Here is a 71,410-nt window from a genome sequence, read left to right as displayed (position 1 = left end):
TAGATGCTGTTCTTCTGAACTTTCTATTCATCAAATAATCTGGAAATCACAGTTTCCACAAATATTAAAGGGATAGGCCTAGTTCTCCAAAAAAGGAAAATTCTGTCATCACGTTCTCACACTTATGTTACAAACCTGTATGAGTTTCTTTCTTCTGCTGAACACAAAAGAAGATATTTGAGGGAATGTTGGTAATTAAACAGTTGACGGCTAAAAAAAATTCTGTGGAAGTCAGTGGCTACCGTCAGCTGTCTAACAATCTTTAAAATATCTTCTTTTCGTGTTCATCAGAACAAAGAAACTTAGACAGGTTTGGAACACCATAAGGGTTTTTCCCTTCAATCAACATTCAGCTTCGCATTACAGGAAAGAAATTCATTAAAAAATAAATTAAAATAGAAAACAACTATTTTATATTAAATAATATACTAATTAAGCTGTATTTTTGTGCTAATATTCTTGATGAGCATAAGGGACTTCTTTCAAAAACATAATCTTACTGGCCCCAAACTTTTGAATGGTAGTGTATGACTTTTCTTTTTTACTTCCTTAATGTAACATTATGGTCATTTTAGATGGGAAATAAGCCCATGCAGATTCTAACAAAAAATGTTTATGAAGTGTATGAATGAACTCCCTGTGCAACCCCTTATAGAGCTGGTAAGTCCCGCCCATCCGTAAAACCCCAAGTGGACCTCTAGGTTGAAAAATCGTCAATGCAAGTGAATGGGAGAAAATAATTATTTTCTGGTCCCGTTTGAATTGTGCCATGAATGTGAACATATGTTGTCTGTGAATTTTTTATATAACTTTTCATGTTACGAGTTTGACAGTATATGGTATGATTCTTCGGATAGCAGTTGTGGAAAAGACATAACGAGAAAGACTACATGTCGCCTATGTGACGTCACCCCATAAAGTTGACTTACCCGTGGTTTTCGCCAACCTCAACGATTTTGTCCTCTCCCTGAAAGAAGGCGGTGAAGTGCACCAAAGACACAGCCATGTTTAGCGGGATCCGTGAGCTAGAGCCGTGTGCGAGTGGTGTTGACGTTTCAAACGCGTCGAAAGCAGCGATGAGTTGTAGTCCACAAAGTGCTCTCACACAAAGTCTAACCGTATCAAACTTCTACCTGCTAAATTGTAGCATTCTTTAAACGAAAAGTTATATAAAAAATTCACAGACAACATATGTTCACATTCATGGCACAATTCAAACGGGACCAGAAAATAATTATTTTCTCCCATTCACTTGCATTGACGATTTTTCAACCTAGAGGTCCAGGGGGATTAGCGGAAGGGGCGGGACTTACCAGCTCTATAAGCAGTCAGACCTCTGCACTCTGTCCCAACCTACTAAACTACGCTGTCAGTTTTTAATTAATTGTTAAATGTATTTCTAGGTAATTTGTAGGGCTGTCAAAATTTATGTTTTATTTATTTGTATTTTTTTTTTTCAGTTTAATGCGTTAAAATTATTTAATGCAATTAATGCAGAATCCACTTTTGTTATTTCCCTGCGCTACAGTATATGATCATGCTATCATTCATTCAAGTGCTATTAAACCAGTCAAGTACAATAAGACGCCCCCAATAAAACTCATCTGTATTAGTGCGCTGTCTGCGTTAGCAGCTCTCTGTAACCAAACACCCGAAACAGACCCACAGAATGCCACTTCAGACAGTGCACCAGTGCCACGTTGAGCTGTCTTTCGTGCTTGAACAGACAACACACAAAACTGTAAAAATTCTCATTTTGTTGAGTATCCTCATAAGCAATAAGTCTTAAAATTGTTAAAGTATTAAATGAGCGTAAAGAGTAAGTCTTAAACTGCGAACTAAAGACAAAGAGAAAATCACTTACTGCTCTTTACTGAATGACTTTTGTAGCTTTAATAAGGATTCATCTATTTTAAATTGATAATTTATGCTGTGAAGACTGTGAGTGATTGATTCCGTTTCTGTATATTTCTTTACCCATTAGACCTACAGTACCTGAAAACCTTAACGCACTGTTTACAAGATTGCATGGGTGAAAAACAATAGGCTAACTTTTTTTTGTGCATTTTAGCAGGGCAGTTAAAAATCTGAACCTGAAAAAAAAAAAACTGCGTTGAACCCTGATATATTAATGGCACAGCTAAATGTGACATTTATTACAATGTGTTTATGTAAAGATTGTTTTAAGTTCACTGAAATTAAAAGTTATGTTTGTAAAGCTTATTAAATGTTCAAATTGATATCTCAATTATACTGCAATGTTGAATGGCTATAATGGCTAAAATTGAGAGAGAAAAATCCATCAAATAGAGACATCAGTGTCAGTGCTGGTATCGGTGATACTGGCCTTTATTTAGAGTGCTTACTAGTAAAACGATGCTATTAAGCTTTTTTTTATATATAAGTAAAGTATTAAGTATTACATTATAAAAAAGTGTATTAAAAACTTTAATGTTAGGTGGGATTTAATAAGAAGTTTTTCTTTTTAGTTTTTCCCCCTCTCGGTTGACAGCACTAGTAATTTGTGTTTCAGATCATCTCACTAATCCTAATTCCTTATCCTCTGCCTGAAGTGGTATGTGCCCTTGCACGTGAGTCGGATTCATGCCAGGAGTTTTATCCTCATGCTGGAGTTCAGTGTGCGGTCCACCCCTCCTCTGGGGAAACGCTCCCACGCTTAGCTGGCCTTGTCCTACAGGCCACAGAGTGCACCACATTTTTGGAATAGCCAAAGAGGAGGAGAGAGAAAGTAGGTTTGGCATAGGGTGGGGTGCAAAGCATAGTCCCCCTTCCTTTAAGCCGCATCAGTCGGCACTGAATTGGCTTTATACCGGCCTTTACCCTGTTAAGGCGTTGTGCTAAAGACCTCGAATTGTGTTACTTGAAGTTTTAACCCTAGCTTAGGGTGAATGGCTGTCCCTGCTGGGCTTGACAAAGGCAAACTCACAGCTAAATGTTTCTCATTCCAGAAATGGCAGCTGACCACACCAAATGTAGGTCAACCAAGAAATGCCATTTGAATTGTGTGCATTGTTTTAACTGTAGTCAGACACACAGCAGTTCTATCTATTTGCTGGACTGGGTTTGAGGCAAGTACTTTGCAGTTTCATTGTAGATGATATTATTAGTGCTGCACCATCTACTTTGACTGCGAATGAGGCTTTTGCCGCAGCAGTATTTCCTCCTCTGTGAAACCATAATTCAAGACAGAACTTAAATTTAAAAATTAAAGAGGTGTTGAACATGCATAAAGCAGTTAGGGGATGCTGGTGTCTTATAAGAAAGGTGAATAAAATCTGGTTGTTGTCTACCTTTGTTTATTTAAATTAAATAATAAAGAAATGGTCAAACTTTTCTTATCAACTGCTTTGAGTTTAGAGGTTTAATATATTAAATATTTTTAATAAAATGTGATGCACATAAATTATATTATAATGAAAATAATTTTTTTTAGTATTCTCCTAGTGTCAAATATAATTTTTTATAGAAGTATTTTTTCTGCCATTAATGTTGATAAGTTTTCCCTTCTGGCTAGTGGAACATTTTTTTTTAATTTAAGACGGGTGACCAATCCTGTTCCTGGATATCTACTTTCCTGCGAAGTTCAGCTCCAACCCTAGTCAAACACAACTGAACCAGCTAATAATGGTCTTCAGGAGCACTTGATAATTACAGTCAGGTGTTTTGGATCAGGGTTGGATCTGATCTCTACAGGTAGGTAGATCTCCAGTGACACGATTGATGATTAAAGATGTGGTCAAATTGAATGTTTCTGGGCAAAATCTCATGAGCAAATTCCAGTCATTTGAAAATGAATCTGTGCAGCACGTAAAAGCGAAATATTTCCCTACGTAGATTTCAGTGAAATTTTGCTCAAATATCGCTTTGTCACCATCTGCTGACGAAGTTAATGTTGTAAAATATGACAATCTTTTTCAGGATCGCAAGTTATCCAAGACAGAGCGGCAGCGTTTTAAAGAGGAAGCCGGAATGCTGAAGGGTCTTCAGCATCCCAACATAGTACGCTTCTACGACTCCTGGGAGTCATCTTTGAAAGGGAGGAAGTGTATTGTCCTGGTGACTGAACTCATGACATCTGGGACTCTCAAGACGTAAGTGCTCTAATTTGTTCCTGTCATATTCTTTTCTTTTCTTTTTCTTTTTTTACCATGTTTGTCTCAGAGCCCACTTGCTATGATTGACTTGTTTTCGGTGCCCTTCTAGGTATCTAAAACGGTTTAAGGAGATGAAGATCAAAGTCCTGCGCAGCTGGTGCCGGCAGATTCTGAAGGGGCTGCACTTCCTTCATACCAGGTCGCCTCCCATCATCCACCGGGACCTCAAGTGTGACAACATTTTCATCACTGGACCTACTGGATCAGTCAAGATTGGAGACTTGGGCTTGGCTACCCTCAAGAGATCCTCCTTTGCCAAGAGCGTCATAGGTACGGCTAAGTATTTGCAACTGTGTTACCGCCTCCAAATCCATTTGAATTGGCCGACTCAGATTTGTGGTTGGGGGAAAAGCAAATCCTTCATTCCGTGTTTCTTTTCTTCCTCTGCTTCTTTTCAAAGCGCGTTTTAATAACAGTGGTGAGAAAGCAGACCACAGCGTTTCCCTGACCGATCGAACCGCAGCAAACCAGGGCTCCCGCTTTATGGAAGTTGTCTCTTGACACCCTCCTTTAGTTTAAATGTAGTTTTTCTCTGGTCTTCTGTCTTCATTGTCACAATTTCAGGTACCCTCAGACAGTGTAAGTAGTTGTGGAGCGGTTGTAGGTATTTTGTGACTCGTCTGCAGGGAAACCTGATCTGATCATGGAATAACACTAGAGCTAGAGCTGAGCCCTGGGCTGGCAGGTACCGTGAGTGATCTTTGCTCTGGTTTGGAAATTTGTGGTCTGTTTCTTCAGTCAACCATGATTTAATGATGATGATGCTAATGAATCTGTTCATTTTTTCCCCCCACAAGGAAATGCTTGTTTTCTTTCAGTGTGTCAGTGTCTGGAGCTCAAAGCCTTATACTCTCTGCTCATCTCCCTCATACTTTTAGCTTTGAGATCTGTGTGTTTTTGTTTTGTTTTGGAAGCCTTAGGCTCTAACTTCAGGTCTCCCCTTATTCTACTTTAAGGATTATTTAATGTACTGCAGTACAGACAGTAAGTGCGCAGAAATGAGCCTGGTAAGTCCACCAGTATTATGTGACACATCAGTCTGAATCCATTATAAATATGGGAAGTTTGTCCGTGTGAGACCTTTGTCAATGGGTAACTTGGTTACTAGTTTACCTGGTGCACAGAACTTCACTTTTCAGTAAGCTATGGAGTGTGTAACATTTGAAATGCTCAACCTTTTCTCTTCACAGGGTAACCCAAAGGTAGGACGTTTTTGAAAGGTTTATGTTTTCCATAGCTAGTGCTTCGGTTTGGTCTTGTGATTAAAAGCATAAGGCCCTCTGACCATGGACTCGTTTTAACATCCTGTTTGGGCTAACATCTACAAATACATTGATTGTTTGAATTCAGGCTACCTTGTTTAGAGTCATGTAGTCAGTCCAGGCCTTCGAGTGAGTCCTGTGCACCAGTTTGGTTTTTCTCTAACTCATTCCTGCCCTTGAAGGTCTTACATGGGGAAACTTGGGCTTCTTATCACTGCGGTCTAACTGAGGACAGTTTCCCCCTTTTCTTTTTTTTTTTTTTTTACTTTCTATCCCCTTTTTGCTCTCCTTCCCTCTACCTCTCTCTTTTCTCGCAGGTTGTGCCTGAGCGGTCTTCATCGACAGCATCATCTTCCTCTCACCTCTTCACTGAGAGGGTGTAATAGGGTACTGAGAGAGTTCTGAACCATTCTTTTAATTTAAGGTACCCCTGAGTTCATGGCGCCTGAGATGTATGAGGAGAAGTATGACGAGTCGGTGGATGTGTATGCCTTTGGGATGTGTATGCTGGAGATGGCTACTTCTGAGTACCCGTACTCCGAGTGTCAGAATGCAGCTCAGATCTATCGCAGAGTCACCAGCGTAAGTCCACACTTCACTGGCGGAGGAGAGAGCCCCCGCACACTCATCCTCCCCCTTGTTTGCTGCACTATTTTAGTCTTTTTATCCCCTTTTTGCCCTCTGTGGGGGTGTTTCCTTTCTGCTTTTTTCTCACACAGTGGTAAGTTGGTTTTTTACCTCTACCAGTAAATGCTGAAGTCATGACCTCTCACAAAACTAATATTATATGAAACAAAATGGTAAATGGTACCAGACAAAAATACATGCCTTGAGAAAATCCAGCCTCAAGTTAAAGGGTCATGTATAAATATTTAAATAGTAATATTTATTATTATTATTATTATTATTAGTTCACTGAGGTCCACTTATAATATTATCAAGATTTTTACAACAAAAAACATCCTAATTTAGAAGTGATAAGCTATTTTCTATCCTGTTTTTGACCCTCTTTTTAAAACACTCAGTTTTAACAGGCGTGCCGCATTCAAGAGTTGGAAGTAAATGCCCACTGCTATGATGGGTAACAGTTTTGCATATTAATATAATTTTCAATGTCCTCGCTATTACATGGGTGGAAATGTTTTGAAAACTTCCGATGTTGAAAAATATCTTGTTACATAGTTGAAGTATTTGCCAACAATTTGGAACATTTATGCGTATTACATATGCTTTATAAGTCTTGGTTGTTGCGAATAAAGTTTTAAGTTTTTACCACAGTTATAATGATAACTTACGGTGTTTGTTGTAAACAGAATTATGAATGAATGTACCATTGTTTGTCACACTGTCGTTCTTATAGGCTATCCATAGTTCATCCTTTGCGATAAAGTGGAAAACAAATGCATTGTCGGTTGCAGTTTTAAATAAAATGAAACGTGTTGTAATATCTTACTGATGACAAACAGAAGGTCTCGCTCTCTAAAGCTTTTATTTAGGATTACAGTGATTGGCTTTGATCAAAACAATAACAAAAGCAGCTTTCTTTACATGCTTTCTTCCGTATTCTATAATAATCCAACGCATCAACCCCATAAATGCTTAAGCAAAGGAAAAAACAGCAAATCACTTCACTTGTGTGTCAGATTCATTATAGTTGTATATACATCATACATCTTGTATTTTCATCTCTCTGAATAGTCTGCGTCGAACTGTGTCTTGTTTAAATACGAATACACAGTCAAATGAAGCGAACAAATGAACAGTGTCTAGCTGACGCGATATGACTGGAACTTGGTTAAAAAGTTCATCCACACTTTCTTATATTAGGATCACAAGGAAGGCAATGCAAAGACTTTTTCCCACAACTTGAAACAACGTCTTGCAATCCTCAGAGGCACCTCGTATTGTTTTGTTGCTGGAGAAATCCTGTGTTTTGCGTCTCTCATATTAACTACTAAATTATGTGTGAATCGGTGGGTGGGGCTAAAGAGGCGATCATAGAAGTAGGCGTTGATCTTCTGCAGAAGTCATTTTCTGATCTTTCAATTAAAGCTGTTTTTGGACTAACAAGGAAGTTTTGAGTTCTTAAACTTAAAGGATATTTTTATAGTACAATGACCTCTTATGTCAAAAGATCAAATAATATACGACTTCTCAATTCATGACCCCTTTAAAGCCATCTTTCTACATACGTGTAATTTGATTGTTTCCTGTGCCATGTTTACAGGGGGTGAAGCCTGGCAGTTTCGACAAAGTGGCTATTCCTGAAGTGAAGGAGATCATTGAGGGTTGCATACGTCAGAATAAAGATGAGAGGTGGGCTGACATTCACAGAACATGAGAGTGCAGTTGTCACAATGTCTTAAAGCAGGGCCTAAAATTAGCACTCGCCTGTTCCAATTGCTAGTTGGCTGGTAACATTTGTAATGTAATGTAATATACACATGTATGTATTGAATGAAACACATGTATGTATTTAATTAAACTTGAGTTTTTTTTTTAAACTTGCTTTTTAATGTGTGCTCCCTACCTGTTTAATTAGGCAATAGAATCTAAGATACATGATTTGTTTTGAGATTGCATAGGTTAGTTCTGTCTAGACATGCGTTATTAATGTTATTTGTGCATGTCCTAAGTTTTAAATTAGATTTTGTGTTTTTAATAGATTCATCTCCATTTTCTTTTTTTAGGTATTGCATCAAGGACCTCCTAAGTCATGCCTTTTTCCAGGAGGAGACTGGGGTTCGTGTAGAACTGGCTGAGGAGGATGATGGAATGCTGGTGGCCATAAAGTTGTTGCTGCGCATTGAGGATGTAAAGAAACTTAAAGGAAAATACAAAGAGAATGAAGCCATTGAGTTCTCCTTTGACTTAAGTAAAGACGTCCCAGATGATGTTGCCCAAGAAATGGTAAAAATACTTGGATTTCTGTTCTGTTACCTAACTCAAGATTCAAACGGTTAATTTGTGGACTTCCATGCAATTATCAATATTTATAGTAATTCCACAGACTTTCAGTACATAAAATCCCCCCTGGTCGTCTATAATAATGAGTAATCGTTGTCCTTGAAGTTGAATTATGTATTTTTTCCTCCAGGTCGACTCAGGCTATGTTTGCGAGGGAGACCACAAGACCATCGCAAAGGCCATTAAGGACAGAGTGTCCCTGATCTCCCGTAAGAGAGAGCAGAGAAAACTTGTAAGAGAGGAACAAGAAAAAAGGAAAAAAGAGCAGGAGAATGAGAATGATCCCTCACAGCCTGGACCAGATACTAACCCCACAGCTAAGCCCCCTGGTCCTGCTCTGGCCTCAGTCATCATGGAGTCTGAGGAACCAGAAGCAGACCAGCACCAGCAACTGCAGCAGTCTAGCACTTCTGCTTCAAGTTAGTGTTGCAAAACTCTCATTTGCTCTAATTTCAATTTAAAGTACTTTGACATAATTGCGTTTACATAAAACATTGCCAAAGCATTTTACACAATATGTAAAGACAAGAAAAGAAAAAAAATACAATATAACAAACAGCACTTAAAATAAATGTATTGGACATTCATCTGACATTTATGATGAAAAAATAATGTAATGTACGTATGTTTCGCAGTTATAGGTTTTGTGGACCCTCAAAGTTCAGTGACTGTCCCTGAGACTCACCCTGCCCAGCCAGGCACATCTTTCAGCACCGTACAGACTGATCCGCAGCCACAGCACACCATGACCCATCCACAAAGCATGGTGAGACATTTCCTATCTATGTTGTTAAAGTCCCCCTGTAGTCAATAATTTGATCCCTTAAAATACATCTTTGGTCACCAAAATATAAACTTCCTCATGCCTTAAAATAGCTTAAATGTATCTCTACACTTGCTTCATGTAGTATTATGCAGAACCATGAATATGCAAATTAGCCCCGACTCCACTCACTCACACCAGCTCAGAGATCCACTCAGTCAACTTTACTGCCGTAAACGCTGCACAATTTCAAGTGGAAATACTGGTTTAATTCAGCCATATATGTTTGAACCAGAAACTGATTCTGAAGAAGGGGAATAGTGAATTTTTCAGGCTCTTCTAGAAGTCGATGTATTAGAATGGTAATGCGTTTTATGTATCGCTCTCTACAACGTCGGACACATTAATATTATTCATTAATTAATATGATTAGCCTTTTCCTTGACTATGTTATCAAACAGCTAAAAATGTGTTGCTAATGTTACACAAACCATATTCCTGTTTGCCATCTCAGAGTTAGACAGCTGCCTTCTAAAAATGAGTATCCTTAGAACAGAATCACTTAGAACGTCAGTGCAGAAAGGCATATAGTTCATCATAACATCGTAATATACATCATATACATAATTCACCTGCTATATTGCTAAATGTACCCAACTTTTCTTATCAACAGAAACATTTTCCTGGATAACTTGGTTTCTCTTAGACTCCCCTCTTTCGCAGCAGTTAATGATATGCTAAAGGCCGCCATGCATGTTGACTGAATTGGTTACAACATATTTGTGACACGGAGAACAAGGGCGATTTAAAACCGTGTTTTTGAGACTTTGGTTCACTGCAGATTTAAGGAGAATATAGTAATAGTGTTGACTTATGAATTTGCTCATGGATTGCACATTTTAAAAAACCCACATAGACATATAAACAACATTAAAAACTTGATTTTCACCACAGGGGGTCTTTAACCCTTTTACACGTACGATCACACCAGTGTGATGAGTCTAGGCTGGTCACTGGAGCGTACAATCACACCTGTTTGATTAGAACGGTCAGTGCATCACGTGATCAACTGCTAAATTCAAATGTGCTTTGCGCGTTGACTGACGCTGAGCCAGAGACGGACGCGCTCAGCGCTTGTCATATATCACAACTAATCAGTGTTTTCAACCACATAATGTTTATTTTAGGTTTCAGACATTTAAATTCATATAAGTATTTTTAAAAAACAATACATTTAGAGGATGTAAAATACACACTGATGTCTATGGAAGCAGCAATAATTATAATTTCCATTATAATTAGACGATATGTTTTATTCATATCAGATACACATTGTGTAAGTAACTTTAAAGTTTACTTTATTCTTCTCCCAGTTCACCGACCACTTACTTTCATGTATTTCGGGAGAAGTGGATGAATTCACGTGTTGTAAATCCAACAGATCCGATTCTCTGAACTGCGTCTGCGGCACAAACTAACATGGTGGCGCCATCGCGCATATAGCTCAACTAACGATAACGTTATAAAGGTGTTTAAACAACAAAACACATCCACTTGCACATATTTGACAATCGGAATATCAGATATTTCATGCTATAGCTAACAAATTTGTGAATATTTTGAATAAAAAATGCAAAATTAAATAAAAGCCGATCATCAGTCATTCAGCGCTATTGTGTCTGTGGTGACAAACAATGGCACATCACCATGGAAACAATAGTGATACTTTCTAAATAATGGTCGCCTTGAAAAACTCAAGCTTGGGGGTCAGCCGATTTTAAACTTACGTGTGAAAAGGTTAAATGTTTTGGTTTTCTAACAAAGCTAGTTGTGTTCATCTGAAAACAAAACACTGTATTCTTTGATTTTTTATGTCTTAATTGCTCAATTTCTTCTCCACATCAGTCACAGCAGGTGAGCAGTACTTTGTCCCCAGCCCCCCTCCCCCAGACTGGAACTACGGCCACACCCCAGGTACACTTCACGTGATAACATAACATAATGACAAACATCTTGCTCTATGGATCTGTTGTTTGTTAAACATATACCAGAGTTATAAAAGCCCTTTTAATGTATACATGAACTCCTCTCTCAGATGATGGGACAGGCAGCCTCTCTGCCCCCTGCTGTTCAGCCTACCGTCCCCCTGCAGTACCATCAGCCACCTCAGGATGGCAACGCTCCCCCTCAGTCACTGCAGGGCCCTCAAGTCTTACAGGTACAGCATGAATAGTGCCCTCTGGTGGCTGATATTACATCTTCCATTGGCCTGCATGTTGCTTGATGAATGTTCTGTGCTTTATGCACAACATCCAGCTTATTGGCAGTTCATGCATTAATACTACTGTTCTTTACTTCTCCATCTCTTTCTTGCATGCTGGCTGCTCTTACATGTTTGTCAGATACGGGCATGTCAACTCAGTCCTCCTGTTTTCTCACCACCTCCAAATGCTGAACAACTCTATTTTCTTTATCAGGCTTGTCAGGTACTAGCTGTGCCTAACACTGGTGTGTGAATTAGCAGTTTGCCGATGTGGGTTTTTAGTTCTGATAACTATATCTACAATGCTGAGGGGCTGAAATAATGCTTGTGTATATAAAAAATGTAATGTGTATTAAAAAAATGTTTTTAATGGTACTCAAAATAGCTAAATATTATATTTACACTTTTGCACAATATTTTCACAAATTATTTCAAATGCTAAAAAAAAAACGTTTTATTTTTATTCAAGTATGTTGTGAAAAGAAAAGAAAATGTTCTTTTAATGTCAGTAATTTAGTGTACTCGACCATTAAAAAATTTGGGGTTGGTAATTTCTTTTAAACATTTTTGAAAGTCTCTTATGCTCACCAAGACTGTATTTATTTGATTAAAAATACATTAAAAACCATGTCATATGATCCTTCGGAAATCATTCTAATATGATGATTTAGTGCTCAAGAAATATTTCTTATTATTAATGTAGGAAACTACTCCCCCAAAGGGACCTTTGCAAAAATAAAAATATACAAATTTTCACGTGCTCACATGAAAGTTTCTCGTGCGCATGTGAAAGTCTGTATATTTTTATTTTTGCAAAGGTCTCTTTCGTAGGGTGGTCCTTAACAAGTCCAATTTTTTTATTTTTTGCAAAATGTTAGTGTCTAAACCTCTTAAACTGTTCCTCTTAACTTCAAAATTAGAAATATGCAAAAATGTTGACAAAAAAAGGATATTTAGAGGTAGCTCAATCATGTGGAAGATTGCCTATGTTAAGCTGTGCGGCGTTATTGTGATATGCAAGTAATATTAAAAGATGCTGCAAATGAACTACATTTTATTGAAATCAGAGCAACACTGACATGACAACAATCTCAAAAAAAGCACAGTTTTCAACAGTCCCTCATTTCTGATGCTCAGCAGCCAGTGTTGACTTTGCAGTCTGGATAGATCCGTCGGTGATCTTCCACCACATGAAGGAGAAACTGCAATTGTTCTTCAGAGTGTGTGAGATAGCCATTGTATTCTTGAATCAGAGCCACTTCTCTCTCGGTGTGATCATTGACTACTTTCATTTCATGTATGGTTGCCTGTGCCTCCTGATAATCTGCCTTATTCGGCCAAAGTTCCGGGTCAATTTCAAACAATAACCAAGGTGATCATCAATAGAAATATGTATTGATTCCACCAGGAAAGGTAAATCTGCTAAACCGGGTCATGGATGGATTAATTTGGATTTAGTTTCTACAATAAGTAAACTGAGATATGTATCTAAAATACATATTTAGGAATATATTGTGCAATAGATGCTTTTATGGAGTTTTTTTGGAATTTTTCTAGCCAGGTACAATACCAATTCAAATGATCTTTTTTTATGAAAATCATCAAAATCTCAGAAAGCTTAAAGCTATTGAGCTACCAGTAATTATTATGTTACTGCCATAAAAATTGGCATGCTGTATTTTCTTATATAAAGGAACAATTTGAAGGGTTAAGAGCATGACAATTGGAGACTTTAAAAATAAGGACCACCCTACTCTTTAGGGGCTCCGTTGGAAACAGTTGAGCTGCTTAATATTTGTGGATATTTTTTTTCTTTCTTTTTTTTTCTCAGGATTCCTTGAGTAGAAAGTTTAAAAGAACATAATTTATTTGAAACACATCTTTTGTAGCATTATGCATGTCATTACTTCAATGTATCAATTTAATGCATTCTTGCTGAATAAAAGTATTCAAAAACTCTTACTGACCCCAAACTTTTGAAATGCCAGTGCATGTCCCATTTACTGACAATAAATTGTTGTATGTGTGTATGCAGACATTATAAAGGCCATTGGCCAACGTCCTCTCTAGATATTGGCACCAACCATTGAAAAACTCTGTGAACTGTATAGCTTCCTGTTATCTCACCCTCAACACCCTCTCCCCCTAAAGCCTTGTAGACTTGAGTCACCACAAACCAACAATTTACAACAAGCCTTTTTGTCTGGATGAAGTCCACCTTCTCCATGTGATTGTTTTTTATAGGTGATTATGATTAAGTCACTTGGATTCTAAAATTCTAATTTGATTCTCTATTACAGGTACCACTGAGTGTGTCCCAACCGCAGCCAGTAGAGCAGACACAACCTCAAACATCTCTGGTTCCAGCATCCACGGAAAGGTGAAACATCTTTTTAATAATTAATGTGTATTAATATTGGCCTTCCATTAGAGAGAAGTTGAACCAATGATGTTTTTGGTTCCCTCAGTGGCCATTCCGATCCTGCATCTGGTCTGAGCGATGGGAACGAGGGCAGGCACGAGGGTCGCTCTATGAAACGAGCCCAACGTCGCTCTGTACGCAGCCGCTCACGCCACGAAAAGATGGCTAAGGGCAAGCTCAATTTGCTGAATGTAAGTTATTTGTTTTTAATATTGGTATGTAACGTTGTGTGATTACGAGCACAACAATTTATAAGTTTATGAAATAATACAATTAATTTCATTAAAATATTGATCTCTTTGTTTTTGTAGATTTCTAATATTGGTGACAGAGTCGCTGAATGTCAGCTGGAAACCCACAACAGGAAGATGGTCACATTCAAGTTTGATTTGGATGGAGATAATCCTGTAGAAATTGCTGAAATTATGGTAAACTTTTCTCTCTATTACTCTCACCCTTTTTCAGTATAGTGGATTTGCATAGACCTCCATTCGAAATAATAATGATGTTTATTATGACATGTTATGTTTTGTGCCGTCTGTTTTCACTCTCTTGAGACAGAACTGAGGGTTTACATAAATTTTACATCATACAAGCATTCTGAAATTTTTTCACAAAGGCAAAAACCTTGTGCATGTATCTCAAGACACGTGTTTTAAAACTTATTTTAACATGACATGGCATCTTACAAATGTGTAATCATACGTGAGACACCAGGATGCGAACACAACGGTCAAAGATGTCCATCTATTGCATGTTCACTGTGGAAAACGAGCACAGTGAAACGAAAAATAAATAAAAAACTTTGTGTGAATTGCCTGTGGAAGGTGAAGTCTGTGAAATTTAAAAAGGGATTATTACTACTGATTAGAACACACCCCTGAGTTGGACATGCCTTCTGCTGCAGAAAGAATTTAAAAATTATTTTTTTTGTAAAATAATTTTTTCCACCCCTAATATAGTTCTTAAAATAGTTTTCCACCCCCAAGATAGTTTTCCTAAGTTGTATGTAACTTCTCTTCATTTTGTATCAGGTCAATAGTGATTTTATCTTGGAGAGCGAACGGGAGTCCTTCATAGAACAGGTTCGAGAGGTCATTCAGATGGCAGATCAGAAAGGAAAAGCTCTGAAAAACAGCCAAACTCAGGTATCTACTATGATTTTCAGACCATAAGAATACATTCGAGAAATAATTTGTGGACCACAAATGAAATTCTCCCCATAACACTTCAGGTGATCAATAATTCGGCCCAGCAAGTACCTGAAATCTCAACATCCAGTGTGCCTGGTAAGTGTGTTTTGTAGTGATGTTTTTACTTTTTATCTGCCATCATCTTGCATCCTGTATCAATTGTCATATTTCACATTTAACAGGTGTGCCACCTAGCGTAGCAGCACAGGTTGTGCATTCAGCAGGCCGGCGCTTCATAGTTAGTCCAGTGCCTGAAGCAAGACTTCGGGAACCTTTGTTTGGACCTCCTTCTGCAAACACATCATTTGAAGACTCCACACCAGGTCTGATTTACACATCTGCAGAAAAAGATTGCTTAAACATACTTCAAAACATTCAGACTGATTTTATCCATCCATTCTCATTTCCAGCATCTGATCCCACATCAGCCAGCAGTGTTCAGCAGGAACAAGCCAACTTTGCCCCTGGTTCAACCCAGATTTCTGTGGTACCTGCCACACCTGGAGGTCTTGCCCCAGAGAGCAGCATTCCTCCTACTTCTCAGTCATTATACCCGAGCCCTGTACCTACAGCCACTGCAAATCTGATAACAGTCACCACTCAAGAAATCACTCCTACACCATCTACCACCACTCAGCAAACCAGTACAGGGAGGACATCCCCTTCCCCTGCTCCAACTGAATCACTAGAACCACGTCGGCTGTCAAGTCCTACCCCTTTCCAGACTCCTCAAAACATTGTGGGTCAGCAGGCTGAGAGCAGTGGCTTGGATCAAACTCAAGCTACCATCCAGCAGGGGCAAGTCGGCCCCTCTTCTATCCCTGTGACGCAACCAACTGGGACAGATGGTGAGAGTGATGTACAGGGGAAGCCACCTGGAATTGAAGACATTCACGCTTTAGACAAGAAGCTGCGTTCCCTTTTCAAGGACTCCTCTCAGAGCTCCTCCACTCAACCTGATGGATCTGGAGAGCCATCTACATCCTCCCCACCCAACACTATCACTCCTAGCTTGGTCTCCAGTGTGACGCCTCCCAGTTTGTCTCTCAGTTCCAGTGGGAACTTTGCACCTGGTGCTTTTGCCTCCGTTGGGACACCTACAAGCCATGCCCAGACTTCATCTGCAGATCCGTCACCACAAAGGCCACAGGTGGGGGAAGTTGCTAATTCAGCGTCTATATTGGTATTTGGATGACATGATGCTTATATATTAAAAATTCAGTTCATGTTGTTATTTTTTACTAAAACTATTACAAATTAATTCAAATAAAGCTGAAATAAAATATAAATATTAGTGAAAAATTAGAAATGTTGCCATGGCAACTAGCTGAATTAAAAGTAGTTTGTAACTTTGCCCTGATTTATATATAAAATATATATAAACTGTATGCAATTCCTGCAATTTGTTATTTGCTATATATATATATATATATATATATATATATATATATATATATATATATATATATATATATATATATATAACATAAACAAAGATTGGACCGTGCACACTGACATGTTACCTTATTTAAAGTGTAAGAAAAAAATTGCTTGTTACATTCTTCATCATGAGAATACAGACTACATTTCTAAAAACTTCATTTTTATTTCTTATTCTTTTACTGTAGACACTCTTATTTGTCATTGACCCATTAATACATTGTTATAGCATTATTACACTTTTTTGCATTCTCTTTTAAAGACCTCCACAGCTGTAAATCAACCAGATGGACAGACAAGCACTGAGGAGAAAGAGCCAGTGACATCACAACTCGAAAAAGCTTTCAAACTTGGCCGATTTCAGGTAGCCTTATAGACTTCTGTGCACTAGGGTTCATATTTAAATGCTTGAAAGATTTAAACGGCAAGTTCATGCACATCCTCGGTCTACATTTCAGGTTTCTGTGGCCAGTGATCAAGACCCAGGCAGTGCTCCAGACCCGGCAGTAGTAGTCTCATCTTCCTCCATCACCCCTTCAACAACATCATCGTCATCCTCCTCCTCCTCCTCCTCCTCCTCCTCCTCATCACCATCATCTCTCTCTAGCCCTGAAAACACAGTTCATAAATCTCAGACCCCTCCCAGGGTCAGCCCTGAACCCGTCTCGTCTGTCACTACAGTCGGCCGCTTTCAGGTGACCTCCAGCACTGACATCAAAGTGGGCCGATTCTCAGTGACCCCAGACGAAGGAAAGACCTTCTTCATAAGCTCTACTGAGGGACCGGACATCGCTAAAGAGCCTAAAATGAACGCTTCCAGCATGTCCATCACCAATCACTACCTCAGCAGTGACAATGACTCTGAACCAGAAGATGAGGGCCTTAAAGGAGAGATGAACAAGCTCAGGGAGAGGTACCTTGATCTTTTTTTGTGACCTCAATTGTTCATGTTTGACTCTGTAAAGATAATCATGTGTCATGTGATTTTTATATACATTTATGCATTTAGCAGAGGATTTTATCCAAAGCAAATTACAAAAAAGGAATAAAAACAATTCGTCATCCTCATCAACAAAAGCAATTAATTATCAATTTGTGATGCCCTTTTATTTCTTTTTGCAGACATATTGTTGAGATCCAGGCATTACAGAATAAACAGAAAAAGGAAATCGAGGAACTCTTTACACGTCTAGGCAAAACGCCGCCCTCTGTGGTGGTCCCTCCCACCGTGGCCATTGCGTCAGGAAGGCGGAGACCCACTAAGGGCAAGGGGAATCGGTCAAGAAGTGGTAGTGGCACCGGTTCCTTTCAAGGTACAAGCGCTTACATCCAACTGTAACATCCTGCTCAGGCCTTGTGAACAAATGGCTTAAACTGTTGTTTGGTTTTGTCCAGGGAACAAGCAAGCTGTACAGGGTGGTCAAAATTCAGTCAATCAGTCTGCCACTGCGAAGACTTCAACTTCTGAAACCGTACCAAGCTCAAATGTTCATGTGCAAGGTATGACTCAGAATTTTAGTTGAAGTAATGTTTTCTTTTCTTTTTTTCTAAATGCTCAAGATCTTCTAATCAGTGAATATTGATTGTAACTTGTAGGAACCACAAGTCCAGTGAGAGAAGAGAACGGACAGAGCCATGACCAGGACCAAGCCCCAGCTACTAATCTGCCACGGAAGGGCACATTCACTGATGACCTCCATCAGTTGGTTGATAACTGGGCCAGGGATGCCAAGAACATGATGCCACAGGTAATAGCTCATGATGTACGATAATTCTAAGTCACTAAAAATATATTGAACATAATTTCGTTCTGATGTAGATTATCAGAGAATGTTCACAAGATAGGATACATGTATAGCAGGGTCAAAAATTAATGGCGGCTTAGGACAAAATGGCATAAAATGAACAAAAATTAACCCCAAATTCAAGAAAAATTTCCCTGTACAATTAAAATAAATCTACCACAGCTGTCACGATTAAAGTGAAATGTGAAAATTAATGTAAAGTGTTGATTGCAGAATTACATAGATCTGATCATGTTGCATCAGATTTATTTTTACACGTGTTTGCAGCATTGAGCATCATAATCAATCGCATATTTCTGTTGAGCTTATAAATGCAGTGGCCAATCAGAGGCATTTAGATTAGTCACCTCATAAATTTTGTCTGTGTAGCCAGAATATGAAGTGACTTTTTATGCATAAAATAAACATATTTGTGTCACAACTGAAGTATATTTTGTCTCTAATAGTATATACACAATTTTCATGTAACATCACACTCTAATAGAAATGCCCATCTTTTTATAAGGTTTGTACTAAGTATTAATGTAGTAAGACCGTGATATTAAAAGACCAAACTCAATATACAGCTTAATGGTGATGCATACTGTGTACTGGCAAGCAGATGAACCCAGAACATAAAAGTAATGTGCTGTTTCCCACTAAGCATTTTTCCATAGAACACCATTATAAATAAAACGCTTACTCAATTTAGCGCATTGCGTTCATATTCTGGGCTCATCTGCTCACCTGTATGTGGTATGCATCATCAATAAGGTGCATTCTGAGTTTGATCTTTTAATATCACCATTTTAATACATAAAGGCACTTTATCTGTTTTTCGCATTTTAGAATGTTCCACCGTTTTTAGTGATTGAAATACTGCAGCAGGTGCTGTATATGGATCAAAAGTTGCATTTGTTCACATCTTTTTGTTTTTCTTCTGTTGTGAGTTTTGTGGATGTTTTGCCCTCCAGGTCTCTGAGCCTTGTGACTTATAACTATGAATAGCTAGATGAGCAGGTGTTTTACATCATGTCATGCATTTTAGCATGCTGTATTGACCGATCAAGATCAAAACCAAAACCATGTTTTATAATAAATAAACTGTCTTCCTCCTCAGATGTTGCCACGTAAATTCTCTGCACCAGGTCAGCTTTGTTCCATGGGTGGTCACATGCCGGCCAACGTCAACCCCACAACTGGACGGAAGGGTTCACTGTGTGTGAGCAATCAGCAGTTTGGCTACACCTGTCCCACCTATAGCATGCCTCAGTGGGCTCAGGGGGCCCCGCTGTCTTCCACTGCTCCCCCTGCAGGACTGCAACCGGGCTTCCTCGTTCCCTCAGGAGCTCACCAATCTGGAAACGGCTGCGGGTCAACCAATCTACGTACCACTCAGGCGAGCTGAAACAGCTGTTGATGGGTTGGTACAATGTGGAGAGAAGCTGTGCCTCACAGGGTTGAGATTATCGGGCCTAGTCCTTTAAGTGGACATGTTTTATCTGACAGTTTACATTGGAAAGACTTCTAGGTCCATATAATGTGACTCGGGTTATTCAAATTTGACCTAACCGGCTGTTTAACCTGCTGATAGATGAATGTGTACATTTGATAAAAAGGCACAGAAAGGGTTAAACTGGGTTAAGTTGTCTTAAACATCATATATATATAGCCTTATAGTGTATGGATACCATCCTTGTTGTAATAGTCAGGCAGTGTGAGTGACCAATGAGATACAGTGATGGTGTTGCAGTTTGCCTGCAGAAGAGACGCTGACATGTTAGCGAATGGATGGAGAGATTGAAAGACTACACCACCAACACAAGTCTCAATGGGCGCCGACTGTACGTATCCTACAAATGAGTCTAGAATGTTGGAAGATGGATAAAGAAGGTAGTTAGATGTAACTGCATTTGAGACAGTCTTCTGTTTTCATTTACTTGAGTTGGAGTTTGAAATAAAAGGAAGAGGATGTGCAATTGAGGAAGGTAAAAGTAGGGTTTTATAGCTCTTCGTACTTGCACGTATTTCATAGCATTGTTCATTCGTGACCTTTTTATATATATATATATATATATATATATCATTTATGGTGAACTTACAATAATACAGTGTATCTTATATAGACAGTCACCACTGCTCCCTGCCCACACCCTTTTTTGTATGTACGTGGATAGATGTCTTAGTTTGGATATAGATGGTCCTTGAGAGGGTGAGCATCCTGTATGCATATTAAAGAAAGCATATTTCTTCATCCAATCACATATTGCTTTCATTTTGAAAGAAGCTAGCCTTAAACCACGGGACTATGTCTTCCCGTCTTTAAAATGTCATATAAACATCATATAGCCCATGCAAATGTGGTCAATGAAATACTTGATTTTGGGCAAATCAACGTTTTGGTGACCAGCTTTGTTGAGAAAAGATTTAACATGGTGCATTTGACTGCAGCAACAGAAGTACAGTATTAAACTACAGTATATCACACCCCCCCCCAACCTAACATTTTTTCTATACCCCAAATTGAGTGCCAATCGTTTGCGGAAGTGACGTCCCGTCATCTCTGAAATGATCCGCTTGACTTCTCTAGAGAAGGTAAATGTTACTGCAATGCAGAATACGCGCCGTTTAAGGTTTAACCAAGTGGGGAGGGTTATTTGTTACTTTTGATACTTGACTGCACAGATCCAAATACTCTGTAAATGACCAGAACCACGTTTAGAGATAGTGAAACTGAGGAAATGCCACTTATCACAATCACACACTCCTGTCACATAACTGAAATTCTGAAAACTGCATGTTTTCACAATCCACATCTCACTCAAATGAAAACCGCATTAAATTTGTGGGTTCAAAAATTGCTGCTGCTGAAGTTTTCTGTCAATTCGTTTCATCCAGGGTCCTTTTGGTGAATATATGGTTTTATGTATCAGTCTTGTAAAAAAAAAAAAAAAAATGTATATATTCAAATGCTTAATAAAACATTTTGGACTTTTTCTCCTCCTATTACATTGTGCTTTTTTTCTTCTTCTTTTTAACAAGGTGTTTTCCAGAATTTTAGTAGTTATTCCCTGTTGTCAGCCACCAATAGTAAAATAACCTGGGAATACGGTTTCAATCCTTTACACAGACTTTTATTCTCCAAAAATCATCTGAAATTTGTCCTGCTTATGTTTTCATTTATTACAAATTAGGTTTATCAGTCAAAAACAGACCACGTGACAAACGTTTATTAGTTTTTCATATTCACAAACTACTAAAAAAAACTAATCTAGATAAAAACAAGATTTTCTAAAAGAAAATAAATAGTAAAATTCATTGCGTCTCCAGTTTTCGTTTCTTCATCATCTGGCCGTGTCTGTATGGGCTCTGTTGTCCACCTTCATTAACAATTACAACATCATTACCACAGGTCCATAATTACAAGAAGCTAAAGTAATTTTCTCTTAATGAACAGGCAAAGTCAACAAGCAAAGGCTGGTGCTAGAATTGTGGGCCACACGCTGCCAGCTCTGAGAGTGTTAAGTCCCTGGCTATTTATATTAATGGGGACGTGTGATGTTTGCATGAGTGAAGAGGCAAAAACCAGAACTGGGCATGCACATACTTGCCTTCTTACAAAGTTTTTGTTAATGAGGATGTATTTATTAAGTGACCATGAGTCAGATTGTACCTGCTCCTGCTGTAGTTCTCATCTCAGAGGATCTGAATTGGCCTTGAGGAACGACATGCCCCTGAGGTTGAGCTGGTGGTCTCAAGTACTGGGCTCTCTGCGGGGTCCTGCTGCGTGTCATCATCTTGTGCTGGCTCGGCGTGCTGGGCCGAGGAGGTTCTGTGGAGCCCGCTGCAGGATCTTCCAGAATATCAATGCCATCCAGAGTGAAGTTCCATAATTCTGGGTCATCTGAGAAGTGAGATATTTTTATATATTTTACCTCATAATCTAACAACCTTGTTCCTGTATTAAAACCTCAGTCACCAAAAGTCCTTCACTTTTTCTTTAGTAAAGTGAGATCTATTAAATGAAGAAAATTTTAAATTAAAACCCCTTGAAAAATATGTAAAATAAATAGTCAAAATGGAGGACTGGTAAAAATGTGTTTAATATTACTTCAAACAGGGTTTTCAAATTGTGTGAAGCCAAGAACCCCCAAATATGAATCTCTTGCAAAAGACCCCTTCCTAAAATATAAAGTCAGACAAATATTTTTACTACACAAAAACAGGTTTAATTTCCTGATTTCAGACCAGTGAAACTGCAATAATGTCAATATTATCTGTAAATGTTGAAAAACCTTTATTAATTATATTTCAAGTTATGTTACCAATGGCACTTTTTCCTAAAAATATTCCTTACCAGCCAGATACTCCTCCTGTTTAGCGGTCACCAGGTGTCCGTTTGGTGTACTGTGGTTAACGGGACCTACATCCTGTCCTAAAACGATAAACCCACTGATGGACAACGCTACACACCTGACACTCCTGCAGGCGAAAGGCTTAAATGTTTTATACTCATGGCTAAAACATGAACCCTTAAATTTTCCGTCGCACCTTGCTTAGACTGCGGGGCCGGTTCCGTGCAAGCGTTTGATGGCTCGGTTTTCCGTTCCTGTAGCAACTTCTTGGCCTCCATTTCCTGTCTGAACTTTAGCTGCAGCTGCTGCTGTCTCAGCTTCCTCTGCTGCTTGGAGTCCAGTGGAGGATCAGACGAGGACAGGTCAGCCATGTCAGCTGCTGACCTAACAACATGAGAGTAGCAGATTTATCACAAGCGCAGCTGGGCTAGTGTTGTAGAAGTTAGCACCAAATAAACTCACCTTGAGATGTTGCTGGGCCTGTTTTCAGAATCCTGGTGAGCTGATGTGTTGCCAGAATGTGCTGTCGTGTTTGTCAATGAAGTCCTGGATCCGGTGCCGCTCTCATGCCCTCCTCGTACAGGGAGACTTCCCATTCGCTCAAAGGGGATGTTGGCTGGTTCTGCCGGTTTGATAAATTCCCTGTTGGCCCGGGCCAGGCTGTCAAACCTGGCCTTCTCCACGGTTGGCTCGCCATCACTGCGTTTGGTTTTGTCCGGGTCTAAAGGAGGAGGCGGCTGCGATGACAGGAAATACAATGCATTTCAGGTACACTCATTAGGAAAATACATTGAAATGATTTACAAATTTGGCCCAAATGTTTAAGATGACTTCTTACCTGCTTTGGTATTTTATTGATGGCTATGAGATACTCCTTATTCAGAATACAGTTTCCAAGCGCGTTTCCAAAACACCTTATTGTAAAATAAAATTACTATTAATTCAATTAAAATTGTGTAAGGTGTACTGGACAGTCAGCCAGTACATTATATAAAAATAATAAATCTGGACAGGGTGATCAGGAGCCTGTTGTGAAGTGGAAGGGGTTTTATATCACCTATTAAAATATATTATCCTATTTATTATATGGCTTCTTATCAAATAAATACATTAATGGACATAATGAAACTATTTTATCAGGCAGGATATATATATTAAAAACTAATTTATTCCTGTGATGTCAAAGTTGAATTTTCCGCACCATTACTCCAGTCTTCAGTGTCACGTGATCCTTCAGAAATCATTCTAATATGCGGATTTGATTATCAAGAAACATTTATTATTATTATTAATGTTGAAAACAGTTGTGCCGCTTAATATTTTTGTTAAAACCGTGATACATTTTTTCAGGATTCTCTAATGAATATAAAATACAAAAGAACAGCATTTACTTTAAAAGTTTTATTTAAAATGCCTACTGTCATTTTTAATAGATTCTTAATACATCCTTGCTGAATTAAAGTACTTTTTTTTTTTATTGTACAAAATTTTAAAATATTGACCACAGAATGCCACAAATGACTACTAAGAATCAAGTATATGTAGAGGCAGAAATAATTACTTGAGTGCTCGTTTCAGTCCATCTGTGACGGCTTCTTTTCTTGCTTTTTCTAGTGAGAGAGCTTTCGATTTGAGGCCTTCACTCACCCCATATCCTACATCCTCATGGAACGAGCCATCCTATGGAAAAGACACATGAGGAACAGAACGGTACATGTATGCTCCTCACAATGCTGCGTTTATCCCGTCAGAGTGCTTACCTTCAATTGGACCTTTACAAAGGCACTGACTCCAACATAAAATTTCCCATTGATAAGGTCTACAAAATCTGTAACACAAGATTGACCACACACCCTTTCAAAAACAAGCATCAACCTGATTTAAATGCAGCATAAATGGGAATGTTTGAGAATCTGTGTTCGTCTTGATGACAAAACACATCAGTGCAAATGTGATGGTGTTCTTACCGACATTTTGCTGAGATATTGAGTGTGACCATCCATTATATCCAAACATTTCATTGGCAAGGCTTATAACTCTGTGACCTTCGATATAGCACACCTGCAAAACCAAAGCAAATGTCAAATAATTTGGAAAACAGCAAGCTAATCAACTATATATTAAATGTGCGAGGCTAAATAATAAGTGTACAAAAAGCACATTAATTCTGACCTTTTGTCCTCCTCCAGCCTGTCTGGAGCTGATATATTCAGGTCCGAGTTTCTGCCGCAAAGCATTCTGGACTGCCTGGTACTCCTCTGCAGTGTATGCATACTACAACAAACATCAAGTTACAAATGCATTCTGAACTCCTGAAAATACATTATGAAGTGTGCTTTCTGTAGCTCTTCACATTATGTCAACATGACCATAACAAAGTGTTAAAACCTGTCCCCTAAAAAAACACACACCTGACCAAAACATGTGCTGGTTGTATGAGGTTTCCTCTCCTCTTGCCTCCCACTGCAGTGATCCATGTGTGTTTTCTGATCGCCAAGTGTGAAAAGCAGTCAATATTCTCTTTTAAACGATGTTGAATATGTATAATGTGAGTGGAGGTCGCTAGACTGTAACAACAGGAAGTCTGACACAACATTACGCGCTAGTGTACGCCCATAGTGCGCTACCATCTATCTACCCCACTTTCTGTTGACGAAGCGACACATTTAACTGGTAAGCGTTTAGTCAATGTTTCTACGGGAACGTTCTAATGTGAAAACCGGACGCCGAACGGTAGAATTCTCTGGTCTTGGTTGAGCGTTCGAAAATTCCCGCCGCAGCGACACAACCACGTTTACGCCGCCCCGCCCACACGCACGTGCGTAACACGTCATCAAGACGGGGAGAAATTCAGTGAAAAGTCGAGTTAAAGTCCCCATGAAATCAAAATGGACGTTTTTTGGCTTTTAGAATTATGTTAGCCTTACTGTTAGTGTTATCTATAAGCTAGTGTACTCCAAAACAACGACAAAATTCATTCAAAAAAAGAATGTAGAGTTAAACATCCCGCTTTTGGTCACAGATAAATGATTATTGTGTTCTCCGCATTCACATCACAAAATGAAAATAAATATTAACATAAACAAAAAATCTAAATGACAGCAAAAAAAAAAAAAAAACGGCCATTTACTTGAAATCCAGTCTAATAATTACTGCCCACTGTATAAATGGTAATGGACATTTGGATTAATCTCAGTGCCTAGCATCTTTTAAAACCTATTTTCTAAATGCATTTTAGATAATTTATTGTGAACAATCAGAATGTCAATTGGAACTCTGGTGATGTAAGCAGGATCAATCCAATCATCAATCCCACCCCTGCAATTAACAATTAACAAAAAAATAGTGTCACCATGTCCATGTCTACACCGGTGTTGTGAGTGATCGGGTCTACAACCGAGATCAGGTCTACATCTTGATCCATTGGCTCAATGAACATTTAATGAGTACTATTTTTAGCCCCTGATTACAATTCCTGCAAAATCACATTATGATTTATGTCATTTGAAATGCATTGTAATGACCATTAAAGTCTTTAAGTTAAATGTTTTATATACTAGTACATAAACAAAGCTTTAGGTTGTGAAATCAAGCTTTATTCTTTTTTCTATCTTTTTTTTGTTAGCTTGTGTAGTACTAGCATAGCATACAGCTACCCGATTAGCCTGCTAGCCTAGCCTAAATGCCTAGCCTTACCCTACATATATAAGTGTTAATGTCCAAATATTTGTTATTATTTCAATAATAACCATAGCCTGGGTTTCCCCATGCTGCCTTGCGCAGAGCACGATTTTATTCACGTTGCTAGGCAGCCTGGACGCCATGGACCAGATTTTCCCCTCAAAAAGGGAACCAATCACAGAACGGGGAGGGAGCAGCAAGACGATGACGACGTCTATGCGACACACCGAAGCAGTTTGTTTATATCTATGGATCCAACATGGCATCAGATGCGAAGTTACCTTTCGATGCAGCCTTAGATAGTGTCCTAAGTCGTTTAGAACGCAAGTTTATTTCGTCTTCTTCCTCGTCGAATTTCTGTCGCTCTACATACGTCATCTGGTATAATTGAAACGATTAGATAGACATTCGTAGCGCCCAATAAACGGCTCTGGGCATTCGTAAACCACGCCTCAAATACGAGAAAATGAACATGTGGTTCCCAGACCACGTCTCACTCTCAATGAGACGTGGTCTGACGTTAGCCAGGCTATAATAACCATGTAATATGTTCGTATTTGTATTCATGCAATTTTTCGTATTATTATTATTAACAGTTCATCTGACCCAGCTCTCCGTGCCCACCCCAATCTGTCAGTGGGTACAGAGATCTGAAGTGGGACAATTCATTGTAGAAAAAGGCCCAGCAGAGGTTGTACTTCCTTCGCCAGCAGACGAAGTTCAACCAGCCACAGGAACTCCATTGTGAAAAAGCTGAGGAAGTTCAGCCTGCCACAGGAACTGCTGACTCAGTTCTACTCAATGAGTCTGTTCTATGCACTTCTACTGTCTGGTTTGGTTCAGCTACCAAATCAGAAATAAGAAATAAATAATCACAACGTGTAAACTCTTAATTTTTTTAGCACTACAACTTGTAGCACATGGCCGCTGTACCACCTGACCACTGCAGATTTAAAGTGTGTTCGACTTGAAGTGGCACTGTGCAGACTGGTCGGTGTATGACATCAAAGGACAGCGAGAGTGATTCGCATACAGAGCTTTATTTACAGTAAATATGACATGGTGTGAACGCAGCATAACTCCTACATCTCAAAATCCAATCAATAACCAATGCATAGAACCAAGTCCCTGACCAACATTTTTTTCTCTTGGATAATCTGGATAATCTGCTTCACTCAGATGTACATCACAATACAGAAAAAAAGATCTGTCCCTACTTCTGTTTCACCAAAAAGATTTGTTCACTGTTCAGTGGCCCTTTCTGACAGAATAAATTGTCAAATACATTTATTTTGGTGATATGAATTACAATGCACTGAATCATTCACTCAACCTATTCATTAAAAACACTGTAATAATAAGTCTTAGTGTTCTTTTAGATTTTAAATTAAAATACAGAGGCAACCAAGTAGCCTTCCGTTTGGCCTACATGACATGTAGCAATAGCCGAATTACAAGCAAAACTTGATTTAAATGTATTTAAATTCAGCTCTGCCTCTTTAAGATAAACCGCGGTTGTGCTAAATTATATCCCTGTCACCGTCAACTCAGCAGAGATTTCCTAAATCTTAATTAGGGATCCGAATAAAGATTGCAGTCTGGTTAGCATAACTCAGTGACTGATTGGATTGAATATGGATTTTATTATGCATGGCTTCTTGCTGAGCTCGTAAAACGGGAATATAATTTCCTTTATTGATGTATATTAAATGTTAGCATATCAACCCTAAAAATGATACTTTACATTCTAACGTCTCTTCGTTTTGTTTCAAGAATATCTTGACCCTTCGCACAATGGCGCGTACGCACGAGCTCGGGCGTGAACGCGCCCACAGTCTGGGCTGTCGTCTGGTCAGACAGTCTGCAACTCGGGAAGCGAATAGGAGGGGCGAGTATTGGGGATGCCACAGGAATTATCCATTAACCCCGCATAAACCCACATCCGTATTTATGGATTAGTTTCCCCTGAAGTGTAGAGCGTCATATTTATTGCTTCCGTCCTCATTGAAGTTACTTTAATATCCCTGACTGCTCTTATTCACTTTGCACGCGGAACACATGACGGTGAGTTGAAACATTGTTACTGCAATACTGTTTGCGTGGAGTGTTTTATGCTATATTGCGTTTTCCCCTGGATGAATGGTGCATTGTTGCGCTGTTAGTAACAAAAGTGCCATGATCACCATTAGGTACATTGAGTACCCAGTGCGTCAATCCCTCAATGAATAACTTATAGCTACGGATGAAATATGTAATCAATAGAAATTGATGCATTGTAACACACGGTCAGTTGAGTTGTTTGATTCGTATTGAGTTTTAACAGCGATATCTGTTAGTCCAGGATGGGAAGAGATGCTCTTCCTCTCAAATAGCCTTCTCGGGTTTACCCAGACGTCGACGTTTTACCGTCCCTTTTACCTGTCTGCACTTTAGAAAGGGAAATGGACTCCTCCTGCTCCTCCTGTAATACATCGTGGCTCGTGTCGTGTCCTGGCACGTTCAGTGAACAAAGGGAAACTGACATGATGCTTCAGGGAAAGTGAAACATATAAAGCAAAGTCACATATTTAGGTCGAGGATGTTGAGATGCGTGTGTGTTTTTTAAGAGCTCATAAAAAGCTCTTACGGCCGCTTGAACAAATGATGACAGACTGATGCAAGACAAGTCTTTTGTTGTAGTAGCCTATTTTCTTTTGCGACGCTTCCCGAATGGTCCAGTAGGGGGCGCGGGTTGAATTGTGTTGCTGAGGAACACATGGAGAATGACATGAACAACGTAAACAAGCACATCGATCCATTTACAACAGCCGAACAAAATAAAACTGACATTTCCAAATTTTCAGCAGAATAATGGTTTACAGTAGGCTTTGTCTTTACTGTAGCTGTCTTATATGAATTGGTTATAACATGACCTCATAATCTATTCTAGACTGTTTACCAAATGCTTGCATCTGGGATTTGTGAAATTTAAGGGGCTAGTTCACCGAAAATTTAAAATTATTTTATTTACTTAGCCTCATCTCGTTTCAATTTTTATTACTTTATTTCTTCTGCAGAACACAAGAATGTGTAGGTAAGTCGCTATTTTCTTTGCATTTACAATGATTGGAGACCGGAGCTTCAAAATTAATTTGAGATCCGGATCAGTCCGATTCGTGAACAAATTCAGATGGATCAACCGATTCATTAAAACTATCCGATTCTAAAGAAAGATTATTTAACTGCTTCCCAATTCAGAGGCTGCATCCTTCGAAGAGCGTATTTGAAGGCTGATTGCTTCACCGCTGTGCGGCGAAGGCTGTCCCAATTCGAAGGCTCCTACAAATGCGTCTTCTATATGCGTCCTTCGTTTCCCGTGAAATGAAGGATACAACAGATGAATCCTTCACGGCCTTGCCTACCCAAAATTTATGGCGCGCCTGTGACGACAGCATTTTTTTTTAGAGAAATTGTCCAATTACACTTTAAACATAAGTATTATTGGGTTTCAACTTACTCAAATATCTAATGATACAAATGTAAAATAAAAAACTTTAAAGCGGTTTAAATGTTGACTTACATCTTACTAAAATGTGATTATATATATAGTTTATAGTATTATATACAGAAATGGACCATGGTAAACAAATTTAGACAGTTTGTGAACCCTGTTTTGTTTTCAGATAGTTTAATATAACTGTCAAAAAAGTCCAGTTAAGTCACTTGTACTCGTCAACTGCAGCTGTCACAGTTGCTAGGCGACACGAACAGTCCTCCATTTAATGGTACGTCCCATTTAACAACGCTCAGTCCGACCTTCGCTGGCTTCGAAGGCGTGGCCTTTGAAATCCGAGTCCTTCGAAGGATGCAGTCTCTGAATTGGGACACAGCCATGACTAGTTCTCTCATGAACATTAAATAGTGATGCCTTCTAGTTAACTAATGATTTGTTTTCATGAATCTGACTGATCTGATTCTAGATTTTGACTCAGTTGCAGTTAATAACAGCTCACTGAAGGGAAAGAATTTCAGTGAATAATGGCTTAAATTTCAGTCTGTTTTTAAAGCAGCACTCAGTAGCTTCAGGATTTCTTCGCTGTATTCTCGCTTTTTGCTCGCAGGTTTCTCTCTAGAGCTCCCCCCACAGCTTCGGAATAGATATTTGACAACACTGTTGTAAAAACTCTTTGGTGATTCTCAGATACCAGAGGCTATAGATCAACGACATCAAAGCAGATGGGACATTCTTTAAAACGTCTTCTTCCTTTGGGTTCGGACAGCGTGAGGGAGCGCAATAATGACAGTATTTGAGCAGATTTCTTTTGGCCGTAAAGCAATTGTTTACATCGCGAGACCTGATATCACGCGATACTTCCTGCCGCGGCTGCCGGCGGCCCGCCGTCTCAAAGTTGCAAGTGCGAATTTTCCGCTCACGGGCACCAGGGGGGTGCGAAACGACCACCATTCAACCCGAAATAAGTAATATAACCATTCCAATGACTCCGAAGCTGTTCAGTTAAGGTAAAAAAGTTACTTAGTTCACCTTTAACACAAAGCAATTGTAATCAAGAGGAATATATGAGTATATATAAGTTGTATGAACCTCCTTTATACCTCATTGGGTTTTTTTTTTTGCATCCTTTTGGAAGTTTCAGTTAATTATAATTGCTTGGAAAAGAGCGACCAGTACACAATAGAAATTATTTTGTGTTCTGCAGAAGAAAATAAATCATACAGGCTTGGAACAACATGAGGGAGAGTAAATGATAACAGAATTTTCATTTTGGGGGAATCTATTCCTTTAAAGATGCAAGTAGTAGCAAACACCACAACCCTCTTTCATTTTGTTTATTTCTTCATTCTCTTGTGTTATCAGAGGGACCAGATATGTTCTGAATGAAAGGAGGATCTGGCAGCCTTTCGATAACAATGCTGGAGAACTTGAGCGGAGCCCACATTGATCGACCCGTCCCTAGATCATCCACGTTCAGCTTCTCTGCCCTGTTTGCTCTGCCACACCATCTTCACATGGATGGGAGCAGTCATCCATTCAGGAGGTACAACTGATGTTGTGAACGGAACTATTAACACACTCACATCCTGCTATACATACTCATATCCTGTTATTTGTTTATGATTCCTGTGTTTTTCCTTGTTACTTTGTACCCTAAATGAGCCATATTTAAAACAGTTCTCACAATGTGTGACATTCCTCAATTTACTACCTGCTGAGGGACCCATTTTGTGGACAATTATTTAGCATCAGTATGATGCCACAGGAGACATGACATAACATAGATTACTCAGTTCCAGGAACCAGACCGATATAAATGTAAATTCAATGAGTTCAGTCAGGACCAGCGGGAAATGGATTACATTTTTCCAGGCTGAAGTCAATAGAGTAGTCAGAACCACAGCATATACTGTACATGCTATGAAAATTATAGTTTGTAATTTGGTTCTTATATAAATACATAATAATAATAATAATAATATTTTATTAAAAATGTATATTAGGAAAATATGATTATTTATATTTATTATATTATTATATTATGTATTTATTATAAAATTTTTTTTTTAATTTTCTGAAGACCGTTTGTCAGATTTTCACGAAAATTAAACTAGATGATCTTCAGAATTCAAGTTGATTCGTCAAACAGTTTTTGAATAACATGCAAACGAATTTGGCATCTAGTACTCCAAAATGAACATGAGGCTGTATCTCCACGACAAAATTTGGTATCTGTAATCGCAAGCATGACTTGAGTGTGCAGTGCAGTGTTTCGCCACTGTGCCACCTAGTGGTCAGAAGATATGAAAAATTGATATTTTTTGCTTATAACGTCTGACCAGTTTGACCAAAAATCACAAGACTGGTCTCTTTCAATTTGGGGCGCCACGCCGAGTCGGACGATATCAAATTTCTCCAATTTGGCCATTTTGGGCATCGGCCATTTTGAATTTTGTCGTAAAATGCTATATTTTCCGAAGGCATTGGTGTATCGTTACAAAACTTGGTATGTGTCTCCGGCATCATGCCTTGAAGATACTCACAAGGTTTTAGGGCAGCGCCACCTTGTGGTTAATAATTATAACAAAATTAAAACGAAAGAAAAAATTCAAATGGCTTTTGATAAGTTTTGCCCATTTTATTTGAGAGTCATACCTAGAACATAGATACCAATTTTCCATAGTCGGCTGTAATTCCTGTCTTCCATTTTGTCTTTCTTAAAAAATCTACCTTTTCAAACTCCTCCTAGACCGTTGCTTCATTTTCCACGAAAATTTTATCAGATCATCCTCAGACCATGCAGAGAACGGCCAAACGTCTTGTCCGCCATTTTGATTTGATTTTTTACAAAAAACCTTTTGGAAATCTTTGTCGACTATTTGTTGTTTTCACTAAATTTAGAATGTAAAATATATTTTATAAATATATAATTTGGAATATAATCTATATTTTATATAAAATAGGACATTATTATCCTATTTTTATTTTTTATACATAATAGAAATATAGGAATAATACGGTAATATTAATATAAAATAATAATAATATAAAACATTTATATTCTATAAGATATATTATATACAAAATATATAGTCTATTTTTTATCATCCTCTTGGCACAAATCATAAGTTTCAGTGCTTAGAAAAGTAAAACCACCCGCCTCTATTCAACAAACCTCATGATTTGAGGTATTTTAAAAGCTCACACTGCACAGGAGGAGCAGGCTGTTACTCCCTTGTTCTGGGAGTGTGAAAGAAAGGGTTTTTTGTGTTGCATAACTATTAAACAAGATTGATTTATCCTCGCGTGTGTGTGTGTGTCTGACAGAGAGAGAGACTGAGGAAAGGATAGGAATGTAATGTTAGGAGGAAGGAAATTGATTTCTCAACAGTAAAACAGTAGTTCCACGTCCCCTTCCCCCTCTAGCTGCATCTTTCTAGCTCCTCCCCTTCTCTCACTTGTTGTTGTGGTTCTGGACTAACTCTAGTGTGTTTTTAACCATGAGGACCCTGTACCGCTTAAAGTTGGTGAGTTCTCCAAATCTGAGTCAGCTGGGGAAAAATGAAAAGGCTTCATTGGAGGAGAGAGGATCAGGCCCTAATGCCACATGGAACAGGTTAGTGCGTGTTTTGTGCCCAGCACATGTTCATAAGTGTCTGAACTGTTCATAAGTGAATAAACTGAGATGTAATTTCACGTCTGTGCGATTCATTGCAGCATTCACAACGCAGTTATTGCTGTATTCCAAAAGAAAGGACTGGCAGACAATGAACTCTATACGCTCAATGAAGGCGTGAGGTGAGGCAAAACAACATCGCATGTTTTGTAACAGCAGACTGGTCTTTTGTTCGTTTTTATACATTTTTGTGAATTATTTATTTCGCTATAATGGTAAGTGTTAGCAGTGTGTGATATGTAGACTTTAACACACTGTCAGCTGTGATCTCTGAGGCTTCACATTATCAGCACAGAACAGTTGTGAGAGGACGCAGAGCCTCAGTCCGCATGTAACTATTACAAGAAAAATTGTGAAGCAATAACATCCCAAATAAGGAAAACATACCCACATATTTCACCCCAAAATCAAGAGTAAAAAATAAGAAATTATATTTTACATAAAAGGGCTTTTTACGCTTTAAATAGTTAACCCTGGGTCATTCTAAACCACGGGTAAACGGAATCCATGGTTATCATTATAAAGAAAGCTAAGCTTATTTTTTGTTCCATTATAATTATTTTGCATTGAATTTGTGATACTGTTCTAAATATCATAAATCACTCCCCTCATTGTCATTACTGTAATGCATCTGCATTGTTTTACTATTAGGTTTGTTTGTGATTCTCGGGCGATAGAACGGACTTCAGTTTACTGGAGATCATTTACTCTTTAGCTTAACCTCATGCAGCTATTCCTTTTAGATGTTTCTTTTTCGATAACATTGATGTATCATAATCTAGAAGTGTTATATTTCTGTTATATCGTCATATTTTTATTTGTCAACATTAATTTTCGTAAGTGTGTCCCCAGCCCAATCAAATACATGCAGCCTTGGTGAGCAGAAGAGTATATAATTGTATAGAATTATAAATACATATAGTTTTTTTTTTTTTCAATTACATTTTGGGGTGAAATATTTGAACATATTCTTGACAGTCATTTAAACCAAATTGCGTTATTTTCTTATACATTATATTTAAGAATGATTTTTCTTCTGAAACATTTGTTAACTTGTTTACGATATTATATATATTTTTATCAGGCAGCTATTGAAAACAGAGCTGGGCTCGTTCTTTACTGAATACCTCCAGGTGAGAAAATGTTTTAAAAAATCAGTTTTTCCAGAGATGTATTTGTTCTAATATATACTCTTTTTTTTTCCTTTTCCCTCATTATCAGAATCAACTTTTAACAAAAGGCATGGTCATTTTACGGGACAAAATAAGGTTTTATGAAGGTATACCATCCCATTTTAACAACAAAACACATGTACAGAATTGCAACATTACACAGAGTTTCACTCGGTACGCAAACAACACAATCTGTTTCTCGTCATGCTGAAAATAGGTCAGAAGTTATTGGACTCTTTGGCTGAGACATGGGACTTTTTCTTTTGCGATGTTCTCAATATGCTTCAAGCCATCTTCCACCCCGTCCAGGTACAGTCCAGTCATACTGCGAAATAACTTGTCAGACACAGCAGTGGTGTGTGAATCTGAGTGCATGTTCATGTTCAGGGGAAGGAGCCGTCGGTGCGTCAGCTGGCCCTGCTGCACTTTAGAAACACCATCACCCTTAACGTGAAGCTAGAGGAGGCTCTGTCCAGACCGCGAGCCCGTGTCCCTCCCTCCATCGTCCAGATGCTTTTGGTGTTACAGGTACACATGAACTGCAAGCACTCCCTTTTCGCAATCCTCTTAGATAACGTGAAGGTTCCAGACGTCCCGTCATGAGCTGCACCCAGTAATGATAGCATAGTGACTTCAAGACAGGTCATTGGTGATGGTGTAAGCAATTGTGTCATATAGAGCGAGACATTAATCATAAGCCTAAAAAGGCTAGTCAGAGTGAAACTCCTAAATATGTCATCTTCTCGTCTTACAGGGGGTTCACGAATCCAAAGGTGTGAGTGAAGAATACCTGAAGCTGGAGTCTCTGATTCAGAAGGTGGTGTCGCCGTACCTGAGCACGCAGGGACTGTGTTCACATGAGTGTGGCGCTTCTCACTGCTCGTGTGTGATCGGTGAGAGACAGACACAACATTTAGTCTGGTTTCTTTCTGAAGTGAAGAACTTCACTGGAGAGTTCACACAAAATAAAAAGGCAGCAGTATAATTCGTTACATTTATATAGCGCTTTATCTGAGACCTCAAAGCGCTTTACATAGAAGGGGGGAATCTCCTCAACCAAGAGTATATATGTATATAGGGGAAAAACACACCACTGTTCAAATGTTTGGGTTCAGTAAGAATTTTTAATGTTTTTGAAAGTCTCTTATGCTTACCAAGTCTGCATTTATTTGCAAGGCTGTGTTTTTTATCCAAAATACAGTCTTTAATTTAAAATAACTCTTTTCCATATGTATTCCTGTGATGCAAAGCTGAATTTTCAGTCTTCAGTGTCACATGATCCTTCAGAAATCATTCTAATATGCTGATTTGGTGCTCAAGAAACATTGTTGAAAATAATGAAAAAATAAATGTTTGTATTTTATCATGGAAATACAGAAAATTTAGAGATAAAATATTTATTATAATATAATAAATTAATGTTTTCATTTATTACGACTCCTTTAAACTGTGTGAGATTAAGCTATCATTTGCTAAATTTAAAATAATATCTGGAATATATTTACTTTGATAGAATAAAGTTCATTGTATAAATATTTTGAATTCAATTATTTGTAAATCGCTTTTCACAATAAATATAATGGGTAACAGTGGCTAGGAGAAACTCCATAAAAAGAATACAGAAATACAAATTATGTCTCAAGTAATAACGTATGTCGCAAAGAAGGAGAGATAAACACTTAGAAATAAATATTGTTTTCTATATTTATTACTGTTAAAAATTAGGGCTGGGGGTAGAATAAAATTATTGTGAATAATCTCATGAATTCCAGCAAAAGCATATTGAAAACGTAATATCAAATTTGATAAATGTGCTAAAAAAAAATTTAATAAATAGATGAACTGTTTCTTTAAAGATCTTGCAATTGTGTTCTCCACCCATAAACATTTGCTCTGATCATGTGATTCAGCCACTGATATTTTAAGTATGTCAGAACGGTACTACTCCAGTAAAAAAGCAGTATATCATTACTAATTTCTTGAAAATCTTTCCAGAGAGGCGTTTGCAGTATTGCTGGTCCAAGTCTGCAGACCTGCCCTCCAGTAACCCGGTAGTGCGCTCCAAGAGTTACAACATCCCCATGCTGACCCCCGTGGCCGAGTACGACTCCGAAGTGAGCTCTGTGGGCAGCGTGGGCATCCGGCGTCACTCCGCATGCGATGTCACTTCCTGCATAGAGCACCAGGGCTATTCGACCCTGTCTGTGGGAATAGAGACCAGCTCGACCCCCAGACTCTCACTGGATCACGAGCTCACCCTGTCCGGTGTGGTGCGAGGAGCCACGGGACAGCCCGCTCTAATATCTCCGCCCGTCTTCATCCACACCTCCGCGGGGTGTCTGCACGCACCGGACGCCCAGGTGGCTTCGTCCGAGGTGGACAACGCCCTTCCGTCACCCCCGAGCTGCTCCTCCAGTCCGGAGACCATTGTAATGCAGGGGCTGGACTCACTGGAATCGGATCCTGACGGAATCTTCATCGACTTTTCCCACTGCCGCTCCGATTCTTTTGGAACAAGCAGGAAAACTAGCTGATGGAATGAATTGCTGTGAAGAATCCATTTCAAATGAAAATTTTTTTTCTGTGAACTTGTGATGTAGCTCTGTACGTCATGTATTTTTAAAACTGGAATTTCTTTCCAGCTTTGCGCAAAAACTGAGGCTGCTTCGTGGAAAAATGGGAGAGGACTCAATTTAAAGCAATTGTTTTCATAATGTTCTAAACCTGTGAATTTTTCTTCATAGTTTTTCATTGATAATAGACGTGGAATGTGTCCATTTGAATATGCATTTTACTATCTCTCATTTTATGTTTAAAGCTGCGGTCACGTTTACTGTTGTTTGGCAAATCCAGCCATTTCAATAGGAATCCATCTCTACATGATTGACAATAGACCTTTTTAGCTCGCAAAATGTGACTGCACCTTAAGTGAGCTTTGCTTAACGTATTGTTATGAGGCGACAGTATCACTAAATGTAGAAATCTCTTCCATTACTGTCACTCTTGATCTCATGCACTATTTATTGCCATGGGGCTTTTAAAAACTACATTTAGTGCTTATAAATCATTGCCAATCTAACCTGCACTCTTGATGGTATAAAATGAAATGTCTCTTCATTTGTGAGAATAGCCGAACTATTGCTAATGACAACACAGTGCAGAACATTGTACGTTCTCAAGCTTTTTGCTATTTTATGTGATGATTGTGAGCTGCCAGAGAGCAAACAGGGTTTGCTAACTGAATGTGTTAACAAAAACTCCCTTTTAGCTAGTTGATAAAATAGTACAAATGCAGAAAAAATGGTGTTAGATGAGACTGAAATAGAGACTTTCTCCTATTGGCTATAATATGCTATTTTATAAGGTAATTTTATATAACATTTTGTTTAATTTAAAAAGATATTCCTTTAGAATTTAATAGTTCATTTAATCGGTTAAATAACCGTAAGCATAATTGGATAAATGTATATTCTAGAATAGAATATATGAAAAATGATAAGGTAGAGAGTTTTTTGTTTTTATTGTCATTTTTGTTTCTCTTATTTTTATGTATGGAAGCTTTTTGACTTAGGTTATAAATTGATCAATTTCTCTAGTTTTATAGACAGAAATTGAGCATAGATTTTTACACAAGGAACATTTTTAGAATTTTAAAAGGTTTACAGTGGTACTTTAATACCTTGCACTGTCATTTCTGAAGTCTGTGCTTTGTTTCATACTGAATTTGTTATCAGCTTTCATGTGTGCTGCTGTGGATAACCTCAACAAAACTGAATTTGTAGTAAAATACTTTTATGCTTCATGTTTATGAATGTTTCAGAGTACAAGAGTATGGCTTGGTTTTATACTGGTCAGGCTCATATCTCGTTTGTCTTTCTAGATTTTGTTATAATTTACTTTAGTCACTCTTTCGTTAAGATGAACCGGTTTTGCATAGGAAATAAGCGTGAAAAACTAGATAACTGGAGCTTGTATTTGTTTACGTCCGGTGACGTTGAGCCGGAAGCAAGGTTTGATTCGTGAATGAATCATTCTTTTGAACCGAATCTTTTCAATAAATAAGTTGAAACGCTTCATAAACCATAAACTCGCCAATTCACTGAACCGAGACCCGTTAATACCCTTATTAGCAGAAAACCGATATATGAGCTCATGATATAAGCATTTGGAGTGAAACGAGGATTTGTATCAAAGTAATCAAAGTTACTTTAGTACCTAAATATAAGATATGAGGACCTAATTATGTGTTTTATCAACACAAAATATATTTTTGAATTTTATCATCTAAATGTGCCACATCCTTTTCAACGTAAATTATTTTGTGTCAGGTTTTATTATTAGCTGAATGTCTGGTTTTATGAATAAAAATTAATTTGAAAATGTGATTTTCTTATGTTTTGAATGCAAAATGTCATACGTGCATTTTAGAAGCATCACGTACGGAAGTACTATTTGCGCCTTGACGTAAAGCTTCTATCTGTTTTGTGAACCAATTCTTTGAAACTGCTCAAAAGAACCGATTCGCGGAAACGAGTCGGACATCCCATCACGAATGGGAGGGGGTTGTTGTTGTTTTAAATAAACACAGTTTGAATTAATTTGAGCAAATGCAATGCTTTATATGTTTTTAAAGAAAAATAATCAATTTCGATATACACTTCAGACATTTTGAACATAAACTTATGGTGTTTTCCATACAATAAAAACAGTCCGGAGAATAGTCACCCTCCCCGTTTTGAAAGGATGAAGACAAAGGCTACCGGAAACCGGACTCCATAGTTTTCGTCAAATGGCTGGTTTGTATTCATGCGAAATCGTTTGTTTTCTCCAACCATAAACGTTTCGTTTTTCAAAGTCTTTTCGGCGAGCTTTTTCATGGATTTACATTTATGTTTACTAAACATGTGTCGCGATCTGGAAACAGCCGTTACAAAGACCTGGCGGTGCAAATACAGCGTCTACTCCGACGTAAGCTGGTTATTCCAAGCGAATGAATCTCACACCAAGTTTTAAATGCAACAAAGCGCGGTCGTTTTTTGTTTTTGTTTTTGTTGTACGTTTACTTCGTTCTGACATTTCTCCCGGTATTTTGTTTTACATGCGGTCCTCGCCGGCAGAATTCCAGACAACTAACTTCGCTAAGCTAACGAGCTGCTCTTAGAAATGGAGATCCACATCTCGAGCCTTTTCCCGGAGATCTTAGCGATGATTTTCAACTACCTGGACGTTAAAGGCAAAGGCAGAGTCGCGCAAGTGTGCACGGCATGGAGAGACGCCTCGTACCACAAATCAGTCTGGAGGGGAGTAGAAGCCAAACTCCATCTGAGAAGAGCAAACCCATCCCTCTTCCCCAGCCTCCAAACCAGAGGGATCAAGAAAGTCCAGATCCTCAGCCTGAGACGCAGCCTCAGCTATGTTATTCAGGGCATGCCCAACATCGAGAGCCTTAACTTGAGTGGATGCTACAACCTAACAGATAACGGCCTCGGTCATGCTTTCGTGCAGGACATCCCCTCATTGAGGATCCTCAACCTCAGCCTTTGCAAACAGATCACCGATTCCAGCTTGGGCAGGATTGCGCAGTATCTGAAGAACTTAGAACTGTTGGATCTCGGTGGGTGTAGCAACATCACCAACACGGGGTTGTTGCTAATCGCTTGGGGCCTTCATAACCTCAAAAGCCTGAACTTGAGAAGCTGCCGGCACGTCTCGGACGTGGGCATCGGGCACCTGGCCGGCATGACGCGCAGCGCCGCGGAGGGATGCTTGAGTTTGGAGCATCTCACCTTGCAGGACTGTCAGAAACTCACCGATCTGTCGCTCAAGCACATTTCCAAGGGCCTCAACAAGCTGAAAGTCCTGAACTTGAGCTTCTGCGGTGGAATTTCCGACGCCGGCATGATCCACCTGTCACACATGACCCAACTCTGGACTCTTAACTTGCGCTCCTGCGACAACATCAGCGACACAGGCATCATGCATCTTTCCATGGGCGCTTTGAGGCTGTACGGGCTGGACGTGTCGTTTTGCGACAAAGTGGGCGACCAGAGCCTGGCTTACATCGCGCAGGGCCTGTACCAGCTCAAATCCCTGTCGCTTTGCTCGTGCCACATCAGCGACGACGGGATCAACAGGATGGTCCGGCAGATGCACGAACTGAAGACGTTGAACATCGGCCAGTGCGTCCGGATCACGGACAAGGGCCTCGAGCTCATTGCGGATCACCTGACGCAGCTGACCGGGATCGACCTGTACGGCTGTACCAAAATAACCAAAAGGGGACTAGAGCGAATCACGCAGCTGCCCTGCCTTAAGGTGTTGAACTTGGGACTTTGGCAAATGACCGAGGTCAAGGGTTTAGGAGACGCCTCTGAGATCCTGCCCTGCTACGCCTCGTAACGTTTACGCTACCTCAGTGTCGCCAGTGATGTCTTGTTTTTCTAGAGACGTGTATTATATTATTAAGACGCACAGTCGCACCATCATGTACTTTGTTACTAAGCCCGTTTGGAAAAGGGGCTTGATGTAGTTCAAATTGAATCAGCAATAAAACACTGAACAGCCTTCCTAATGGTATAGTCTGAATTATGATGGTTCCCTTGAATGCCTTTGTTTTTCTGTACTTTGTTTTAGAGCCTCAAATTGAGGTAAAATGTCTTTTATTCTCATTTCCACTGACAAACGCATTTTGTCACTGCCTTTAAGTATTTATCCTGAAATACCAGCAATTGGAGAGAGAAAAAAAGTTTACCATGTGTGTGGACAAGGACGGAAAACTTGCTTGTTCGTTTTATGTGATTCCTCCCTGGTAAAATGGAACATATGCAATTTAAACTTTGTTTAAAAAAAAAAAAGAGGCCAGTTTGCTTGTTAAAGACCTACAAGATGTCTGTTTATTTTCCTATAAATGATTAAAGCTACAATTGTTTTTAACTAAATTGTTCTCCTGTTATTATTTTTATACTTCATCATGTTCTACAACACTCATTACATTTGTTTTGCATTTGATTTTTCCATAATTCCACTCTTTTTTTTTTTTTTAAAGTGCATACATATACACATAAAATAATATTTTGACGGTTTATGTACATTTAATTGCAAGTAAAAATGCTTATATCTACATAATCACATACTCTCATATATGCAAGCACAGAATAATCACAATAAGCCCAATTTTACAAATCTAGAATATTGCACCAGCTAGTAATTCAAATTTCTATAAAATGTTTTTAAAGTATTTCTTTAAAAATTGTAATGACAAATGGCTGTAAAAGATTTATTAGTCAAAAGATGTGTGAATCCTAAAATACGAATTATATATATTGAAACACCATTATCTGCATAAATGACAGGAAAATTAAATCATATTGATATGTATAGAACTATTATACATACACATATATACATAGATATAGTGTATATATGTGAAGAGTTCAGATGCAAAAGCCTCTTAAGTGCCATCTGAAATTTTCTTCTAGAATGATCATTTTTATCAAGCTTGTATATTTAAGTTCAATAATTTCACTTAAATGGCAACGCAAATTACTTATTAATTGTCATTTAAGTGAAATTACTGAACTTAAATATACAAGCTTTGTAAAAATGATCATTCTAGAAGAAAATTTCAGATGGCACTTAAGAGGCTTTTGCATCTGAACTCTTCATATATATATATATATATATATATATATATAAATGTTATGCATATATACAGATATATATATCAACATTATCAATATATACACACATATATAATATTACAAATATCTTTACATTTATATTACAAAAGTTGAATTGATTACTTTTGATTTTGAATTGAATGCATAAAAAAAATACTGATAATGCTTAATAACGACTTAATGCAAGAAATACAACATTATTAAATTGTTCACCGCTTCTTTTCTGTTGTCCATATAATAATTTGGCAGCTGAAATAACATTTGAATGTTTCAACAGTTTGGCCTAGCCTGGTATTTTTCCAAACCCATGAATAGACCTTATTCAGAGCAGCGCCATGACAGGTATGAAAGCGAGGCTGTGAGGGATAGACTTGCTCTGTTTTTAGTGGGATCCGCTGTAAAACCCTGTATAAAGCTCCTAAATCACCTATCATTTTCCAAAGCTCATGTTGTCAAGAGGTTTTTTGTCTACTGAAATTTCTTGGAAAGATATTTTTGCAGTGTTTCATTAGCAGAACAATCCAAAAACACATGAAAATAACAGTAAAACCCAATGAAGAGATGTATGTCTATCCCTCACAGCCTCAATCAAAGATGGCGCTGCAGTGAATAAGGTCTATAGATCCAAACCACCAGACTTTTGGATATTCTCTGTGCTGTCTTAATGTTTTCTGCTGGCATGAATATTCCTGTACTTGCATGTCAGCAGCTGTTTGAAGGTGTTCTTGAAGGTGACGTTGCACAGGGCATAGCAAGCGGGGTTAACCGTACTGTTTATGTAGCAGAGCCAGTAGCCAAAGGTCCACATTTTGTTTGGAATACAGGTCGAGCAAAAAGTGTTGATGAGTACCATGACATTGTAGGGAGTCCATGTGGCTGCAAACGCCACCAGAATGGCCATGATGGTCCTTGTTACCTTCTTCTCCCGCAAGGATAAACTCTTCTTCTTCTGAAACCGAGGCATGAGAATCTTCTGCGACACCAGACTCAGCCTTTCCTTCCCGTTGGTCATGTCCTGACCTCCGTTGTTGGGTTTATAGGTGTTTTGCGGGTCCTCTTGGGATGTTGTTCTGAAGCAGGTAAATCTGACCCAACTTCCTGCGGCCAGCGGAGCTGATTGGGTCTGACGGCTTCTGATGTCACCGTTAGTGCTTATAGATACGGCCTCCTCATCCCGCTGGTGTGAAGAAGCGACCACACTTCCAGATATAGAGTCATTCTCACTCTCCCGCTCTACTCCTGCAAGTGGGTACAATATATTTTCAGTGAGATCTTTGATGATGACAGGATTGAACTATATTTGGTTCAGATAACTGGAGGGAAAAACCATACTTGTGTTTGTCTGCTGCCAAGCTCCAAGAAAGACCATAAAAGTAGTTCATATGTCTCAGCAGATTCAATTGCAGTCTTTTTCTCACACAAAGCTGCTCACAATATAAGTGCACTTATATATAAAATTTGAGTGAAAAAATATTTTTTTTTATTAGATAATTAGTCAATGTTTAGATTGATTATTTCCAACACATTTACAAATATTACTGTCAGATATATATTAGATATTACTCAATCCAATAAAAAAAGAAATACACACATATATATATATATATATATATATATATATATATACATACATATATACATAAAAAATATATATATACATGTGTGTGTGTGTGTGTGTGTGTGTGTGTGTGTGTGTGTATGTATGTATGTATATATATATATATTTCATCAAGGATCGGATGCATCAAATTGATCAAAAGTCTATTCATCAAAGAACCCTGAAAATTCACCATTTCCACAAAAATATGAAGTATCACAACTTTTCAACATTGATAATAAGAAATGTTTCTTGAGCAGCAAGTCATCATATTAGAATGATTTCTGAAGGATCATGTGACACTTAAGACTGGAGTAATGATGCTGAAAATTCAGCTTTAAAAACAGGAATAAATTACAGTAATAGAGAAACAGTTCTTTTAATTTGTAATAATATTTTGCAATGTTACAATTTTTACAGTATTTTTGATTAAATAAATACAGTCTTGGTGAGCATAAAAGACTTCTTTCAAAAACAAAAAAATATGAATGTTTCCAATTTTGACAGGTACTGTGTGTATATATATATATGTATATATATATATATATAAACTGAAAAAAAAATCTGTAGGTGTATATATCTAAAACACTTTCAAAATAAGCAGGCGTGTGTTTTATTAACTCAATTTAATGTTATTTTAAAAAAATATATTTAATTATTTTATTTGCAAAAACATGTTGACTTAATAATAAGCGTAAATTCAATCTGTTCATCATATAAAGCGATCGAGTCTCTTCAGAATTTTTTTTACTAAACCGCTCAATTCATATGGATTAGTTTTATGATATGATATATTTTGCTATACACTCACCTAAAGGATTATTAGGGACACCTGTTCAATTTCTCATTAATGCAATTATCTAATCAACCAATCACATGGCAGTTGCTTCAATGAATTTAGGGGTGTGGTCCTGGTCAAGACAATCTCCTGAACTCCAAACTGAATGTCAGAATGGGAAAGAAAGGTGATTTAAGCAATTTTGAGCGTGGCGTATTTCACAATCTGCTCAGTTACTGGGATTTTCACGCACAACCATTTCTAGGGTTTACAAAGAATGGTGTGAAAAGGGAAAAACATCCAGTATGCGGCAGTCCTGTGGGCGAAAATGCCTTGTTGATGCTAGAGGTCAGAGGAGAATGGGCCGACTGATTCAAGCTGATAAAAGAGCAACTTTGACTGAAATAAACACTCGTTACAACCGAGGTATGCAGCAAAGCATTTGTGAAGCCACAACACGCACAACCTTGAGGCGGATGGGCTACAACAGCAGAAGACCCCACCGGGTACCACTCATCTCCACTACAAATAGGAAAAAGAGGCTACAATTTGCACGAGCTCACCAAAATTGGACAGTTGAAGACTGGAAAAATGTTGCTGTGTCTGTTGAGTCTCGATTTCTGTTGCGACATTCAGATGGTAGAGTCAGAATTTGGCATAAACAGAATGAGAACATGGATCCATCATGCCTCGTTACCACTGTGCAGGCTGGTGGTGGTGGTGTAATGGTGTGGGGGATGTTTTCTTGGCACACTTTAGGCCCCTTAGTGCCAATTGGGCATCGTTTAAATGCCACGGCCTACCTGAGCATTGTTTCTGACCATGTCCATCCCTTTATGACCACCATGTACCCATCCTCTGATGGCTACTTCCAGCAGGATAATGCACCATGTCACAAAGCTCGAATCATTTCAAATTGGTTTCTTGAACATGACAATGAGTTCACTGTACTAAAATGGCCCCCACAGTCACCAGATCTCAACCCAATAGAGCATCTTTGGGATGTGGTGGAACGGGAGCTTCGTGCCCTGGATGTGCATCCCACAAATCTCCATCAACTGCAAGATGCTATCCAATCAATATGGGCCAACATTTCTAAAGAATGCTTTCAGCACCTTGTTGAATCAATGCCACGTAGAATTAAGGCAGTTCTGAAGGCGAAAGGGGGTCAAACACAGTATTAGTATGGTGTTACTAATAATCCTTTAGGTGAGTGTATATTTATGAGGGACAGAAATCTCTCAGATTTCATTAAAATATCTTCATTCGTGTTCCGAAGATGAACGAAAGACTTACGGGTTTGGGAAGACATGAGGGTGAGAGATTAATGACAGAAAAGTTTAATTTTTGTGTGAATTGACCCTTTAACAATAATGACACTTTTGGAAAAATTTAATAAAACTATAATAAATATTTAATAAAACCTCTTATGCTTCTCTTTTATCTTTTTAGGAGCTTGACAGCCCCTGTTCTCAATATGTACATTGTATAAAGAGCAGTGTGAACATTCTCCAAAAAATCTCCCATTGTGTTCAATGGAAGAAAAAAAGTAATGCGAACCTGTAGTGGCATCTGAAGCACTCTGCCTGCGTGGGATCATTTCCTCTCCTCCTTGGATTGACTTTCTCTCCTTATTCCTCTCAGTTGTGGGTCCAGCCTGGCCTCCATCATTACTGGCTCTAGTAATTCTCTGACTGTCTCTGCTTCGGACACGACTGCGGCTGGCTTTCGAGATCTGCCAGTACAGTACGGTCATGGTGACGACCGGCAGGTAAAAGGCAGCGATGGCGGTGCCGAAGGTTACCGTAGGATTGGAGAAAAACTGGATGTAGCACTCGCCTTCAGGAACCGTCCGGCTGCCCGTGATGAACTGCCAGAACAGGATGGCTGGAGCCCAGAGAATGAACGACAGGATCCAAGCTGCAGCAATCATCATGCCTGCCATCTTGTGGGTCCTTTTGACCGGGTAGCTGAGAGGTTTGGTGACGCAGAAATATCGGTCAAAGCTGATGATGAGGAGGTTCATAACAGAGGCGTTGCTCACCACGTAGTCCAGAGCCAACCAGAGGTCACAGACCAAAGCTCCTAAAGGCCAGTGGCCAGACACAATGTACACGGTGTAGAGGTTCATAGAGAAAATACCGATGAACAGGTCGGCACATGCTAGACTGAACAAGAAATAGTTGTTGACCGTCTGGAGGTTCCTGTTGACCTTGATAGAGAGCATGACCAGCACATTGCCAATGATTGTGATCAGGCTTAAAGTGCTCAGTCCGAGAATGACGAGAACAAGCTCCACTTGTGTGAATGGACTGTTTAGGAAAAAGTTAGTCTTGTTAGCATGGCTGGGGCTTGGAGAAAGAGTTAAGTTGGAAGTCTCCATCTTTCCTTGTCACAGGACATGCACATCAGAACCTAAGGGTAGGGAAAAAAGGGTAGAATTACCTATATTTACTGATGTGCTTTCACTTTTCTAAATGTTTTTAATTGGGTCAGTAAGCAATACCTGATGATGGCCGAAAAGACAAGAGCAACTACATAGCATTGGGATAAAAGGCATATAGAGCACCTTAGAAATGGGATAAAACCACTCAAAACCCTGGCAACTTTTATCACAGTTACTTTTGGAGTCATAAATATGTATTTGTGTTTGGTTCCAGCTTTTCTAATGTTGGGGGTTTTTTTTATTTCAGCTTTTTTTCATTTACTTTTTAATTTCATTCATTTTGTTTTCATTAACATTGGTTCCAAATACTTTTTACTATACATATTTTACTATATTAAAAATACAATAAATTGTTAAAAGGTTAGTTCACCTAAAAATGAAAAGGATCCCATAATTTTCTCACCCTCAAGCCATCCTGGATCTATATGACTTTCTTCTTTCAGCCGAACACAAGCTGAGTTATATTAAAAAAATATCCTGGCTCTTCCAAGCTTTATAATGGGAGTGAATAGTAACTGAGATTTTGAAGCACAAAAAAGCACATCCATCCATCATAAACGTAATCCATATGGCTCCAGGGGGTAATAAATGCCTTCTGAAGAGAAGCGATGGGTTTTTGTAAGAAAATTGTCTATATTTATAACTTTATAAGTTGGTCAGAGTGACTTCTGACCGACGCCTTTATTAACCCCTGGAGCCATGTGGATTACTTTTATGATGGATTGATGGACTTTTTTGGATTCAAAATCTCAGTTACTATTCACTCCCATTATAATGCTTGGAAGAGCCAGGATATATTTTTTTAATATAGCTCAGATTTTGTTTGTTTGAAATAAGAAAGCCATGAACACCTAGGATGGCTTGAGGGTGAACTAACCCTTTAATGCTTTCTTTACAATGCACAAAAACCCTGTGCAAAAAAACTCTCCTATCTTGTTAATGATATCACATCTAGTAGCATGTGGAGAGAGAGGACTAGTGTGTATCTTTGCAGATGGAGTCTGTTTGCCAAACATCATTCTCAAACAGAGAGCTCATCTGTATTGTTTATGCTGCCAGATTTCCATTAAGGCAAAGGAGAAAAGCATCACATTGATGGGCTTGATAATACAGAAAGGAAAACATGACTAACTGTGATATTATCTCAGATATTTTAATGTAGCTGGATGGAAGGAAGGACTCTGATAGCACATGTCTTATTTACTGTAGCCAGGAAGGCCTTGAGGGGCAATAAGCCTATTACCTTTAGCGGAACAGCATGTACTGTACTTCACGCTTTAGTTTGGAACAGCACCAAAAACTGCATTTTAAACAACTAGACTTTGCATTTTTTTAAGAAAATGGTGCTATTGTGTTATTAAAACAAAAATATGTGGTTGCTTAAGCGGTTAAGAGGGTTGCTAATGCGTTCTTGGTGGTCTTAGCATGTTATTATGTGGTTGCTGGGTGTTTTGGTGTGATTTTGGTAGGGCTGGGAAATAAACTGATTTCTCGATTTTAATCCATTGTCATTTTGAAGAACCGATATCGATTCCTAAATCCAAAGAATTCATGCTGTTTTCAGTTGATGTATGAACAAAGCTTGTAGCACCCCCCATTCAAGAAATCTCAATATGCTTTGCGATTACTTCTCATATGAAACAAAGTCTCAGCTTTCAAATTCTGTCAATTTTATTCCGAAATTCAAACTATAAATAGCCTACCGTTTTGGCGCTCGCGCGACAGATCAAGTGAGCACATGAACCGATCGTCTCTTCCTCTTTACAACTAGTAGTTACAGCACGAAATAAACATGAATAAACTTCTAAAGGTATGTTGAAAGATACAGTACAACTTACAGAAATGTATCATGTCTCATGCAATCGCTCAATTAGTGTTTCAACCGCGGAAAGACGTCAATAAAACAGCTTTAACAATATGTCACATAATGTTACATTTACCTCAGAAAAGCCATTCAATGTCCATAAACTCGTTATTCAGATAGAAATATTAACTTAGAGGGGAGCATTATGCTAAATATATACACTATAATGCATATTCATTATATTTTTACTTAACCTGTTCTTCAATATTTAATGTTTGAATAAATCCTTTATTTTTTTTATGGCAGCCAAATATAAGCATAATTATGTATTTAAAAATTCTCATTATAACCTTGTTATCATTATTAAAACTTTCTTATTTGTAATTTAAATGCAAGAAGCCTACACACCAGTTAATTTTAACCTTTAATATTATAGTGATTTACCAACTGGGATTGCTGGTATATAGTCGACACCATTGAGAGATATTTGTTCCTTGAGGAAATTTGCTATGTACCTGATAGGCCCCAATTAATCGATATCGAATTTAATTGAATCGAAGTGAATCAAATTGCAAGCTTGCGAATCGAAATCGAACCACAATGCCTAGCACTAGTTTTTGGCATGTCACTATGAGGTTGCTGTGGTGTTGCTATGTGGTTGCTAGGTTTTCTGGGTGTGTATTTTTTGTTGTTGTTGTTGTTGTTGTTGTTGTTGTTGTTGTTGTTGTTGTTGCTGTTTCATGTTACATGTGGTTGCCAGGGTGTAACTATGCAGTTGCTAAGGTGTTCTGAGTGTTTTTTTAGCATGTTATAAATAATACAGTTGCTGGGTTTTCTGAATAGTTGCAAGGGCTTTGCTGTGGTGGTCTCTATTGTGTGGCTGCTATGTAATTTAATATAATGCAAACAGATGGTATATGTTGTTCATATAGGTGAGCGACTGGGCAAATATGTACTCTGTTAATAAAGTTTGAATAGATTAAAAATGACTGAGTGAGGTTTTGTTTTTACTACTGTGCTTGAAAGCTAATGGCCTTCAGTCAGTGATCCTGTTTGTTAAAAGTAGATATTGTGGAGTCTGGTCGCCATCACTCTCAGGATGAAGAGTAAAGCTGAGGATGTGTGGTGGTCTGTGCTGCATATTCTCTTTGAAGGACAAATGACATTATGACCTAATCTAATATGAATAATGTGAATATGGATCAACATATTAACGATTCGAAGCACTTGGTTTGCTCACTTCTCACTGTGATGTCATATGGGTCAATTTTTTGAAATTGAGATTTATACATCATCTGAAAGCTGAATAAATAAGCTATATTTATAAATATTTATTGAATAAATATTGATGTAGAGTTTGTTAGGATAGGACAATATTTGAAAATCTGTAATCTGAGGGTGCAAAAAAAATCTAAACATGAGAAAACCGCCATTAAAGTTGTCCATTTATGTTCACGATTGTGCTGCATTCACCCACAGAAATAAATGTTTTATATATTTAAGGTAGTACATTTACAAAATATCTTCATGGAACATGATCTTTACTTAATAGCCTAGTGATTTTTGGCATAAAAGTAAAATCAAATAATTTTGACCCATACAATGTATTGTTGGCTATTGCCACAAATATCCCTGTGCTACTGGTTTTGTGATCCAGGGTCACATATGATGTTGCTGACACACACAAAAAAAAAGAGAACAGAGCAAACTATCAAGATGGAAGGTATTAAAATGCGAAAACATAAATATTTATTCTTTATTTATCTTAAGATCGTACTGACTTCAGTCAGCCAGTCTCACCTTTCTTGCTTGCGCCACAAGTTCTTGTTAGAAAGCCAGGGTCATACAGGACAGCCATGTGGGAAATATCTCAGCGCTGTGACAAAGAACAGCAATCTTAGCACCGGTGATAAAATTTGTACCTCAGATTGGTTAGTGTGTGTAAGTTTATGTGTTTTGCTTCTGGAAATCTTTACATATTTGTTTTATAGTGAAGGGCTAGTTGTCACACTTGTTACTCCAGTGAATTTTACTAAGGGTGGGTTTGTTTTTGAAAGTCCGTTACAGTGCTTTGAAGTATTGGCAAAAAAAATGCAAATATTTCGGCAAAAACTAGTTTTGTGACATTTCCCAATAGCGAATTTATAATAGGGGTAAGTTGACACATTGGTAGTCACACAGTAAATCAATTATGAAATGCATAGCAATTTATGAAATATCTGCATTTTCAGTTATTCTCCCCCGAAAAAATACAGTTCATTTAACCCATATTGACCTTTTGTGACAACATGCCTCAATAGCATGTTAAAGTGTATACACAATATATAGGAGCAAGTTGTCGTTGTCTCAATGAAACCTGCTACTGAACAGCCTATTAAAGACTTTTACTTAATTTTAAACAGTAAAACAATTATGAAATACAAAAAAAAAGTATAAAAGGAAGCAAAAATCCAACATATATTCATAAATTGTGTAAATAATATAACAAATGCACTCCTTAAACATAGCCAACCTGTTATAAAAATACCTAATACCTTATTTCTGCAGTCAAATGTCCTTCATCATCCAGTCGTAACTCCTACGAGAGCAGATGATTGTCAGCAGCATCCGTCTTCTGTGAGGATCAGAGTGAGCTGTGTGTCTGTTGTTCTCTGTGGCAGTCACTGAAACGAGGGTGGGCTCTAAACACACCTAGATGAGAAGCCAGAGAACTCCAAGGAACGTGGTAGAGCTTAAACACAAACTGAAAAAATGTTTCATATTTTAGGTTTTCAGGTCCAGGGACAACGTCACAAATGCATTCTACCAAATGTGTACATATAAGGCTTTTGTAATGTTGTTGCTTGTAATGTCTGTCTGTCTATCTATCTATCTATCTATCTATCTATCTATCTATCTATCTATCTATCTATCTATCTATCTATCTATCTATCTATCTATCTATCTATCTATCTATCTATCTATCTATCTATCTATCTATCTATCTATCTATCTATCTATCTATCTATCTATCTGTCTGTCTGTCTGTCTGTCTGTCTGTCTGTCTGTCTGTCTGTCTGTCTGTCTGTGTCTGGCGGTCAATACAATTAAAAATTGCTTTGTTGCCAAAGCTTGGAATACATAAAAAAAGAAAGAAAAATAAGATAGAATATGTCACATTGCCCAGAATCTAAAAACAGATTGTTCTGAGAAACTGCATATGATTATAAAAAAGCACTGAGTGGATTTTTATCATTATATGGTGGATGTGTACACACACTGCCAACACACATTTATGTTCAAACACCATGTAAAAGTGAATTTTGCATAATAGGTGCCCTTTAAATGCAATCCAGAATCTTTTTTGCAAAGCTGATAATATTCAAAGGGAATCGGCCTAATTCTGCTCTACTTGCATTATTGTGTGTTTTTCTTTGTAGTTTTAGAATGAGTTTGCATTATTTTTTTTCAAAGCTGATAATAATCAATGGGAATTGGCCTAATTCTGCCTAAATCACTGAGTGGACCCCAAACCCCAAGCCTAGACTGAACTGGTATCTGTGTTCCTGACATGGGCTTTTTCTGAAAGACCATAATATTGGTCTTTTTGAGGTTTACTGCCAAGGCCCAGTTCTGCCCAGTTCTGGCAGTAGTTCTCCAGCCGGTCCAGGTGCTGGTCGTCTGCATACAGATAGAGCTTGATGTTTTTGTCTTGTAGAGTCCAGGGGCTGTAGACTGTTCCAACTGCACCGCTAATTCATTAATGTAAATGTTGAACAGCGTTGGACTCAGGCTACAGCCCTGCTGCACTCCTCTCTTCTGGGTGAAGAATTCTGTATGTTTATTGCCCATTTGTATTGCACATTTGTTGTTCGAATTAAACGTACAGTATGGCATTTTTCGCCACTAGGGGTCGCTAACCTATTTACAATAACAAAGGCGGAGATTGATGACACAACATTTGCTAATAATTATGGATCTTGTCGTCAACGTCAAGCCGACCGATCTAATAATGTTTATGGATGACTGAATACATCGATACTTTTATCATGACTGAGATATGAAGCAGTTCGGGATTGCTAAGAGACAGCTATCAGCTCCACACACAACGCGAGTCCCGCGGATATAAAAGGAATATGGACATTTCATTCTACCGAACCACACGCAAGTGCAGAATTACTACTCACAGGTCAGTTTATTAGACAAATTAAACTTGTGAGGTAACGCAGCACTGTTTCACTTGGTCTAACGTTACACTAGCACACTAAACTGCATTTGAATGTGTTGTAATGTATGTGTTTGTCGATATGAGACTAGCAGCAAGCTAGATCAACATTAGAATAACATACAGATCATATTCTGACATTTTATCATTGTTGAACTATAAAACATTGATTAGTTTTATGTAAATGTGCTCACCTGTTTAATAAAGTACATGTAGGAGCGGTCGAAGTCTCGGACGTGGAGCTCTCGTTTATATACTGTCTATGGGAGCTCTCGGCATCTCGAAAACACCGCGCTGATATTGATTCTCGTTTTAGTTCTCCTTTTTTTATCCAAAGTCTGCTTGCCATGGTCCATAATGTTTGAACGAAACAACAACAGCGTGCAAATAGACATTGCGAACTACAAAGTTGTCCGCGTCAGTCGCTTTGGTTACTATCAGAGGGCTCTGGTTCATAGCTCTGGTTGCCATGGCAGCACGAGCGGAAACCAGGGACAACGCGGATATGACGGCATTGGCGGCGACAAAACGGAAATAAAGAAACGGGACGTTTCTCGAATTAAATTACAAATTTCTCCTGGTTTGAAAGTTGTTGGAAACAGTCGGGATAATGTAAGTACACAACTAAAAAATATATATAACATAGATATAGTGATTTTTGCTATTTTTAAAGCAAAAAAGTTACATATTGTGCCTTTAAGGGTGAGCGATATGGCAAAAATATCATATCACGATTTTACTGTCTCTACTACTATGATTCCACTGTCACTTTAAGTCTGGCACGCATCTAATAGACACGCATCTGATTTTCTCTCTAATGTTTGCTTTCATTTTAGACACACGGACACCGACACCGACACACCGGCACGGACACCGACACAAACACGGACACCCGACACGGACACCAGACACTGACACCGACACCGTCACGGATTGCATATGGATATATGTATTGAATAATACATATAGAAACAGCACTTAATGGGAAATCTACACAACTTCAGATGAAAGTTGATATATTTTACATATTTACAATATATGGAGGGGACTTACATGTTCAACTACAGGTGGTCATCATGTTGCTTTTAAATGCTGCCAGTGAGCTAAACAAAGAATGTATGAACGAAGTCACCAGATCTAAATATTCACAACAAACACCCTTTCAACATGAAACTAAGAAATGAGACCTACGCTTTCACTGCCTCTCCACACATCCTCTCAAATGTTAGTATCCCCCAGGATACGTTGCCCCTTTTAATATGAGCAAAACATGTGAAATAACAATTCAGTTGAACCTTTACTCTCCTTTAACAGTCAGAAGCAAAGCATGCTGGGAACTAGAAGTCTGTTGTAACCACTGATTTTATTCTGTGAATGTGTGTACAATACATTTACATTTATATGGGAACATGTATGCGCAATATATGTGCACAATAAAGAATACAACTTTATGAATATTACATGTAATGTTATTTTTGTCTTCATTTCTAAATATTTTTGCATGTATCAGTATATACCCATACATAGTCAATGTATATATTACAGTATAATGAAAAATATAAGCAGTAGTTTCCCATATATGGAAATGTATTATGTAATATATTTCATTATGTTTACCAGTATATTCCATCTATCTATCTATCTATCTATCTATCTATCTATCTATCTATCTATCTATCTATCTATCTATCTATCTATCTATCTATCTATCTATCTATCTATCTATCTATCTATCTATCTATCTATCTATCTATCTATCTATCTATCTATCTATCTATCTATCTATCTATCTATCTATCTATCTACCACAATGAAGCCCTTCCACAGAACTGTCCTTTCTCTCTTTGATAGACGTGTAGTTTTCAATAGAATTGTCCGGGTTCAGGCATGTGAGCAGTGCCAGCTGCCCAGTGGAAACTTTTGCTGTCAAACAGCTCATCACAAGTACCAAAAGACAAAAGCCAGTCTTAGGTCCTGTTAATAAATGTCCTAGTGCCACCAGACCATAGGAAGACATTAAGTTACTAAGCTACTGTCGTTCATAGTTGCTGAAATACTTGTGTGTAGTGGGCAGTACATACTTTTTATTTTAATTATAGAGTTTTGTTTTATTTAGTGACCAAAAATGTCAAGAATATCAAGTAGAAAGTTTATTCAAATCATGTCTGAATAAATTAGTTCCCTGAATAGTTTGAAATATTTGTTTCTGTGATTTTTTTTCTGTTTAAACAGTAATCCATGCTGTTGCATTGTACAGCCACTTAGTGGCACTGCTGAGCAGGGTAACACTGAATAATCACTACAACACTGTAAAAAAGTTGCTGCCTTAAATTTTTAAGTACAATCAACTTGGATGTTTAAGTCATTTCAACTTAAATGACATTAAACTGACTTAAAGAATGAGTTGAATCTTATTTTGATGAGTTAAAGCAATGTAAAAACATGTGCTGTCCTAACTTATTGATTATAATTTTTTTTCAGTGTGTCTGCCATCTAAAATAATATTACTGTATTACTCAATTACTGTAAATTCTCTTTCTGACACACGAACAAAGGTAAATAAGCTAAATCCTTAAAAAATGACCATGAAGCTTGCCTTAGTCTATATTTTTTATAATTAATTTAAATAAAATAGATTCCAAAGATAAGAAAGCCCATAACGCACCTTGGATGTTACCACAAACACACACTTATGCACACTTATCCCCCCAGGTCCTGTTTCAGCAGTGTCTCTATTCCAGTAGCACAGCAAGCAATCAGTCCCTAAGCATAGCAAGTCTCACTACGCTGGAGAAAGAACAATTATCCCTGTTGTCTCATCTCACCACTTTATAACATAAAGACGCATGCATACTAGATTACTGCACCCTGCCTTTTCCAGTGCAAAATATGTGCTTTGTCCCTTTGTTAATTTTAAAGGAACACTCCGACTTTTTGGGACTTTAGCTTATTCACAGTATCCCCCAGAGTTAGATAAGTCCATACATACATTTTTCATTTCTGTGCGTTCTGTAAGTGTTATTTGACGCACCCACCGCTAGCCTAGCTTAGCACAAAGACTGGATGTAAATGGATAAGGTAGCATACTAATCCCAATAAGTGACAAAATAATGCAAAAAATTTCCTATTTACATGTTGTGATCTGTATAGTCACAGCGTGTACAAATAACAAGGCTATATGAGACAGAGACCATTTTTAATCGTATAAATACTGGGAACTATATTCTCACTAGGCGTAGGAGCACAGCTACTTGGGCGGAGTGATTAGCGCAGCACACGAGACGCCCTGTTGATGGTTCCGTAAACAAAACAAACATGACTAACTAGCTAGTAGCGAACGTGACTCGTGATCATGGCTGACTTTGAGGAATTGTCAGAGGAATTTTATTGGGTATCAAACCAAGATCCAGAACCATATAGTTTTGAGCCAGAATACACAGACGAGGAGTTACAAACTTTGGAAGCTGTAAGACAAGATACAGCGAACACCCATGATTGTAAACTATAAATTTACTATCTAGTAATTGCTGACTCTATTACTCCAACTCTGAGCGAACTCACTGCTCCTCACGACAGGGCGCCTCGTGTGCTGCGCTAATCACTCCGCCCAAGTAGCTGTGCTCCTACGCCTAGTGAGAATATAGTTCCCAGTATTTATACGATTAAAAATGGTCTCTGTCTCATATAGCCTTGTTATTTGTACACGCTGTGACTATACAGATCACAACATGTACATAGGAAAATGTTTGCATTATTTTGTCACTTATTGGGATTAGTATGCTACCTTATCCATTTACATCCAGTCTTTGTGCTAAGCTAGGCTAGCGGTGGGTGCGTCAAATAACACTTACAGAACGCACAGAAATGAAAAAGGTATGTATGGACTTATCTAACTCTGGGGGATACTGTGAATAAGCTAAAGTCCCAAAAAGTCGGAGTGTTCCTTTAATATAACTCGTTTATTATTTAATTCAACGACAAAAAATGCAGAGAAAGGACTAGGACTAGGATGTGTGCACACATTCATGCAAAGTAATGACTTTTCCAGGGACCGTCTGACAATGTTTTAGTGTTTTTGTTGTTGTTGTAGTTGTTGTTGCCTACAATTGTGTGTAATTCAAGTTGCACAGATGAAATAAACCTAAAAGTAAAGTCCTAACAATGATTGACACTATAAATCAGTGTAATGAATGTTCAGTCGCCATGATGATTACTCTCATTTTAAACGGCTTGAGTGTGCCTTTTCTTCCATTGTGGTTCTTTAGGAAAATACACTAGTCACGGATATGGGGTGGCAACTTGCTATATGGTTTGCATACTCATGACATTTGTCATTTAAATAGTATGTAAAATAATAAGGCTAGATATGATAATATTTCAAAAGCTTATGTATGAGCTCATCTTTTGATTTTCTGTATGGTCTTGTGCCACCTGTAAGAAAATCTCCTAAATCTGAATCTATTTGAATATGGTTAGACCCGTGACCTGACCAACCAGATGTGGCCTCATTCATCTCACCAAATGGAGCCATTTACTCCATAAATTATTCATATTCACCAACCTATGCCCTATGCAGACACTAATGTAAAAAATTACATACTTTATGTTCTGAAAAAATATTCTACAATACACAATAATGACACACATTTGACACACTATTGTGAGGATATTAGTTAAAGGGATATTTTATTGTTAAATCCCCCATTTGTTTGTCATGAGTGTAGCCTACTACTAGTATTTTATTGCATTAGTAACTATGATATTGGCTGTAATTCAGTTGAAACTGTTTTTTTGGCATGACTAAACAAGACAATATATATATAAGTGGCTGACCTGTTTACTTACTTTTTAATTAATCTTCCCATTAAACGCCATCATCGTCTTCATTCAGGCCGATTCAAGAACACGCAAGAAACAGGAGGCGGGATTTATCGCACGACCCAATCATATCCAATCAAAGTCGATCATATCCAATTATAGCGCGATGGAGGCATTGCCTCCTCTCACTTGACTAATGATTACAATATATATGTATTAATATATGAATAATGTAAATAAATGACAAATAAATGAAATGTTATGAATATGAAGTATTATTAAAGAATGAGCTTTTCAGACATGTAATTAAATTATATATAATTATTAACATATAAATTATGGTGATAAATTGAGAAACAGTTACAAATAAATAAAAATAAATATTATAAATAAGTATTTTAAAGTGTCTTTAGATAAATTATACAATTATAAATAATATATTATTTATATATAAATTATGTAAATACATACAAAAATACAAATAAATAAAATTCTGAAATGTCATATACTAATTAAAATATAAATAATAACATATAATAATGCAAATAAAAATTACAAAAAAACACTAATGAGTATTTTTAAAGCATATTAGAAAATGTATTAAATAATATAGCATTATTAATATATAAATACTGTAAATACATTTTTAAAATTATATATAAATAAAATAAAATATTACGAATAAGGGTTTTTAAATAGTATTAAGATTTTCAGAAATTGTATAAAATAATTAAAAGTATTTTTATCTTTTCTTCGAATTTTTCTGACATCAGAAGTATTTGGGATCAATATGCGCGCACCCTTGCGTGCGCGCAAGTGCGCGGGAGCGTGCTCTCCGGGCGCGCGGCCGTGGAGGGGGGGATTTATGTATGAAAAGAAACAGGAAACTCCGTCGATCTTTTCGACACTTTAACAGCAGTGTGAGAAGCCGAGCGTGAGGCTAGGCATAAATGATTGAATTTTCACTTTATTTTTAATCAACCATGGCCGTCAAGGCATTCGATTGATAACTGACACCCTCCGTTTTTATTTTTTTTTTACTTTAGAAACTCCAGCTCCTGGAAAACTCCAGTTTTAAAAGGCTGTGCGCGTGTGTGAAAGAGTTGGGCGTGAGACGTCGGGGTGTCTCCCTCTTTTGAACAACTTGTGCATGATATTTCTTTCTTTCCTCCATTTTTTCGCTGCTTCGACTTATTTTATCGTTTGAAAGCGTTTTAAACTCCAAAAAGATGGGGTGCACCCTGAGCTCGGACGACAAGAGCGCCCAGGAGAGGAGTAAAATGATTGACAAAAACCTGCGGGATGATGGAGAGAAAGCGTCGCGAGAGGTCAAGCTGCTGCTGCTGGGTGAGTTAGCCGCTCCGCTAGTGGAAATTAAAGCCATGTAAATGTCACTTAACAGCAAATATAAGCTACTTTAACATTTGAATTAACATTTACTTAAAATATGAGGCGAGAATAAAGTAGTCAAGTGCATATTTATGGACGCTGGAAACTTTTCTGGCCATAGTTGCCGCGTTGGTGTCTCGGCTAGCATTTGAAGCTAATCCACTCAGAATCTCGAATCATTTAACATTATTTTAAATAGTGTAATTTACATGTCTATACATTAGAGATTAGATAATTGCTGTCTTTTTTTTTTATGTGGCTGCTTTTCTTTTGTTTGGGCCTTGACTTCTTCAAAGTGCTGGTTTGCATATTCGCAAAAATGGCCAGTTAGACGCAAACGGTTCTCGGCTAATCCAGCCAACAAAAGACCAGTTTAATCTAATTTAATCCCAACTGCCTGATTTACTGAGATGGATCTGATAGATTATCCTGATCCTCATCCAATTATGATAAATGAGCTTGTGCATATGGAGGGTCCTGCTGGGTGCTTGGAGTAAACTGGAGTGGATGATGCTAGATGGGCTTAAAAAGTGGTCCTGGTGGTCTCTCAGACATCGTACGAGTCTGGAAACTCTTAAACCTGAACGAATGGTATATATTTGACATAGTAAATAGGTTTTCAAACAACATGCTCTTAAACACTCTAGAGTAGATTTAAAGAAATACTAAAATAGCAGATATTGTTCTTTTGAGTTGATATTTTTTTATTTTGCATTTAGACCATGCTTATTCCCCTTAGAATTTATTATTATTATTATTATTATTATTATTTTATAATAATACTCAAACAACCCCTTACAGTCTTAGAATTTGCTTTGCGCTATAACAAAATATTCATATGTAAATTCCTTCAATTTCACGCAAGTTGCTGCATATAAACTGTATGTATAGGCTAGTTCACAGTTTTCTTTCTATTACCTTAGCAGTAGACTTGTAAATTCATTGCGATTTACATAGAGGCCACTTGTTTTTCAGTTTCCGATTCCTGTTTTGCATATGTTGCTTCTGTATTTTTCCAGTATTTGTGTGCAAGGATTTTTCGGGGCATTAAGTAATGAAGCCGAACAATTTATTAGCTTGTGGTGATTTAAACATTTGCGTGTTTCTTGATTTGTTGATGGTGTGTGCAGCTTAAACATAATATTTGTTTCAGAGAAAATGCCACACACTCTGTGAAGAGCAGCACTTGGTGCTGTTTACATGCAGTTTTATTCATTTTGAAAAGCTGGAAAGTTGTCAGTTTTTCCTCTTACAAGCGATAATGGTCAACATTTCACTTAGATTTGCCGGTTTAATTATCCGTTTATTGTACAAACCACTTTCCCATTGGTCTCTTCTTGCTGTGTAAATTGTTAGAGGGCATAAAACCTGCCCTTACACCATCAAACTTTAGGGAATCGACATCTAATTACGTAGTTAACTGGATTCTCCCTAAGTGCTGAATCATCATACGCCCTCTGTTTGCTGCGTTCTTGGGTTTGTTTGCTTTTTGGCGTTGTGGATCTACAGCATATGTCCCTTACGCCTGCTGTAAAACAGGCTTGACTTCCTGTTTAGACTATAGAAGGGGACAAATGGTGACTGCCAGGATTGTTACTAAGAATAAATTCACTGCTGAGAACTGACTGAGAACACTTTCACGGGTGGTTGTTTGAAGAATTTTTCGCAAAAGTCAGTGAGTGCCACAAGTGCATATCAAAATGTAATAATTCTGTTAAGATGAGCACTGCTTCACGGTTTAGAGCATGTTGGTGTGCGTCTCAGGCAGTGTTGTTGGTTGCCCAGGAACCGAGGAGCCAGCTCAAATTACAGCACCATAAACGCAGCCGCAGGAGACCAAACAAAAGGTGAAACCAGTGCTTTGGGAGTCAAGTTCAGTATGTGGCACCAGAAACTTGGAATGATGCATCTTAGAATCAAGCTGTTATCAGTATTATCAGTTTTAGTTCACCCAAAAATGTAAATTCTGTCATTTACTCACTCTCATGTCATTCCAAACCTGTAAGAATTTCGTTCATCTTCTGAAGTCTGAACACAAATGAAGATCTGTTTGATGAAATCTTGAGAGATCTGTCAACTACCACTTAGATGCTTCAAAGAAATTGTAAAACTAATCCATTTGAATGGAACGGTTTAGTCAGAATTTTCTGAAGAGACACAATCACTTTTTATATGATGAACGGATCGAATTTAGGCTTTTATTCACATATGAACATTCATCAACTCACACATTAGTTGTGCTAAACGGAAGCTCAAGCATGTTTGCTTGACATGCAAGAACCAATGAGGTTCATTAGTGTGTTACGCAGCACGATTGAGTTTCCGCAAGAAGAACCAATGAGGTTTGTTCTTATGCATCAAGCAAGTGCGGTATGTGAATAAAAACCTAAATCTGCTCAATCATATGGATTAGTCTTACTATCTCTTTATGAACTTTTTGAAGCGTCAAAATGGTAATTAGGTGGAATATCAATGGAGGGATTTCATTTAAAATATCTTCATTTGTGTTTCGAAAATTTAAAGTCTTACGGGTTTGTGAACTAAAAAGATTTGCACTCAAAATGTTGAACCTACAATGACTAGAATTGAAGTAAAGACCAGAATATCATACAGACTTGGGCTACTATTGGCTTAAGAAACCGCCCAGAACACCCTAACCAAGCAGCAATGCCCTGACAATGTGGCAACGAGTAGAGCTGCACGATATTGAAAAAAAAAATGACATTGCAATATTTAGTTATGTAGTCTGTGATTGCAATGTATTGCGACATAAAAACCAATTCATCAGATGACTTTAATAGCTCTATTTGGAGATTTTAATCAGATGACTTCAATAGCTCTGTTTGGAAATATTTCATCATTCTAGAAAGATGTGGGTAATTTTGTAGGGGAGTGAATCTGCATAGAAAATAAACATTACATAAATAGATAAATACAACAGAACAAAGATAAATAGTTCTTTGTTTTTCAGGCAATTCTAAAAGTATTCAGGCACTGAAATTGATTAATCAAATTTAAAATAACACTGCACAGTCTTCACTGTATAAATTAAATATAATTATGCTAAAGTTACAAAAGTGATTCTCTCTGTATTTTGTTGTTTGATTAACATTAAAACTGACAGCAGCAGGAATATTAGGCTGTTTTCACTTTAAGACCGAATGCACGGATCCAATATAATGATGCACATAATTTTTTCTCTCTCCGTTGTTTAGTCACGTAAGTTATAAGCAACTGTTTTGGAGGATATTAAAGATGCAGGCATTTTGATAATTTTGCATGTATGTGTCTGTTCAAGCACAGATAGATGCGGAAGAGAACAGAATTTGGTGTTCTGTTTGTGCGTGCACAGAAAATTGCACGCAAGTTTTGAATTGAGTTATTTTTCACGTCGTCTTGTGCGCTAATGGTTTAAAATTGCTTGAATATTTAAACTGGCAAAAACTAAAATGCATGCAAATGATAAACTTCATTCTTTGATGGTTAAACTTTGCAGTTAACTTGAGAATCACATGCATTTCAAACTGTGGTTCCTGGTCCGTATGGATCAACTACGATCCCTGTACTTGACATTGCACATTCTGCGATGTGAATTGTGTATGCGCACATCGTGAAATTGACGCTAAAACGATATATTGTGCAGCCATCGCAAGTAGTTTGGCCTGCCCAATCGCACAGTTTTCCAGCATCAGTTTTCATCTAAAAAAAAAAAGAAAAGAAAAAAAAGTGTGATCTGGAATTTAGTGTAAGGGTGAAACATTTTCCCATGCAGATTTTACATCTAATTCAAGTTATTCACATAAATTCATACATGCTTCATACATTGCTACACATTTGACAGTGAAACAATTTGTAGGCAAAATTTCTGAGAGATTTCACCAGCAGTCTAATAAATATGATAAATATGTTTGACATGCTGGAACTGTTCCTTATCTATCCGTTGAACATTTCAATATTTGCTTCTCAGGAAACATTCCGACCTTTGTTTGAGTTCGATTAATAGTGTGGATGAAGATTAAGGAGCACAAGCCTCTCATCAACTCGTGTGGGAGTTTTGTGGGGGTCTCTGGGGTAAAAACGGCGCTGCGTGTTCGGTCTCCTCGCAGTAGGGTTGAATCAGTGTGAGAGATGCTGATGTGGCCTAATTGCTATGTTTGTGCTCTGGGACTGAGAGAAAGATACGTCCTCCCGCAGGGACGTCCTCAACCACAACTGTGATGGTTAATTAAAATGTTCGCTCAGTGTACGGATGAACTCGAGTCTCACTGAAGAGCTGTATGGGAGAATGTAGATTTTCCTGATCGTATACCAGCTAGCCTTCTTCTGAAATGGAGTAATCTTAATTATAAAAATTATAGAGATTTTCAAACTTTTATTTTGATGTCAGGGAGTATTTACATATAAAGACTTGCATGTATTTGCGTATAGAAATCTGAAGACCCCATTTTAGAGATGAACGCATGAAAAACTAATGTTTTATTTATTTTCTTCACAAAAATTATTTATTAATAATTATTATTCAGCAAGGATGCATTAAATTTATCAATTTAATTGACAGTAAAGATATTTCTAATGTTTCAACTAGGGCTGTCAAACGATTAATCTCGATTAATCGCATCCAAAATAAAAGTTTGTTTTTACATAATACATGTGTATGTACGATGTATAATTATTTTCTATATATAAATACACACACATGCAAGTATATATTTAAGAAATATTTGCATGTATATACTGTGTATATATATTTATATTATATATAATTTATATTATATATACATATTTTATATATAAATAACACATTTTCTTAAATATATATATGCATGTTTGTGTATTTTATATATAGAAAATAATTATACTCCGTACACAGACATAAATTATGTAAACACAAACTTTTATTTTGGATGCGATTAATCGCGATTAATCGTTTGACAGCCCTAGTTTCAACAGATTTCCATTTTAAATAAATGTTGTTTGAGTTTTCTATTCATCAAAGAATCCTTAAAGTATCCCAATTTCCATAAAAATATTAAGCAGCACATCTGTTTTCAACATTGATAATAATAATAAATGTTTCTTGTGCAGGAAATCAACATAAAATAATAATTTCTGTAGGATCATGTGACACTGAAGAGTGGAGTAATGATGCTGAAAATTCAGCTTTGTCATGACAGGAATAAATTACATTATAAAATATATTAAAATAATAACAAAAAAAATTGTAATATTTCACAATATTACTATTTTTACTGTATTTTTGATCAGATCTTGAGCAATAAGAACTAGCCTACATAAACATTTGAAAATCTTACCTACCCCAAACCTTTAAACAGTAGTATATATTTTATAAGTATAAGTTTATTAATAATGTATTAAATACATCAACATTATTTATTAACACAGTTGACAGGCCTAAAATCGACCTTTTTTCCTTACATATTTTCTGTGGACCCTCTTGTGGCCTCCTGGGATTCCCTGAACCCAAGTTTGAAATTTTAGTTAACTGTTTCTAAAGTTTTTAATCTTTATATTTGCTGTCTGTCGCCCGCAGTCAAACCTGCGCTGACATGCTTATCTGGACAGATAGCTAATCTGTTTCGAAAAAAGTCTGTCTCTAATCCCATTACGGTGAGGTGACTTTTAATTAATCCATTAAGATTAACACCTACACACTTCCTCACATCACTGGTGATTCATGAAGCCGGTTGGTTTTATTCCTCTTGTTAACATACAGGGGAGTGAAATGTCCACGTAATGAGTATAAATTAAGGTTTCATTGACTGTTGTTGTTTTGGGCCATTTCACATGACATCAGTTTTCCCACTTCCCTGTTTTTTTTTTTTTTTAGATCACTTGTTTTCATCATGTGAATAGTAAGGATGCAACACGACTATATAATTTCAGTAACAGTCTTTTTTCCTTTCAAGGTTTAAGTTGATAAGGTCTTCTCCCCACCCAGTTATTACTTGTGGCGAAATCAAAGGAAATAAGATTTTTGCCCGCTCGATCTGATACTGACAACAAGTACTTTTGTGGCTTCTGCCAGCTCAGCAAATGCTTGATCGTTTAGTGTCAGATCCTCATACTCCTTTATGGAGCAGGGAAAGATCTGGAATGTTTGGGTGTGTGTCCATCTGGCTAACACACTCTCTTTCTCTCTCACAGGGGCTGGTGAATCTGGGAAGAGTACAATTGTCAAACAGATGAAGTAAGTTTCACCCCCAAATGTCTCATATGTCATACTAGTTTCATAACATTTGGAAGTAAACGCAGATAGCAGTGTTTATTTAAATTAAATGTGCATTACATAATCATTCGATTATGGACATGACTTAAGGGACTTCCCTGCATTTGTCAGACTATTATAACGTTTTAAGCATTTTAAACATTCTCAGAGCCACTAGAATTAAGCAATAGATTGTTGCAATGATGACGTATTTTGTTACCAGTCTAGTTCCCTCAACAAAAACAAAAACTTTTGGATTATTGTAGAAAATAAACTGTGTCCAACAAAAGACTGTTTATGATTCTTACACGTTTTGTTCATGATGATCTTCACATGAACACATCTTTGATGCACTTTGAAGTCTAAATACAATTCATAAGTAAAAAGCATTGGATAGTAAATAAACAAACTACATCACTATTGCATGACTTCTTTGTCACCACCTTAAAGTTAGGCCGGCTACACACTGGCTGAGGTCCACTCGTGTCCGTTTTTATTTCGGCTCCCATGTCAACAGGTTAGAGCTTGCACTCTGCCTGCGTGACATGCACGTCTCAGGCGCGGCCCGAGCTGCGCCGAAAACGTGTGCATGCTAGAAATAGAAACGGCACCTATTTTTCACGCGACGCAACAGTGTTGGAAGCGTTTCCAGGCTAAATAGAATAGGAAAAGATGGATAACTATAATGTAGGGCGGAATAGCACTTTTGGGAGTACTTCGACTCAGCGCAGTAAAGTCATGCCTGATCCTCTTCCTCTCACTTCTGTCAATAGTGGGAAGAGGATCAGGCGTGACTTTTTACTGCGCCGAGTCGAAGTACTCCCAAAAGTGCTATTCCGCCCTACATTATAGTTATCCTTTTTAACCCGCTTAGAAAAGCGCCACGTTTTATTTTGTGTCGCCATACTTGGTCGTGTAACTACTCGTGTAACTGTATTTAAATAGGGAAAACGTGGAGGTGTTTGGTCACTTCTAAATTCATTGTTGTTAGATACCATTGAATATACTGGGCTAAGCTAAGTGCTATCAGAGTGTCACCGCGCGCCAGAGCGATTAAGTGCACGCACTGAGATAAGAGAGGTATGTATCAACTCGTGTTAGTTAAGGGAATAACATAGTTTAATATGAAAAAACGGTGGAGTATCCCTTTAAATATAACTTAGGCAATTATGCAATGAGGCTAGCGAATTATGTTGACAGGCAGGTTGGAGATCGTATCATTGCATTCAAATGCATCGTTGGACAAACATTTTATGGTCCTACGCCTTCCACAAACAATATATACATATAAATACTTGTAGAGAGACTTGTAGTCAGCATAACAAAAGATGGTTCTGCTACAGCTGCCTTTAAACCTTCAGCAACTTTTTCAGTCTTTATTTAAAAAACATTTTCCCTGAAACTTTGAGTTAGAATAGTTTGCAAGAGTGAGATTATTAACACAATGAGGCTATTAAAGTGGATTATTGACAAGTAAAAGCTTTAAAATAAAATAAGCGGTTTTACAGATGTATTTTATGTTATAAAATTAGGGCTGGGCAATATGAGGGCTGGGCTTTTCATATCAGTTGAAATCAATTAATTTCTTTGTTTCCGCATGTGCTAACGGGTGATTTTCAAGTCAAGACTTTAATGCGTATCTTCAGCACAGTTTGCAGTGCAGGCTGCAATATTAATATTACATGTTTTATCTCTGAGAAATGAACATTTGACAGTAGTAGCAGCTTGGGTTAGAATGCAGATGTAAATTTGTTCATTAACGAAAACGGTAATATCTGTAAAAATGGAAACAACCGTTTTATTAAAATTAACCATTGGTCTTCCATAGTATCATGCATTAGATCATAACTACAGTTAAAACCACGCATATAACACCTCACTACCATGGTAAAATGTAACTATTTGGTTTCTATGGTATTTGTATGAAAACAGTAGGCTAAATGCATTTAGTCTAAGTGCACAAATGCTATATCTTAATCATAAAATGCTGTAATTATATTACATTACTCCTACATTAATAAAATGATAAAATTCAAAATGAATATCCCACATTTCTGTCACAATACCATAGTGCTGTTATTGTTACTACAGTAAATCCATGGTAAATGATGGCGATTTTTTTTCTCACTATCGTTGTGCACAGTTTCTCCTGTTTGTCAGCGCTGTTTTACCTGACTTTAAACTATAGTAGTCAACTTTTGAAGTGGATCATTCAAAGTTATATACATGACTTTTGAACAATACCCATTCTTGTCTTAGGGCAACTTTGATGAACTTTTTTTGATCCACTTCAAATGCTGACTAATGTAGTTTAAGTCTCAGAGACATTTGTGTTCTTCGTTGAATTTAAGCGCTTCTCACTGGATCTCACAGTGCTGTTTAGTGGTCGTGTGACTGATACCGATCGATCGGCGAGTAAATGTAACCGCTATAGCCGTTTGAGCTGAGCGGATAAATGGTCTGTGGCGCGGTTCAAATGAGTAGCACTGTTTCGATCCGCATTTGACGCATAAACATTATATCGAACTCTCATCGCTTTATCGAGAAATTATATTGCGATAATTATCATTATCGTTTTATCGCGCAGCCCTATATACGATCAAACATGAAAATATCTTGAGCTTGTTAGCCATACACCTTTTTTCAGGCATTTAACCAAAAACCCCACTGATGGGTATGATGAAACTGCAAGTACTAAAATGATAACTTGCTTCTGGATTTTGGCCAACAAAAATGCATCATCCATGCAGCACTCTATAGGGAAAATATAATGATATATCTGCACTTTTAATGGGTGTTCAGCAGAACGCTTCCAACCTCTTCATCCAGGAATGGATGGACTATTAGCTTTATTACTTCAATTAATGGCATTGTCTTTCTCCCACAGAATCATCCATGAAGCAGGCTACTCAGAGGAAGAGTGCAAACAGTACAGAGCCGTGGTCTACAGCAACACTATCCAGTCCATCATCGCCATCATAAGGGCCATGGGCCGCCTGAAGATTGACTTTGCGGATGCTGGGCGGGCTGTAAGTGCTGCTGTTATAAAGTAAAGTGGGGTTGAATGCCTACCAAACATATTCCAGGCCTCTTATTTATGTAATGATAAAGGATCAAAAGGAAATCAAGAGAATGATGCATTTGATTGGCTCTCTTTCAGGATGACGCTAGGCAGCTGTTTGTTCTGGCCGGCTCTGCAGATGAGGGATACATGACAAGCGAGCTGGCTGGAATCATCCAGCGGCTGTGGAAGGATGGAGGCGTGCAGGCTTGTTTCAGTCGCTCCAGAGAGTACCAGCTCAATGACTCTGCCTCATAGTGAGTTTACCTTTCTTAGTTTTTTTGGTATATTTTCTGCCCTGCACAGCCAATTTCCCACATAATGACCTTTGCGCTCCCCACATAATGCTGCTCCATTTCCATTGTGGCCGCTGACCACGTCATTGGCTCGTGTACTGCTTGCGGACATTTCTATTACATTGAGCCGAGTTATTATTGACATTATTCCATCCATTATGGCCCATGATTCAAATATGCTTTATGCAAACTTTGAGAACACAGGACAAATTTGCATTTTTGAAAAGCATGCAGTAAACCCTTACCTTTTGCATACAACCCAGATGAAAAAGACATCTTTACAGTAGACAATTCCATGGTATAATAAAAAATGCAATGTGTCTGCCCATTGGCTAAAAAGATAAACCCTTTTGAATTAATTTAACTCTACCATTCAAAAGTTTACGGTCGGTCAAATGAAGTCTCTTATGCTCACCAAGGCTGCATTTATCTGATCAAAATTACAGTAAAAACAGTAATATCATGAAACTGTATTACAATTTAAAATAACTCATTTGCATTTGAATATATTTAAAATGGAATTTATTTTTGGAAATGGAATTTTCAGCATCATTGCTCAGGGTTCTTACGGAGTTTGGAAACGTATGTAATTTTAAGTAATTTCCAGGTCTGGATGAGTATGGAAAAGTTTGTGTTTCCAGACTATTGTGTTTCCTATTCAGTTTTCTAAAATATAAAATTAAAAGTATCTAAAACTCAAACCAGAAACAGATAAAGGAGCAAATGATCATCTAAATCAGACTGTACTTTTCTGTTTGCTGATCAGTCAACATCAAACCGACGTGTCAGAGGTGAATATAAAGCATTTTAGGTTTCTGCTCATCATGTAAGCGCATCACTTCAAGAAAACCAGTAAAAACAAAAACAACCTAAGAGTATTTACAGATGACTGTACTATATACCAAATGTAATGCCATTTATGTTATTGAACCTCTTAAATATGTATGAACCATTTATGTTAAATATGGTCTGAAAAATCTACAGAGATGTCTGGAAAAGTATGGAATTTTGAAGTGGAAAATGTGTAGGAACCCTGATTACTCCAGGCTGAAGAAAAATAATGACCATTTTCAAACAGGTTTCCTAAACAAGTCTGTCATTGGGCAGACAAAGAGATGGGACCGCCTCAAACTTGAATGATTGGTTCTGCCAGTTTTACTATAATTGGATGGTTAGGATACTCAAACCAAGCAAAAGCACTATAGTATTTACACTTTTCTGTGAAATCAGCTATTTTTACAATTAAAGACTTTTCACCTCTAAGTCATTAAGTAGATTTTGAATAACTGATTTTTGTATAATAATAATCAATCTGTATTTTCTCTCTATAGTTACCTGAATGACCTAGACAGAATATCCAGTCCTTCCTATGTCCCAACTCAGCAGGATGTCCTGAGGACCAGGGTGAAGACTACTGGTATTGTGGAGACACACTTCACTTTCAAGGACCTTCACTTCAAGTGAGTATTGCCATTGTAACTGCACACGCCGAAACAATGATAAAGTCCATGTTTTCTGAAACGTGCAGTACCTGAGTGTTGTCGGCGTTTGACTTGTCTGATGTGGTTGTCTGATATGGGCATGCATGTGCTTCACTTTTTATAGCAGTCTTTGTTTGAGTTTGACTAAACTCCATTTTAATTATGTACCACAGTTCCTTGAAAATATCATTGTGTGTTCAGTGTGACTATCTCAGAGTGCATCTCACCACCCACATCTCCTCTACTTTCAGAATGTTTGATGTGGGCGGCCAGAGGTCCGAGAGGAAGAAATGGATCCACTGCTTTGAGGGAGTGACCGCCATCATCTTCTGCGTGTCTCTCAGCGACTACGACCTCGTCCTGGCTGAAGATGAGGAAATGGTCAGCACTCAAACAAGATCTCTTTCGGTGTCAGCATCACGAAACAGAAACTTTGCCTTTTTAAAGTTCATCTCAAACAATGCTTGGTTTCTTGTCTTGTAGAACCGAATGCATGAGAGCATGAAGCTGTTTGACAGCATCTGCAACAACAAGTGGTTCACGGACACCTCCATCATCCTGTTTCTCAACAAAAAGGATCTGTTTGACGATAAGATCAAAAAAAGCCCACTTACCATTTGTTTCCCAGAGTATACTGGTATGAATAGCTTAATCCTATGTATTAATTTCTTTGAAATATCATTTATAAATATATATATTTTTCTAGAATATTTAATGTGATAGAAAATGAGTGATTCTGATTAGAAAAAATATAAATTATGTAATTTGAATATGCTTTTTGTCTCAAGTTTTTCATTCTCTTTTAATATTTTAAAATATAATATATAAAAGATCAAATTTAATATGCTTTTCTGTCTCATTGCCATTTCTCCATTTTAATTGTGTGAAACTCTCTCGAAGGATCCAGCACGTATGAGGACGCGGCCGCTTACATTCAGTGCCAGTTTGAGGACCTGAATAAGAGGAAGGACACCAAAGAGATCTA

General features: G+C 37.7%; 6 protein-coding genes across 8 annotated transcripts in view; 4 read left to right on the top strand and 2 right to left on the bottom strand.

The window, feature by feature from the left end:
- wnk1a (WNK lysine deficient protein kinase 1a) overlaps window positions 1-20,254 on the top strand; it is a 27,835-nt gene extending 7,581 nt beyond the window's left edge. For both annotated transcript variants that reach the window (XM_081356342.1, XM_081356341.1), the window contains 22 exons: window positions 3,940-4,112; window positions 4,225-4,445; window positions 5,862-6,019; window positions 7,665-7,753; window positions 8,128-8,347; window positions 8,535-8,823; window positions 9,040-9,170; window positions 11,073-11,141; window positions 11,263-11,385; window positions 13,731-13,810; window positions 13,899-14,043; window positions 14,164-14,280; window positions 14,887-15,000; window positions 15,087-15,141; window positions 15,228-15,368; window positions 15,456-16,195; window positions 16,748-16,849; window positions 16,944-17,398; window positions 17,608-17,798; window positions 17,881-17,985; window positions 18,082-18,233; window positions 19,390-20,254. In XM_081356342.1, coding sequence (XP_081212468.1) covers window positions 3,940-4,112; window positions 4,225-4,445; window positions 5,862-6,019; window positions 7,665-7,753; window positions 8,128-8,347; window positions 8,535-8,823; window positions 9,040-9,170; window positions 11,073-11,141; window positions 11,263-11,385; window positions 13,731-13,810; window positions 13,899-14,043; window positions 14,164-14,280; window positions 14,887-15,000; window positions 15,087-15,141; window positions 15,228-15,368; window positions 15,456-16,195; window positions 16,748-16,849; window positions 16,944-17,398; window positions 17,608-17,798; window positions 17,881-17,985; window positions 18,082-18,233; window positions 19,390-19,677 — 4,158 coding nt within the window. In that variant the 3' untranslated portion in view covers window positions 19,678-20,254. The remainder of the gene's footprint in view (window positions 1-3,939; window positions 4,113-4,224; window positions 4,446-5,861; window positions 6,020-7,664; window positions 7,754-8,127; window positions 8,348-8,534; window positions 8,824-9,039; window positions 9,171-11,072; window positions 11,142-11,262; window positions 11,386-13,730; window positions 13,811-13,898; window positions 14,044-14,163; window positions 14,281-14,886; window positions 15,001-15,086; window positions 15,142-15,227; window positions 15,369-15,455; window positions 16,196-16,747; window positions 16,850-16,943; window positions 17,399-17,607; window positions 17,799-17,880; window positions 17,986-18,081; window positions 18,234-19,389) is intronic.
- Window positions 20,255-21,305: 1,051 nt separating this feature from the next.
- Window positions 21,306-25,842, bottom strand: rad52 (RAD52 homolog, DNA repair protein). Its single transcript, XM_081355469.1, has 11 exons — window positions 25,036-25,842; window positions 24,797-24,898; window positions 24,592-24,685; window positions 24,385-24,452; window positions 24,186-24,304; window positions 23,463-23,538; window positions 23,087-23,361; window positions 22,821-23,008; window positions 22,627-22,704; window positions 21,943-22,173; window positions 21,306-21,649 (listed from the first exon to the last, which is right to left on the bottom strand). Exons 1-11 carry the CDS (start codon window positions 25,099-25,101, stop codon window positions 21,585-21,587), a joined length of 1,362 nt encoding a protein of 453 aa, XP_081211595.1. The 5' UTR covers window positions 25,102-25,842; the 3' UTR covers window positions 21,306-21,584.
- A 2,262-nt stretch (window positions 25,843-28,104) lies between these two features.
- prr5a (proline rich 5a (renal)) lies at window positions 28,105-39,242 on the top strand. The gene is made up of 10 exons (XM_081356358.1): window positions 28,105-28,369; window positions 31,161-31,341; window positions 33,304-33,414; window positions 33,516-33,596; window positions 34,559-34,607; window positions 34,696-34,753; window positions 34,864-34,955; window positions 35,034-35,174; window positions 35,401-35,539; window positions 36,642-39,242. Exons 2-10 carry the CDS (start codon window positions 31,181-31,183, stop codon window positions 37,178-37,180), a joined length of 1,371 nt encoding a protein of 456 aa, XP_081212484.1. The 5' UTR covers window positions 28,105-28,369; window positions 31,161-31,180; the 3' UTR covers window positions 37,181-39,242.
- fbxl14a (F-box and leucine-rich repeat protein 14a) lies at window positions 39,183-41,575 on the top strand. Of its 2 annotated transcripts, XM_081356360.1 has the most exons (3): window positions 39,377-39,442; window positions 39,571-39,614; window positions 39,764-41,575. In XM_081356360.1, exon 3 carries the CDS (start codon window positions 39,810-39,812, stop codon window positions 41,043-41,045), a length of 1,236 nt encoding a protein of 411 aa, XP_081212486.1. In that variant the 5' UTR covers window positions 39,377-39,442; window positions 39,571-39,614; window positions 39,764-39,809; the 3' UTR covers window positions 41,046-41,575. The 2 variants fall into 2 exon arrangements, with proteins under 2 accessions (XP_081212485.1, XP_081212486.1); XM_081356359.1 differs by lacking the exon at window positions 39,571-39,614 and having other exon boundaries at window positions 39,183-39,442.
- Window positions 41,576-42,986: 1,411 nt separating this feature from the next.
- chrm2b (cholinergic receptor, muscarinic 2b) lies at window positions 42,987-47,083 on the bottom strand (the record flags this gene model as incomplete). Its single annotated transcript, XM_081355381.1, has 2 exons — window positions 42,987-43,564; window positions 46,261-47,083. 2 exons carry the CDS (start codon window positions 47,081-47,083, stop codon window positions 42,987-42,989), a joined length of 1,401 nt encoding a protein of 466 aa, XP_081211507.1.
- An 11,683-nt stretch (window positions 47,084-58,766) lies between these two features.
- Window positions 58,767-71,410, top strand: part of gnaia (guanine nucleotide binding protein (G protein), alpha inhibiting activity polypeptide a) — a 13,896-nt gene continuing 1,252 nt past the window's right edge. The window contains exons 1-8 of the mRNA XM_081356193.1: window positions 58,767-59,319; window positions 65,527-65,569; window positions 68,475-68,616; window positions 68,748-68,905; window positions 70,276-70,404; window positions 70,677-70,806; window positions 70,909-71,062; window positions 71,326-71,410. The exon at window positions 71,326-71,410 is cut by the window's right edge and continues 123 nt beyond it. Of these exons, the coding sequence (XP_081212319.1) occupies window positions 59,202-59,319; window positions 65,527-65,569; window positions 68,475-68,616; window positions 68,748-68,905; window positions 70,276-70,404; window positions 70,677-70,806; window positions 70,909-71,062; window positions 71,326-71,410 (959 nt within the window). The 5' untranslated portion in view covers window positions 58,767-59,201. The remainder of the gene's footprint in view (window positions 59,320-65,526; window positions 65,570-68,474; window positions 68,617-68,747; window positions 68,906-70,275; window positions 70,405-70,676; window positions 70,807-70,908; window positions 71,063-71,325) is intronic.

This window comes from Scardinius erythrophthalmus (genome assembly GCF_964197995.2).
Source record: "Scardinius erythrophthalmus genome assembly, chromosome: 24".
NCBI classification, from domain to species: Eukaryota; Metazoa; Chordata; class Actinopteri; order Cypriniformes; family Leuciscidae; genus Scardinius; species Scardinius erythrophthalmus.
Note: the sequence above shows the minus strand (reverse complement) of the source record. Positions and strands in the feature narration are given on the sequence as shown.

Excerpts from the sequence above, each read along its gene's own strand:
- rad52 (XM_081355469.1), bottom strand. The coding sequence starts at position 25,101 with ATGGATCACTGCAGTGGGAGGCAAGAGGAGAGGAAACCTCATACAACC. Across the intron at positions 23,362-23,462 it reads TCAATAAAATACCAAAGCAG|CCGCCTCCTCCTTTAGACCC; the intron begins GTAAGAAGTCAT and ends CTGTCATCGCAG. Across the intron at positions 22,174-22,626 it reads ACAGGAGGAGTATCTGGCTG|ATGACCCAGAATTATGGAAC; the intron begins GTAAGGAATATT and ends CTCACTTCTCAG.
- prr5a (XM_081356358.1), top strand. The coding sequence starts at position 31,181 with ATGAAAGGAGGATCTGGCAGCCTTTCGATAACAATGCTGGAGAACTTG. Across the intron at positions 34,608-34,695 it reads TCTTTACTGAATACCTCCAG|AATCAACTTTTAACAAAAGG; the intron begins GTGAGAAAATGT and ends CCTCATTATCAG. Across the intron at positions 35,175-35,400 it reads AGATGCTTTTGGTGTTACAG|GGGGTTCACGAATCCAAAGG; the intron begins GTACACATGAAC and ends CTCGTCTTACAG.
- fbxl14a (XM_081356359.1), top strand. The coding sequence starts at position 39,810 with ATGGAGATCCACATCTCGAGCCTTTTCCCGGAGATCTTAGCGATGATT.